This window comes from Zootoca vivipara, chromosome 4 (assembly GCF_965207765.1).
Source record: "Zootoca vivipara chromosome 4, rZooViv2.hap1.1, whole genome shotgun sequence".
NCBI classification, from domain to species: Eukaryota; Metazoa; Chordata; class Lepidosauria; order Squamata; family Lacertidae; genus Zootoca; species Zootoca vivipara.
In genome coordinates, this window is record NC_142587.1 from 44,877,557 (window position 1) to 44,949,645 (window position 72,089).

Consider the following 72,089-nt stretch of genomic DNA (forward strand, 5'->3'; position numbering starts at 1 on the left):
GATCTGCCTGGAGATGCTGACTTTCTGCATGCAGAACCTGGGACTTTCTGCATACAAAGCAGATGACCTACCAGAGAGCTAAAACCCTTCTCCTATCCTAGAGAGGGTGCATCAGACAGTAGGAATGTGGCACATACTTTAGATTCCCAGATTTAGATTTTATTTAGATTCAGCTATGTATAGTCAGCCAACCGGCAAGGCTGAACTTTAAGTCATATTGATGACTTGCCTGTGCACACCTTTATTTCTACCACCTTCGTTTTGTTTCCATAATATTCATAGTCTTCCAAGAAATCCATTTAACTGCTCATATGGAATCTTTTTAGTATTTGACAAATGTGCCAGTGTACATAGCATACATTATTCATGTCATTTCTGCTGCAAATTTTATATACTTTTTTGAAAAATGATTTTTATCCAAGCTTTCATTCCTTGCCCAAATAGAACTGAGAAAGCCCACCAGAGCTGTCGGAAATGACTTTAAAGTAACTGAGGCCGCCATAACATGTTAATTTGCATTTGACAACAACTCAACCTTCGTATGCAGTTTTCCAAGGTTTGTTTCTCTGGTGCCTGTATGATGCATGTGTTAATGGAAATAATCAAAGTCAAGTGCATTTTGAGCTACACAACTGGAATGGGATAGCCACGCAGCACAAACGTATATCTTCAACATAAAACAAATCATATGAACATAAGGAGGCTAGAGCATGGAGGAGAAAATGCCCCTTGAAGTTCATGATTTGGATCTGGCATTTGTGTCCCTCAGTAGCAATAACAAACCCCAGAATTAAGTCATATTACCTTTAAGACATTTCAACTGGTCCTTCTTTTACTTCAGTTTTTCCTAGAGTGTGGTTGTTAAGCAAGTCGATGCCTACTCTCCCATTGATCTATAGTTCCTCCTAGCAGGGGCGGCCTAGCCCATTTTGCTTCCATGAGGGAAGTTGCTACCCTCCACCGAAGCTTTGTTTACTGGGCTTGTACAGCCATGGCAGCTTCTGGCAAGATTTCGTTGGAAGCTGTCACTGCCACTTCTCTTTGCTTCTCTGGTGGCAGATTCCACCACCCAAAGCACCTATCTCAGTCCACCTCATGGGTAGGCCGGCCATGCGTTCTACTTGTTGCATGTGGAGGTTGTATAACAAATCAACGGTGAGAAGCCATGAAGGAAGATGCTCCTAAAACATCTCCAGGGCAACTCTCTTCTACAAGTTTCTTGGTTCTTTACTATATAATTAATCTAGAAAATGTCAGTTACAGAAAATGTCAAGCTACCTTTATCAATGTCTTTGGTGCTGGAGGAGACTCTTGAGAGTCCCATGGAGTGCAAGAAGACCAAACCTATCCATTGTGAAGGAAATCAGCCCTGAATGCTCACTGGAAGGACAGATCCTTAAGCTGAGGCGCCAATACTTTGGCCACCTCATGAGAAGAGAAGAATCATTGGAAAAGACCCTGATGTTGGGAAAGATTGAGGGCACAAGGAGAAGGGGACGACAGAGGATGGGATGGTTGGACAGTGTTCTCGAAGCTACGAACATGAGTTTGACCAAACTGCGGGAGGCAATGGAAGACAGGAGTGCCTGGCGTATGTTTGCAAGAAAAGTCTAGAAATACTGGAGATGGGCTATTTTGGGATGGAAAATTATGTCAACCATTTCTTTTTTCCGTCATAGCTGTTCCTTGATAAATGCAGCTGCTATCAATGTCAAATTATCATAATTTGTGCCCAGTAAAGAATCTGGGAGGATGGGGAAGGAAACACAACACTCATCGGAAGAATTAGGCCTGCTGTTCATCTTTTGACACTTTGTATAAATAATGACAACCTGTTTTAGGTTCTTTTTCCTCTCCACTCTTGCTTTTAGTGTCAAACTTAGCAGAGCAAGCTATACTATTAAGATTTCATAAACTAATTTTGTGAAGTGCCTAGAGGTGTCTTGGTATGATAATGTACTTTAATATTAAAACCAGTGAAGTGAAGGAATATCATGTTTCTAGTTACATATCCATATTCATTTGTACCTACTAAAAGCCTTTGTACATGCAGTGGCAATTCCCCCCACCCAATTCCTTTTTTGGGGATGGTAAAAAGATCTCACCCCCTCCTCTGGCTGAACTGGCTGACACTGAATAAAACTAATGGAGGGTTCACCTGACCCTTTTCCTGCATTGGAAAGCATGTGTCCGACAGACTAGCCTCATCTCTGATGATGAAGCACACAGGGCTCCTCCATTGGATTGCGGGAATCGTGGTTGGCAGTGTGTGCACAGGGAAGCTTCATACATGGCCACCAAGTGCACACATAGTGGAGTGTGTGGTTTGGTTCATATGTCACTGAATAGGGGTAGGCCTAACTGGTCCAACCAACCAAACACCTCACATATGGAGGCAGGAGTGTGGAGAGGGCAGCTGAATGGGGCACAGCTGTGGGCAGCCTGAGGAAATACCATCCACTTTGGTTCTGCCCCCCCCCCCAAGCAAGTCTGGCATGAGAAACAAGGGTGATGTCCGCTGTTTCCAGGAAATCGGTTCTGCTTCCAAGTGGGACCGCTTTGCGCTCAGGCCGCTAGCGTGGTGCAGGATAGCGTCCCATGTCACGCTGAGGGTGCCCCAGCCATGTCATTTGCCAGGTGGCCAATCAGGGCACTGTGGGGGCATGGTCGGGGCCCATTTAAACTTGCAGCACCTCCTCTTTCAGCCTTGCACCGCAGTTCTCCTGCCCTCCCACCCTCTTTTAGGTAGGGTCACTGGTCTTGCTATGGACGCTGGTTGGTCGCCGTTGAGGGGCCTGGTAGGACTTTTTCCACTTGGCAAATTGGCCCCAGCCACTTGGTTTTAGTCTACCTTGTAGTAATTGTCACAACTTTGTAAGGTTTGGTGGTTAGGCATTGGAATTTCGATGTGTGGGGGAGGGGAGGTGCCGCCATCACCTGCCCCTCCATGCGTAAGGGTATTCCGTTAAAGGAATCCAGAGGTGTGGATCTCGTCCGAAGCCCAGGGAGGGGCTAGGGCAATGCCACGACCCTAGCGGGAACCCAGGGGGGCTTGAGTCAATCTGCATCAGTGGGGCTCCCCCTACTGGTGTTTTACCCTTCCAAACTTCCTGCAAGGCAGGCAGGAGTCAGATATAGTCTGTTGATGCCAATGCCTAAGCCAATACCGCTCACATTCTGTAACCAATAAAGTTGTGGCCTAAATTTTTCCCATCAACATTAACTTAAATTCTGTGTCCTTGTGTCTTTATTCTCCTGGGGTGGCTGGGGGGGGGGTCTTCAAGCACAACTCTTCTCATCGCAAGACCTTTGGAGATGAGCTGAGAGTGTGTTTGGATTCCGGATAGGAACCCAGTGGTGGAGAGGGAGAGGGTGTCAGAAGGGAAATGAATTGATACTGATTTTTATATATTTGTAGCTTTACTGTAACAGTTTTTATATGCTTTTAGATTTATTAGGCGGTATAGAAATTAAACAATCAGAAAATAATCAAATGCCTAGTCTGCTTCTGAATATCAGTTTCTGGAGAGCTGGGTGCTGTTTATTGGCCGGCAGGAATCTTTCTGCTGTCATTCCCTGGAGCTCTCAGTAACAGAAGGTAAAAAGGTAAAGGGGCTCCTGACCATTAGGTCCAGTCGTGGATGACTCTGGGGTTGTGGCACTCATCTCGCTTTATTGGCTGAGGGAGCCGGCGTACAGCTTCCAGGTCATGTGGCCAGCATGACTAAGCCGCTTCTGGTGAACCAGAGCAGCACACGGAAATGACATTTACCTTCCCGCTGTAGCGGTACCTATTTATCTACTTGCACTTTAACGTGCTTTCGAACTGCTATGTTGGCAGGAGCAGGGACTGAACAACGGGAGCTCACCCCATCACGGGGATTCAAACTGCCGACTTAGGCTCTGCGGTTTAGACCACAGTGCCACGCGCGTCCCTTTTTTTAATTTCTCCTTGATATTATTTATGCCTAAAAGAATATTGGCAAGCATGGGAATAAATTCACTACAAATGAGCACAAGGGTTAAAATAAAATTTGTCAAAATTAACTTTGTCAACCAATACCAAAACCCAACGTAAGAAAGGGGCAGGAGGAAAGATGTAGGAAGCTGTAACTGTGATGGAGCTGGTGAGTGAGGGGGGAGGGATCTCAGAAATAGCACAGTAATGGAATGAAATGGGAAAATCAGCAGACTGATTCTGGGAAGTTGATTGAGGCCTAAAGACTGAAAAAGGGATGTACAGGGAAAGCCTAAAGTAAGCCTCAGGCTATTGAGTGAGCTGAACAAACTTGCCTCAGAAAGCAAGGAGGAAGTGGGGTTTTTTTTGTCAGCTGGCTGCTTTTTGTTTTGGCTTATAGTATTTGCTGTTGTCTGAAAGGACATATCAGCTGGGTTTTGTCTTGCAAGACAAAAAGAATGAAGAATCAACATAAAAAGTACACATTCTCCTATAAGTTGCCCAGAAGGTTTTCCTCAGGTCTTCATCACCCTCTCAGCCTTATTTTCCCATGTGAATGTCCACTCTGTATGTAACAAGCTAAGCCATGGAGAGTTCACGACTCAGGTGAGATGTAAACAGGAGTGCTCCTGTGATTCACTATAGCTCACTGGAACTCTGATATGTGACCAGGTAGTGTGTCCCAGGTTTACTGGGGACTGATGGATGTATAAGAAAAACCTGCCAATGGGTAGCTCCTTAAAATGCTGCTTATGTGGTCTTAAACCACTATTCTCACAGTATCACCCCCCTATCTACAATGTGAGTCTGTTTGACAGCAATCATGCAATATCATATACGAGAAACTACCAAGCCTTTAGCAAAATAAATGAAAATAAAAAAATGTTGGGGAAACTGAAACATGAAGATTAATCAAAGGTATAAAATGCAAATAATAGGTCTAACCTGTAAAAGTCCTGTTTAGGTTTCAGCTCAACTTACAACCAGTTTACTAACAGCAAAAAGGAATATAAGATAATATATCTATATACAGTGAGGCTATATATTCTACCATGAGGTGGCTTATACTGTACAGTGGTACCTCTGTTTATGAACACAATTGGTTCCGGAAGTCTGTTCATAAACTGAAGCGTTCATAAACTGAAGCGAACTTTCCCATTGAAAGTAATGGAAAGTGGATTAATCCGTTCCAGACGGTCCGCAGAGTAACCGTTCATAAACTGAAGCGAACTTTCCCATTGAAAGTAATGGAAAGTGGATTAATCCGTTCCAGACGGGTCCGCAGAGTACTTAAACTGAAGCGTTCATAAACTGAAACATGGGTGTAATTGGTTCAGGAAGTCTGTTCATAAACTGAAGCGTTCATAAACTGAAGCGAACTTTCCCATTAAAAGTAATGGAAAGTCAATTAATCCGTTCCAGATGGGTCTGCGGCGTTCATAAACCAAAAATTCATAAACCGAGGTGTTCATAAACCGAGGTTCCACTGTACCTATATTCAGGACATAGCTTCAATACAAACATAGATTGGTTTAATTATATTTTTAAGAGGCCTCACCAACCAGCAGTACTCAGAATTCTTTGGGAGAAGCTACATTAGTTACCCACTGATATAAAACAAATATATGTTTCTATTGCGGATAAACTTTTAGATACACAGCATGTGAAGTTAGCAATAATCTTTTGTGTCAAAGCAGTTTTCTCTTGGGCTTTATATTTGCATAATAATAATAATAATAATAATAATAATAATAATAATAATAATATAATAATAACATATTATTTATACCCCGCCCATCTGGCTGGGTTTCCCCAGCCACTCTGGGTGGCTCCCAACAGAAAAATAAAACACAGTAATCTATTAAACATTAAAAGCCTCCCTGAACAGGGAGTCTCCCTAAACGCAGATTAGAATTGCATGTTTCACCACCAGCCCCTAAATTAGAAACTGCATATGATCAAACCTGCTCTATGAAAATGCAGTTGAGCAACAGATACACACTTTGTCTTGCCCTTCTTTACTTTAGTATATTTTATGTCCCTTCTAGACTAGAATGGAAACTGTGTTCTCTGTTCTCTGGCCTGCTTCCTTCCCTATGCCTTTAATCTGTCATTGGAGTACTTGATCCTGACCATTTGGACTTGATCTTTGCCTAATTTCTGGACTGTTTGACCCACCTCTTGACTGGCACTTGCAGAATCACTTGCACAACTGATCACATGCCACACACAACTGAGGGAAGGGGGAACTGCATTTGACAAGATAAGTTGAACAATGCAGAGTCAATGCATATTGATGGATCAATGCTAATTGTAATGATTGTACATGAAGTCATGAAAATCCTTTAAACTGTGCTATTTCGGCTCATTAACATTGTGTGTTATACACATCATCTCACCTGAGTGCTGTCTTTTCTATCTACATAACAATTCATTATTCTTGTAAGTAGCGCTTTAATGGATGTGGTGGACCTCTTCGCTCAACTATTCCTGACATTTCAATTAAGCCCTTGTATCACATGTCTTCCAGTATCCGTGAAATATCATCATGAATAGCCACCTGAATGATTTCAAATCAACGTTAAATGAAAGTCTAAGACAGTTTTGCCCTAAAGCCCTGCACATGCACTAAGAGAAGTGGAAAACATTATCAATAAATTGCTATGTGGAAATTACAGTTTCATATAGTTTAAAAACTGAATGGCAAAGGCCCTGCATGGTGAATAAAAGACGAGATTCCACTCCAACACATTATTTTTAGTGTGAAAACTCTGCTGTTAATATGGAGTTCACATTTCCATGCTAGCTGCCTCATACACTACAGTGGAAGAAAGGAAAGAGATGCAAATGTTCATTCAATAAAATTGAAGAGCCTTCCGCATCCTCCTGCCACAATAGCCATCCGGATGTCTTTCAGATGCTACAGGCAGGGCTTGAAGGCACCAGCCTCTCCTAGCATTCTCCCTCAGCAGCTGATTTTCTACAGCATACTGTCTCTGAAAATGGAGGCTCCATTGAACCATCTGAAACTTTTGGACAAGAAAAGGTGAAATGCTAGATTGTGGGCCTTCTATCAAGCTCAGCCCTATAACTGAAACAGGGAGCCACAATAGTGCAGTGCCTGGAGGGTTCAGACTTGGACAAGGGAAGACTCGGGCTCAAAACTCCTCTCAGTCATGTAACTCACTGGGTGACATTAAACCAGTGACTAACTCTTCACATAATCTACATCACAGGAGTGCTGAGGATTAAACGTCATAACTACATGCCCAACATGGTAAAAGGTTCCATTCTCCTTTGTGCACCTCCAACATTTTTTGAATATGATTTATTTATTGCTCCAATAATTGCAGGAGTCGGATAGCATCATACTATACCTTTAAAACCATTTTCTATTACATTTGAGTTCAAATAAAATTGATGATTTTTTCTCTACGATTTCTCCCACGCCTCCATGTTCATGATTACTGTGTCCTGAGTCTACCTTATGTATAATTTTTTGCTTGTTCCTGTTTTCAGTCATAATTTAACAACAGATGATATATCTTAGATAATTGGCATTTGCCTTTCTTTATGACATTTTACAAATTCTGTTAGTTCTTTCGGCGTTACATTCTCCCTTCTAAATTTTAATACTATATTTTGGAGTACATTTTGCTTCTTTGACTACTGAAGATTGAATCATTGTTCCACCTTGAATCAGTTCTCTGTACCTGAATCAATCCTTCCTGCCCATCCAATATTACAACACAACCCCTTGTTCTTATGTGATGCCAGGGCTCAAACGAAAGGGCTCCTGTAACCCCATATCTTTTGTGACAGGTGCCTTAACTCTAAGGTGGATAACATGACTTGTCTAAACCTGGAGGGTGTCTGGGGTTGTGGTTTGTAGCTGCATTTCCCTCCCCAACCCAAATAATTCAAGCATGGTGTGATAATAGATGTAGATATTGCTGTTTGAATGACCCAGAAGTAATAGTTAGCAATCTGACATTTAGAATGCAATTAAATTACAATTGAATACCAATAACCCAAACAGCAACATTACATCTCAGCATGTGTTAAAGAGGTATGGAGAACTAAAATGCGGTTCTTCACGTCCATACATGCAGACAAGTTCCAGGGGCAACAGTGCATACATTTGATCTCATCTGGAGGAGAAAGCACTCAAGACGTGGTGGTCCTTTGTAATACAGTACAGTATTTGGTTTATTTACAAATCTATAAGTAGAACATATGTGGTGGAAAATAACCTACTTCCTGCTACCAGACAGCAGACCCATTGCCTCACAAAGGCATCTGGCAACCGAAAATGCTTCCAGCTAACTCTTAATTCTCTCTCTGTTTCTGCCTTACTCTGTCTAAAAACTCCTTTCCTGGTTTTTTCCCCACTGGATCGTTTCTTTAAAATACTTAGGCCACCTCTCAAGGTGGCTTACAGAATAGAAGAAAAGTTTGAAAGCAACAATGAATTAATAAAAGCCAATGATTGTGATAAACTAATCAATCAGGCCACATATATTAAAATTCAATACAGAAATTTAGCTAAAAACCACCAGGCATTATTGAATAAAAAAACAGCTCAAGAGAACAAATGGGTCTTTAAGGCTCTCTGCCATGCATTGTGTGCACGCACACACACCTTAATATGCTGAATGGAAAAGTGCAAACCACATTGATTTTGTCCAGCAGAAAGCACTAGCTAACTTTTATGGCTGAGTTTTCAAGGAGCTGCACATATGATACAGATCCAGCTAAAATCCTCTCCATCATGCTCTATGCATATGTGTGCCGAAAGCAGGATGCAGGATAGCTTTCCTTAGGACATAGGCAGAAACCTTCTCTTCCCTTCCTGGCTGCTGTTCCACTGGGCAAGCCACTGGGGTCCCTGTGTGCTCCATCACATTACTCAGGCAGGAGCCTTTCCATCCTATGCAGGTTATGATCCAGCAGCCTGCTTCTCATTGAGTCCACCACGTGGCCCAGTAGATTCTGTTGAGAGAGGCCTGTGCATATGTGAGCCTGAGCAGGCTGCTGGATCATTATAAGCAGAGAGTGAAAGGGCTCTCACCTGACAGTAGTTGGGCTATAGTCCCAGTTTCCAATTCTTTTTTCTTTTAGCATTTTTGCTGTGCTTTACCTGCTTTTGATAGCGTGATTTTGATTAGTGCTCACCACAGGAACATCAACATGGGACATCAACAGGAGTATAGGAAGGGCCCGGAAACAAATATGTTGTGTTAATGAATGAATGAATGAATGAATGAATAATGAGCCAAGATTTCTGCTGTTATATGCTGGGGTTTGTGTAGAGTTGGAAGGGGCCATGAACTAGGTTCATCTAGTTCAACCTCCTGCAATGCAGGAATCTCAACTAAAGCTTCCATGACAGATGACCACCCAACCGCTGCTTACAAGTCCCAAGGGAAGGAGAGTCCACCACCTTCTGAGGGAGTCACTTCCACTGTCAAACAACTGTTACCATCAGAAAGGTCTTCCTGATGTTAAGTTGGAATTTCCTTTCTGTTCCTTGAACACCAGCAGACCCAGGACAGAACCCTATGGCATGCCACCTGTCACTTTTTTCCAGGATGACAAGGAACCATTAGTGAGCATTCTTTGGGTTCGGTAAGTCAACCAGCTAGAAATCCACCTAACGGTAACCTGATCCAGACTGCATTTTACCAACTTCTCCACAAGAATATCATGGGTGACTTGCTTGCACTTGCTGCAGGTGTAGTTTTGCATGTTCTCGGGCAACATGGCACAGACCTTGCAGGTCACTGCAGGAGCTCCCTCGCCATCCATGTCTCCCTTGCAAACATCCAACTTTACAAATCCTGAACTCTTTCTCATGAGCTCCCAGAAGATGCAGTCAGCTAAACAGTACTGCTGCTAGCTGTTAACTCCACCCCCCAACTCACTTCTCACTTTCTCATGCAGCCTGGCTTCCTCTCGGCAGTAGGCCCTCTCCCTCATGGCCACACATTGCATATCAACTAGCCAATATGGTGGGTGGGAGATATATTTTGAGCTGGTTCTAATCATCGCACACTTTTGCCTTCAGCAGATCAACACACTTGAATACTTAGGAAAACGCGGACTTGTGAAAATTCCATAGGCTCAGCTATTAATTCTGCATGAATTATCACCTTTTCACAAATCAGCACGAGGCAAATGCTAATGATTTGCAATTTATAGCTGGTAAACTTTTAGGTGCTTTATCACCACACATACTTTTGTGCTGCTTGTCACTGCAATAATCATTAATTTATTTGATATCTGTGTGGATATCATAGTCTCTCCCTTGAGATTTCAACTGTAATTCAGCATTAATTAAACACATCATTAAGTATTTAGTATTCATCATCATCCTATTCATCTTAATTGATTCATTTGATATTAATGTAAATGTCGCAAACGCTTCTACAGAATTCCCAGTATAGTTCAGTAGCAGTGTGCCATTATGACAAGTGTTACGAGCACAGAGTAAGCTGGTGTGGGGCTGCATTTTATGTGGTTGGCATTGATGTAATTAATGGACTACTTCTTTGATGTATGGCATGGCGAAGTGGTAAATAGAATAGCACAGCCACTTACAGCTGATTATTAGAATCAGTAGTTGAATGCAAAGTTATCTATTGAAAGGGATGGCACTTAAATAAGCTGGCTTTGTACATTAATTAGTTAATTTGACTTTGTTTTTCATTAGAATGATTAAAAATAAGCTTGTATGGGATTTCAAGGCAGTGTTCCCATCCAACTTCTGTATTGTGAACAGGTTATTCTTCACTTGGGTTAACTTTCAGTACGTTGTGCCCAGTGGGGTTTTTTGTAAATAGAGACATGATGTGTGTATTTTAAAAAGTCACTTCTCCCACATGCAGTTGCTATTTTTTTCAAGTCTTCTCAGTGGCCCTGTCTAGATTGGGAACATATTGTGTGGAAAGGCGCTTAGCCCTTTCCCCCATGTCAGTTTGCTACCAAAAGTTCCCTAGTATTTGCCCCTGTACAAATTGCTTCTTTATCAGCTGTTCTTCTGGTGCACCTGGAGAACCTTGATCACCACGTCAAATGAATATTCTTTAACTAGCCTCTTCCAAACTGTGCTGGTCTCTTTATGAGTATAACATGCAGATCAAGGTTATGGGTCTGATCGTTATCCTGTGCTGCCACTGTACATACACCCAGTGGAATTTTATTTTATCCTGTGCATGTTTTCAAGCATAATGCCTGCTTTGTACAGTGTTGAATGTTCCTTGCAAACCCTTTATAATGAGTAACAGATGTAAATAAGGCCATGCCACATTCCATTTTTTCACCCTCTATGTGAGTGTTTACCCATATAGGCTCTTTTTCTCCATCCCTTATGCAAGACCCTCAAAACACAAACAAGCTTTAGTCAAGTGTTCTTCACTATTCTCTGCATGTACTTTATCGTGCCCTTCCAGCTTTTATTTTTCTACCTTTTTATTCTGTTATGTATGGTAGACTTCCTCCTCCCCCGCATCACCTGCAAGTCAAATTTTGGAGATAGCATCCATTGCTTTACGACCTGCCTTGCCATAATGACTCCATTTTCCTTTTGTCTTTGCTTTGAAATTCTGTCATTTGTGGATGGTGTTTCCATGAAGATAACTATTTTTCTTGGCTTTTCTGCAATCTCCATGAGTCCCCACCCCTTATTTGTTCATTATGCTTGTAAAATCAAAGTCTTTGCAATCTCCAGGAGTTTTGGTGTAAAATGTTCCTGCAACAAAGTCACAATTTCAGCAAGGGATTCAGAGCATGGCTTCTCAATTTGACACACCCGGAGAAGCTGGACTTTGTTTTCATGTGGAGTACCATGGAGTAGGAAATGCTAGCGCTGTGCCAAAAATTTCTCCTGCATTTTTACAACCACCCCACAACAATGAATGAGAAAATAAATGCCATTCCAAAATTATGAAGGGGGAGAGAAATATTCAGTGAAATTCTCATGGGTGAGTTGCATTCCATAGACTTCATGGGACCCCGCATTTCCTGAAAAACCCATAATGTTCTTGTGCCGGACTTTCCTGCAATCCAGAAAACAGGGATATCACTTACCACATGTCTGTTTATTGTTGTTTTCAAATAAAGCATGTCTTTTTACCTTTAAAGTTATCTGTTCAGAATTTTTTTCCTTTAAGATTAAAAAGGACTTTACTGAGAACAAAACCAATGAACACTCAGGTGCTCTGAAGCTACCACACTTCAGTTACTTCAATTAAAAAACCCATGTCATGAGGGGAAATGCCATGAAGTTAACTTCTCCCATGAGGCCTTTTGAGACCAGACTGCTCAGGGAGCTGGGCAGCTGTAGAGTGCTGGGAAAATGTTTACTGGAAAGGAAAGCAACCATCACCCAGGGATGCTATGCAATAATAAGGCAAGCTCAAGTCACACCCACCAACAATATAAAGAAATTCTAAAACTCCCTATGAAGAAGGCTATAAAACAGAAAAAAGACACTTCTCCTGTGAAGAATACTGTGAAATTGGAAAACAGGCTTTGGCTGAGCACTACAAAATACTGCTCCAGGCATTCAACATAAGTAAGCCACTCTTCTACAGTAATATCAGAAGTGTCCATATACTTTTTCTGGAATATCTTTTTTAAAAATATGAATCTTCATAATGTTATTCGATGGTCACCTCAAACACCCTCCCAACCAGGCCCGGCTCTAGGTGCAGTCCTGGTGGCCATGCTGCATGCTGCGAGGGCGGGGGCGCCGGAGCGATCTCCGCGCCTCAGCGCCAGGGCGCCAGACCTGCCTGAGATGGCCCTGCTCCCAACTCTTCCTCCTTGAGGACTATGTTCAGGCCTAGTTTTTATAACATCCCTTAAATTCCACTGCTCTTCTACTGATAACTGTTTATGAAATTAGGTACTACAACAACAGTGCGAGTCCTTCCCTTCCCATCCTCATCACCACCACTCAGTATGTGTGCTGCGTTAATAATTTCTAGAATACAGCACTGTAACAAATGCTTGAGATCTTGGCGGTCTATGGGAGGGAAAGGCAGTCTACCACTGAATCCCCATTGTTGGGAATCACAGGCAGGGACAGGGTTTGGGTGCTCAAGGTCTACTTCCCAGCCTTCCACAAGCATGTGACTGCCCATTATGAGAACAGGATTCTGGACTAGTTGGGCCATTGGCCTGATCCAGTAAGTTCTTCTTATGTTTTTATGCAAATAAAGTATTTTGCTGGGGCGTGTGCAGAGTTCCCATCCAACACGCCAGCCGATTGTGCAAATGGAAAACCCAGAATCAGTGGTGGAGCAAGCCGATCGGGCGCCTGGGGCGGCGCATGTGTCCTACGCCCAGAGGTTGGGCCAGCTGTCCACAGGATGGGGCAAGCAGGGCAGGATGCTCCATGGGGCCTCCAAGCAGTCTGCCTGCCTCCTCTCACTCAGCCACCCTACAGCTGAGTGGGAGGCGGCGGGCAGACCATTTGGGCAGCGTGAAGCCTGCGGGTGCTGAAGCCACTGCATCACTCGCAGGAGAGACACATGGCTCGGGTGCACTGCAGGCTCCGTGGTGAGTGCCACCTGGCATTTTGTCACCCCCCGCAGTGATGACACCTGGTGTAACCGCCCCCCCCACCACACTCCCTTCCTCTGCCCCTGCCCAGAATGGGTTTGTTAAAGAAATACACCAGATAGTTTGGGGAGGGTCAGTTCCTTTACTGAGAGGTAGTCCAAAGTATAATGCATTTCCTCAGCTTAGCGGTTACGCACAGTTGTAGCATAAAGTAATCCTACCTCAGTCTGTCCCAACAGACAGCTTACAGCAAAGTAATAAAAGGTATTCCCAGCAACTTGTCCTCATTGCAGCATTCCAACATAGATTAGGCAGGGGCTGAGAGTAAGTTTGCTACAAACACAAGGGTATTTATACATTATTTATTTATTTATTTTTATTTATTGGATTTATATACCACCCTATACTCAGAGGTCTCAGGATCAGAACTTACTGGATCAGGCAGTTCACAGAACAAAATCAAAATATAAAACCACTATATATTCAAAATAAAGACAACAATCCAATAACACCCCCTGAGTCACTCTCTGACTCAATCTCACAAGTTTGCTGACTCACAGTTAACCAGCTGCAGGTGTGGGGCAAGCACACCTAAATTAACGCTTTCTTGTCCTAGTGTATGCACAAACCCACATGCACTAACATATAGTTGTATGTATGGTGTACATTTTTGGGGGGGAGAATACGGCACTATTCGGTTCACCCATTAAGTTCTGCAGAAAGGGATGGGAGGTGGTGAGTGGAAAGAGGCTGATTTAGATGAAAACTATAAAATGTTTGTGAAGCAGATTCTCTAACCTCTCTTTCCCCTCCTGTATGCCATCCCAGCGAAGAGGTGCTCAGATTGCTTGCCAGAGGGGGAGGAATGTGACACAGAAAGTGAGAAGGACGACATGGCTGCATTTAGATTTAGGAACTGATAGATATAATGAGACATGTTTTAGTGAGGGTGGACTTCGTTATCAGAAATAGAAAATAAGTCATCCGAGTGTGGGCATTCAAACACCTGCTTCCCAGCTGAATTGAGATGTCAATGTGCTACTTTCTATGCAAACCTCTCGCCTAAATTTTGATGCCTCTTCCCTTGCTTTTTGTCCAAGCTGTACTCCTAAATCCTTTGAGCTCTTCAAAGCATTGACACTTAGAAGCTGCCCACCAGTCAGTTCAGGGTTGTGTAGTCATGCATATGCCTATATTTCCAAGTAATAATTTCACAAGTGACAAAAATGGCATTGACTGTGATAAAGGACAGATTGCGGCGGAAAGGACAAATCTTCTGGACATACGTCTCCAGTGGAATGTGAATGCCATTAACTTACCTATTTAGTTACCCATGATGTATTTAGGTCACATTTCATGATAGAGTCCTCACAAGAAGTGTGAACCATAAACAAGTTTGCTAATATGGCACAATTTAAGAACGTAAGAAGGGCCCTGCTGGGTCAGGTCAGGGGCCCATCACATCTAATGTTCTCTTCTCACAGTGGCCAACCAGGTGTCTAGCTATGGGAATCCCCATGCAGGACCTGGGTGCAAAAGCACTTTCCCCACGTGTGACTCCAAGCAAATTCAGAGGCATGCTGCCTCCAACACAGGAGGAAAACATAGCCAAAAATAAAAACAAAAACAACTAAGAGCAATAGCTACAGCTAATAAACCATTATAAAAACTCAACACTTTTGGCATGCACCTTTCCATCACTCATTTCTCAGCCCCTTATCTCGCACTCATGCCTCGCTTCCATTCCCATTTTCCAAGCATCTAATGCCCATCGTAACCTTTCTGAGCAAGAGAGCATGTCATTTATGTTCTGTTATCACCCTGCCTAGCACACCATGGGCACTAAATAAAATTTAAATAGTAAGGGTGGAAGTTACTTGAGCAGTAAATCTTCCAAGCTTTTGAGCCTCACAACATTTCTCCCATAAATCAATGCAGGCTGCGCGCTCCAACATTTTTAAAATTTCATGGCAAAAAGCTCCGAAAAGGGAGACAGCGGCAATTCCAGGACGCCATCAGCCAACGCAGTTTGTTAGCAGACATATGCCTCTGTCTAGTCATGTTTGCTTCCTTGGCAGCTAGAGTCATTTGCTGTTGTACATTAACCAGCATTTCATAAAAAGAGACAGCTTTGCAGTGCTGGATGAACAAGGACATGAAAGTGCCCAGGCTGAACCGTGTTCCAGAACTCTGACTCATATGCCACACTGTCTTTTCCATTTCATTCACCCTGAGGCAGTCACAGAGAGCTGCGAAGAACCACTTCAGCCAAACATATTGGGAACATGGTGAGCTCAGGCTAATTTTCAGTGGACTGTGTGTATGTGTGTGTGTGTGAGAGAGAGAGATTGAGAGAGAGAGAAATGGAATAGTCTTGTGATTTATAAGGCAACGTTGCCTGGATTCCAAGCAGGATTAATGCAGCCACCCCATTTCTGAGAAGTCGTACTTCCACCTGGGCCTGTCCATGATTTGCATGCTCACGGCAGACTTTGTGACTGTCCTGGACTGAGGCAGCTGTGGGAAGGCAAGGACCTCCAGTCTCTGCAACTGCTCCATAGGGGCAACTCACTCTGCTTTATACCTCTCCTCTGTTCAGAATGGATAGGAGGCTTGGTGTCCAGTTCTGGCATCCAATGAAATGTGAGCATGTTTACGGGAGTGTGTTTAATGTAGGGGAGGCTGAGCCAGTGCAGACAGGAAAGGAGCAGGAAGAGCAAACAGCCTCTCAGGCAGTGTGAATTTTTGAGGGGTTGTTTACTGAGACCTTCTGCGGGCACCATGAGAGGTACTGGAGGGCACAGTGGGGCACACAGGTGCTGCATTGGTGACCCCTGCTTTAGCATGTAAGAGTGTGCCTGTGCATGCATGTGTGTGTTGCATGAGTGCGCGTGTGTGCGCGCATGCACACACACACACATGTCTTGCAGTAGCTTTAAGATTCTGCTTTGTTATTTTCATTTTTTGAAGCACGTTTCCTAAAAGAAAAGAAAAAAATCAAAAGCTTTATAGCAAGCCAGATTGGTTTTTATTTTTACTTGAATATTTGTCAAAATAAATATCCCTCGGGAAACAGTTTGGGCAAGTAACTGACTACTTTAGCTGTTTATTTTCCTAATATGGATGTAATTATGGGTAATGCAGTATGTTGTTATTGCATTAATTGTGGTGGAGCTGCTAGTATTTACAAAGCAAGATTCTCGGAGGCAGAGTTTGCTTTGTATTGCAGCTGGTAGGGGTGTCTTCCGATTAAAATAAATGACCTTTTGAGTAATTCTTCATGTAGCATTCTGACCTAGGATAGTGCTGACTAAAACCAAATAAAAGTGATGAAAGCTTTAAATCCTTTGAGATTAATGAAGGTTTCCCACACAATCAGCCAAAACATCACTCAAGTGCATTTTTGACTTTTTGATGACAATAGCACAATATCCCATCTGTACAAGATAGATTCATGGAAAGGGTGAGAATAGCCTTGCTGTTCTCTCCCCCTCCCCCCTCCACATTTTTAGATCTAGATGCATGAGCGTGAGTGGGGAGCTGCACAGCTTCAAGTATATTTTCAAAATATCCCTGTCTCCTCCATGAGTACAACACCAAACCCACATGCAGAAAATTCACAATACAGTGGTACCTCAGGTTAAGTACCCAATCCGTTCCGGGGTGCTGTATGCACCCCCAAAAGTACTTAACCCGAGCGGCACTTTAGCACATGCGCGAAGCGTCGATAGAGCACTTCTGCGCATGCGCAAAGCACGCAGAACGCTTCTGCGCATGCGCGAACAGCAGAACCCAGAAGTAAACCTGAAAGTACGCAACCCGCAGCGTACTCAACCCGAGGTATGACTGTACGGTGGAGCACTTTTGAAGAAGGAGGTAGTATTGCTGATGCTTTCAGTTTGATAGATATCTATAGCTCCTACCTATGGTACTTTTCATCCAGTGTGCTTGACTGCTGGTTTGGGAAGTGGTGTATACAACATGTATATATATCCTGTAGTTCCTTAGGAAATGATGTTCTCTCCCAAACATGCTTCAATCTGAATTGAGAAGTATGTCCTAGTTTTAAGCCAGGAATGTGTGCACAGCCATAAACTGGCATCATATTCATTCTCTTTCCCTGTGGAAGGGAGCAGTTAGGAAGGGACCTCTAGCAGAGAATGCTTTGTCCCCTGAGCAAACTTCAATTCCAAAGGTTCATGAGAAGTTAAACTGTTATGAGCCAATATAAGTTTGCATGGCAAAATTGTCCTCCAAAATAAGTATATCATTGAATGCTTATATGCAGGAATACAGGGAGCAAACAAATTCTGGGTTTTTTAAAAAATTGTAAAGAATATGCAATCCTTCCTCAAATAAATAGCAGCCAGGCAACAGACAACCTTAGTGATTCATTTGAAGATAATATTTGATATGTCATTCAGTGTACAATTAGTGTCAAGCTTATTATAATGACAGGGTAACTATCAATAGAAATTCTACTCAGTGGGTTATGTGATTTAATGAGGCAGGTTTGGATGGCAGCCAAGGGACATATGGTGAAAAAAATGACCTCAGGCAGATATTAAAACATGATATTTCTTTTGTATGGATTTTATGAGATTAAAAAAACCCCGCACACACACAATCTTGTATGAAATTGTTCTAATGAGTGTTTCTTAATGCCAAACACAATTTAAATAGTTTTAATGCGAAATTTCAGAGGAAGTTAGGCATGCGGTATAGTGAGAAAACATGTGTGTTACAGGAATAAGGATCAAACTTACATAGGCAAAAATCCTTGCATGAATGGAATAACTTCATTGGATACAACCCCTAGTCTTTCATGCCTGCAGCTGACGATCAGCAATGTGGCTGAAGAAATGGTGGAGTCATATGCATATGATGAGTTCCTGACAGCTCACAATATGGTCCTAGGGTAACCCCATCTGATGGGATGGGTAAGTATATATTCTCACAACATCTATCTGTGGACAGAACTTATGTCTTTATGGGGTATAAGATTAGGAAATAATAGTGCATGTTGATGCACTAGGAGAAATCTCCAGTAAAGAGAATTCCTTCCAATTTCGTTAGCTAGCCTGCTGTTTTCATAAAAAAGAAACAATAAAATGGCTCATTAGATAAACTGTTTGTAGTCCTATTCCTTCTCATAAAAGCATAGGTACCATATAAAGGTAAATGTCAAACACCAAACCCTGCATTTCAGAAACAGCCACCAAACACTGACAATGACTGACAATCTCAGAGCGTGGCATTGGGTGTGTATAGTCAGTCTCTTGACAATTATGCTATGGTGTGCCATCTTATCATTAGTGCCATTTAACATCTACGTGAAGCTGCTGGGTGTGATCATAAGGAAATCTGAAACATGATGCCATAATCATGCTGACAATGCCCAACACTGTTACATCTGTGTCAGGTGCAAGTGTGCAAGGCTGAGATCAGTGCCTAGACTTAGTGGTGGGCTAGATGTGGACCAATAATCTGAATCCCAACAAGGCAAAAAGCTTATGAGTCAGTTCCCTGTATATGGCCATTTTGTCAATCTGTTCAAATATATAATGTCCTGTTCTTTAGATGACCATTCCAGTTTTCCCCGATGATGATGATTTGTCCTCCAGCTCCATTCTAGCTGCCATAAGGTTTCATATACATTATGTGTTTTATAGTAGCAAGAGAAGTTAACTTTTATATTCAAGTTGTACCTCTTCTTTAAACTAGTCATGGAGGCACACTAAGACTCCCAGGAGGCCAAAGGAAAATTTGCTGCTGACTTTGGTGCACTTAGCCTTTTGCCAGTGCTCAGAGTCTTCTACCTCACAAGAAATGGTAACCTGCCCGATGACAGAGATAAATGGCTTCAGTTAGCAGATTGATTTTCCTTGCAAGATATTTCCCCATTTAAGCCCTGATCCTAGTGCATTAGACTGGGCTTAGCAAGCAGCGGAATGTGTCTTGCCAAGATTATCCTTCTACAGAAAAAAGAAACAACAACATGCCTTCAGATGTTTTAGCGCACAAAACAAGGAGATTGAAAAATATGTGCCAGAAAATCGTTCTCAAAGCAAGGGAAATGATTTCCATGAAACATTAGTGGTAACATGTCCAGATTACTGTTGAAAGGGAGTAGTTGAATAATGAGAATTCAATGTGTACAAGTTCCAAAGGATAGGTAATAACGTTTTCCTTCTCTCATGCAATATATACAATAGGGTGGTCCTATATACTTTCTCAGCCTCAGTAGTGCCATGTGTGAGATGAGGAAAATAATACCAAGTTACCACTGTTGCAAAGTACTCTAAGCATGTGAAAGTGCTGTGCAGGGGCACCAACTCTAGGGGGCCAAGCGTCTTTGGCCCCTCAATGTTCCCTGCCATCAGGGGGCAGAGGAGGCCAAGCACGGAGCCAAGCACAGCTTCAGTGGTCGGCTCCACCTCCTCCTGCCATGAAAGGCTGCCAAGTTGAAGAGGAGCTGCCGGCCCCTGCTCTTCCTGAAACGGCACGCAACATCAGCCACCGTGCGCATGACATCACACGTGCTACCCGACCCCCTCAATCTTCGGCACCTCTGGCGCTATGCAAATGTTAGCAGTAGCAGCGGTCATGGTGGTATTGGGAGATGTATTTAAAGCAAACGTCAAGGGAAAGCTTTCTTTTAAAATGAAGTGATGAGAAGAGAAAAAGGAACCACATAGGCAGATGTAGCCTGCTAAGCTTCATTTTGTGTACCCGAATTGCTTCCACTTAAGACACCACAGGAAAAATTAGCTACTCAATATTCACTACTCAGCAGTCTGCCCTGCATTTCTTGATCCTTCACTAAAAAGTGACTATGCTAGGATAAAAGATACATGATTCCTCTCTCTCTTCCTTGACTCACTTGAGCTTTTCCTGGATGAGACTTGAGCCTCCCCCGGAAACCTTAGAACCCTTTTGCCAAATGAAAGTGGCAACAATTGCAATTTGACACCCACACAGAAAACTATATAAGTAGATTTGGAGGCTTGAACTACCACATGCAGAATAAAGCACAGATTAATACCATTTCTGCTTTTTGCCTTGCTTTAGAAATGTGATACAATTAATGTTGCATGCGATGGATAGATGCCAGCATTTTACAGGTAAGTAGCTTGGGGTTTATGACACATGATAATCTAGGCCATAGTATGCCAACCGCATAAATGTCACAGATGGACCATAAAACATGGCTAGAACATGATTAAAATCTCAGTTAGAGGCCAGATAGGAGGCTATAAAATAAGACACATTTGTTTTTTATATATAAAAAAAATCCCAGGAAAATAAAGTCAGAATGATTGAGTCAATTGCTTAAAAATGAAGTAAACATATCAGCAGCCCTGCTATAAAATGTGGCTAGTTTGAATTGTAGCAGTTGCTCCTTATCAACCCAAAAGGCTATTGGCAGCAGCTGCAGAAACAAAAACAAAAGCAAGCTGCTATAGAACAGTATAGTGGTGAAGAGTATGTGCTATTAATCAAAAAAATTCCTTCAGTAGCACCTTAAAGACCAACTAAGTTTTTATTTTGGTATGAGCTTTCGTGTGCATGCACACTTCTTCAGATACAGTGAAATGGAAGTTTCCAGGCACTTATGTAGAGAAGGGGTGGGGAGGGGTGGGGATGGGGAGGGGGGATCACTCAGAAGGGTGGTGGAAATGGGTGATTGACTGACTGATAGCTGTTGATGACCGCAAACGACTGCAAATGGTTTTGCATGAAAAAGCAAGGGTTGAGATGGCTGAAGATCGCTTATCATGTATAATGAGATAAGAACCCGATATCTCTGTTCAAACCAGGTCCCTCCATGGTTTTGAGCTTGCTATTAATCAGGAAGACCCAAGTTTGAATATTTTCTATTACCATGAACTCCCTAACTGGCCTTAGGCAAGCTATTATTTTTCAGCCTTAAAATACACACACACACACACACACACACACACACACACACACACACACACGGGGGATAATAATTTAGGAGCAAAACAATGGAAGGATAATGATACAGAGTTTTTGTAAGAATAATACAGGTGGAACACTTTTAACCCTCATAGAACTTTTTTTCACCAGTTGCTTTTCATTCTGACTGTGTTGAGGAGAGAAGAGATAAGCTTCTTATCCCCCACCCACTGTGTGCTGCCTTTTTTGATAAGGCTCGCTCACCTATGTCTGTGAGGAAGAACTAGACATGTAAGTACATGTCATGTATCTGGTAGCAAATGTCTAGTTTGGCCCTGGGTTTTGGTTTACCTGGTTCAGTTTGGCTTTGGCTGGAATCTCTCTTTCTTGTTCATCACAACTTTAGCAGAAGGACCATAACTCTGGATGTGGACAATGCTGCTAACGTGCTGAGGGGAGCAAGGTCCCCAGCAGATTCAGATGAAATGGAAGATAGTAGGAAGGAGGAGGAGGAGGAAGAGGAGTAGTTTGGATTTGATATCCCGCTTTATCACTACCCGAAGGAGTCTCAAAGCGGATAACATTATCCTTTCCCTCCCCCCACGACAAACACTCTGTGAGGTGAGCGGGGCTGAGAGACTTCAGAGAAGTGTGACTAGCCCAAGGTCACCCAGCATTTGCATGTGGAGGAGCAGAGACGTGAACCCTGTTCACCAGATTACGAGCCCACTGCTCTTAACCACTACACCACACTGGCTCTCACGAGACTGGAATAGCTCAAGTGGGAGGGTGCGTTATCACCCATCAGGCATTGGTCAGCTCAGGCTTGAGCTTAGTGGTAACAGAGAGATACTGTGACCTGCTATCTATCTATGCCAGTCTTGCTGGACCACTCTTTGGACGGGATTATTAGAGCCATCCTCTCCACATGGGTGGAGCTATGCCATGCTCACTCAGTGTAGTTGTGTGACCTGTCTAATTCCAAATACTGGTGTCCATCATTTTCTCACCTTACTCCACTGTCAACTGTAGCAATGGTTCATTGGAGACATGCTGGAAAGATCTTTCTCTGTAATATTCCAAAGTATAAATGCAACTGAAAGTTAGGAGATACCAATATAATCTTCCTCCTTGAAAATATAGAGGAAATCTGATGTTCCAAAGACATTCTTCATGTCAAACCAGGACACTATCCACATTGCTGTGTGACCCTTAATCCCTGGTGAAAGAAGGAAGAGACTGCCCCAATTTTACCAAAGTGATGCAGAAAAGAATATACTGCTGACAAGTGCGGGCATGATGCCAAAAGGTGACCTGAGCACTGTGTTGATCAGAAGGCTACTTGCACATAAGATTGGAAGAAAACTAAAATGTAACATATTTTTTTACGATTGTGGAAACACCCCAGGCAAACTAAGTTGCCTGTTCATTCTATGTAGTCTGTAAGAAAGTGAAGGCAGACCAATGATATTTGGTCTGTATTCCTTTGAGCTGCCTTTAGATTTGCAAAACATTTTATAGCCAGCGATGTCATGTTTTTCAGACTGGATCATGACATGGTGGCTAGCAATAAAATGCATTGCCCAGACAGTCACATATTTGTGGCTTGTGAGTGCAGTGGGAATAACACCAGTGTTGGATGAAATTGGGGCACAACTTTATTGATGAAACAACTGGTACTGGGCTTGACATGGCAGAGGGGCAAGGGTTAATTCCTCTTCCCAGTCATCCCTTGCCCATGGAATGGCATTGCACTCAGAATAGGTAAGAACTCAACCTGACAGCATGGTAGTTGACCAGCATTGAACCCTGGTGTGGTGGAAACCAAGTGTTCAGGGCAACCAGGGGAGAGATACTAGCCAGGCAGAGCACCTGCCAGGGTTTAGGACATGCCTTGAGCCAATTCTCTGCCCAGGCCCCCTATGCCCTGCTTTATTATGCCATCCTGACTAATTCTATTTTATCATGGAACCATGGAATTGTAGAGTTGTAAGTTGCAATGCAGGAATCTTAACTAGACTGTACATGACAGATGGTCATCCAGCATTTGCTTAAAAACATCCAAAGAAGGAGACTCCACCATCTCTTGTAGGAGTCCGTTCCACTGTCCAACAGCTCTTACTGTCAGAAAGTTCTTCCTGATGTTTAGTTAGAATCCCCTTCCTTATATCTTGAATCCATTGGTCCCAGCTTCCAGAGCAGGAGAAAACAAACTTGCTCCTTCTTCAATGTAGTAACAAAGTTCTTGCAATCACCTAACATAATGAAGCATTTCACTGAGGGAAAGGCAGGAAAAAACCCTAATCAAGGTACGTATGAGGTTGGGAGGAAACAATCCCTGTTTGGACCTGTCAACCAGTGGCCCAAGTACCTCAAGGGGGGGGGGAGGCATCTAAGACCAAGGTGTGTGGAAGGGAGAAAACTTGTGGGGCAAGATGGCTCCAACCACTTGTGAGCAAGACCTTTTAAGACCTTGGCCTCTTCTCCTGCTCATGGAATATTGTGGGACAATTGTCACCCCGTGAGATGTTGTTGTTAATAATAATAATAATAATAATAATAATAATAATAATAATAATAATATATTTATACCCCACCCATCTGGCTGGGTTTCCCCAGCCACTCTGGGTGGCTTCCAACAAAATATTAAAATACAATAGTCTGTTAAACATTAAAAGCTTCCCTAAACAGGACTGCCTTCAGATGTCTTCTAAAAGTGTGGTAGTTGTTTTTCTCTTTAACATCTGGTGGGAGGGTGTTCCACAGGGCGGGTGCCACTACTGAGAAGGCCCTCTGCCTGGTTCTCTGTAACTTGGCTTCTCACAGCGAGGGAAGTGCCAGAAGGCACTCGGCTCTGGACCTCAGTGTCCAGGCAGAATGTTGGGGGTGGAGACACTCCTTCAGATATACTGGACCGAGGCTGTTTAGGGCTTTAAAGGTCAGCACCAACACTTTGAATTGTGCTCAGAAATGTATTGGGAGCCAATGTAGATCTTTCAAGACTGGTGTTATGTGGTCTCAGCAGCCGCTCCCAGTCACCAGTCTAGCTGCCGCATTCTGGATTAGTTGTACTTTCCTGGTTCAAAGAGCACATCATTGGGGTAGTCCAAGCGAGGGATAACTAGAGCATGCCACCACTCTGGCAAGACAGTCTGCGGGCAGGTAGGGTCTCAGCCTGCATACCAGATGGAGCTGGTAGACAGCCGCCCTGGACACAGAATTGACCTGCGCCTCCATGGACAGCTGTGAGTCCAAAATGACTCTCAGGCTGTGTACCTGGTCCTTCAGGGGCACAGTTACCCCATTCAGGACCAGGGAGTCCTCCACACCTGCTTGCCTCCTGTCCCCCCCAAAACAGTACTTCTGTCTTGTCAGGATTCTGTCTGACTAGCTCCTGTGGCACCAGACAAAGTTGCCTCATATAGAGGGCTCATCTGGAGTGAGACATGCTGCACTTGTGTTGTTATTCTGATGTTATGTCCCAAGTATGAAGACAACACGCCGTCTGTGTGTTCAGTGCTTGGTAGGATCAACTTTTGTTTACAATATTCTCTCACCAAGATGGCCAAATAACACTACTTATCTCCCATAGGGTACAGAACATCCAAATCTCAGCAGGAGTACAACACACTGTCCCATTTGTTATATCAAACTCCTTAGTTTTAGAACAATTCACAGTTGCTGTAGTGATTTGGCTATTAGGCTGTCTCAATTAGCACTTAGGAAGCTGCACTAGGGACCGTTTCTGAGCCCATTTCCCCAGGGCTGCACAATGGAGCTTGCATGACAGACTATTCAGTGTGATGACTTTGGAGTATTGAGGCTATTTGATTGATGGTTGCTGCTTTTCCAACAATGGGACAAATCCCAGGTCCAGTAAAAGAACACAAATTTGCTAATGCCTGTTAATGCAGCACCAGAATCAAGACTATCCCTGGAAGGGCAAGGACAAGACAAGACAACTCATTTCAGCCAAGAGATGCACAGTGAACAGGTTAACTGCTTGCAGGTGTCACAATCTGCTGGTAGCATTGTGACTCAATGCCCACCGGCAAAAGATCCCACCTGTTCAACTCTTTGGCGTTCACGTTATGCAATGCTGAATGCATAAGTTGCTGGAGAAAGAAAGCAGTTTAACGAAGAACAGCTTTACTATTATGTCCAAAGCCCATGGGATAGCAGCTCCATAGAAAAAAAAGGATTAATTCCTTCTTAGATAAGGCTATATAAATGAATATGTGGATTTCTTAAACTATGTTGTGATTTCTTTTGTCATTTATCTGATTTTAATACAGAGTTTTACTACAGGGCAATAGAAAACGCTGTCCTGATTCAAAATGTGAATAAAATCCCAGCCCATTCAAACTAATATGGACGGTTACACAGAATAACAGAAATGAATGTTTTTTTTATAACTAGTGAAGATCTGTTCAACATTTGTCCAACCAATTTACTCTAATTGTAGACGTCTACTAAAAGAAAAAGGAAAGGGCAAGCACGTTGTGACAGAAGGACAAAAACAGATGGTGGAATTGTGAATAGATTTATAATGTGTAAGATTTTATTTTGTTAATGGAGGGCCTTTTCTTCTGTAAGTTTTTCCTGCACTGGAATGCTTTTTGTCATAATTCCTGTGGAGCAATAGGGCTAAGTTTGAAAGGTGAGGTTTAAATCTAACAAGCCCTGCACCAGGTCTTCCATTTGCACAACAGGGCTTTCATTCTCTCCTCCCTTATGTGGCCTCCATGACCCTAGATATTGGCTCAGGGGAGACCGGAGAACCCACAGAACAGCAGGGGGAGAGTTCCATCTGGCAAGCTGAAAAACTTACGCTGCCAGAATGATCAGCTTAGCGCTATGTTGAATTCATCCCATTGTCTTGGGGATTTCCCAAAGAATCCAGAGAATGGTAGTTTGCCCCTCACGGAGCTACAATCCCCAACAACCTTAACCCATGACATCTCCCAGGATCCTTTGAGGGAAGCCATGAACTTTAAATGCATGGTGTGGATGTTTAAATTTCCAGAGGAAGTTGTGTCAATAGCTACTGATAATTCTTGCATATCATGAACACACACACACACATGCTGCATATTCTTATCAGATCAACTTCACAAGCTAATTTTGGCATGCATGAGCCTCTTACAAAGAAAAAGAGGACATTTGAGGAGACAGAATGAAATGCCAACGTTCATATTACATTGTTCTCGAAGACAGATTTTTCGTTGAGTGAAAAAAAAATAGATTTTCTTTGACTAGGAATGGAAAAATAGCTCCCTAATCTTTTCTTCCAGAAATAGACAAAAATGATTCAGTGACAGAGGCATCTTATTCCTTTGAAAGGAGTGCACCCTTCAGCTGCAGAATTGCTCACTAAAACCAGACTGAAAACACATAAGTAATTGTAATGGTAGCTATCTATGGTTCAGACCAATCTCATTCCTGTCATTTTTAGTGGCCAAAATAATAGTACTTGATAAAAAGAAATCTTAGGTCACAACACACTCAGGGCTCCTTTGGCCATTGCTCATGGGAATGCACTAGAGACAACCAGGGTACAAATGTCTTAAGTTTACAGCATGTCACAAACTCAGGTTTTTCTAGTTATGGGCCACTGTCGGAAAATTCCATTCCACCTTTAGTTGCAGACATGGGATTCCTGTGTGTCACATGTCTGCTTACATTCCAGGACTGTTTGCTGGAACAAGCGGAACTTCCGTTGTGTTGTTAGTGCTTTTGCTTTGAGACTCTCTCGCCAAGAAGACAAAAAGAGAGGCGACATGTTTCTTTGTTCTGATTTATGATTAATAAATCTGTAGTAGTAGTACGGTAGTATGCTTCCATAAGCCTGGCGCCTATTCTGTTTGCGCAGTTTGCTCTGCTGATAAAGCGTGCCCAGTGTCTGGGAGGCCTGGGTCACTGATTTACGTTGGAGCAGAGGCAGATGGGTCTTTGCAGTGGGATAGCAGGAAAGACACGATCCAGCTGGGGGCTACCCATCTGGCCTTTCGACCCTCTGGATGCCAACAGCCACCTCATATTTTGTGCCCTAAATAATATATGCTAATTGATCCAGTACAGAATAAGAGCTAGTGCAATGGTCATTTCTTTGTATCATACTCTAGAAATACAAAGGAAATCTTCAGGAAAATCAACCTTTTGAGGTGTGATTAGGGATGGAGTGTGTGTTCAATTCAGTTCACATTTTAATGCAAACCTATGTAATTTACCTCTCCCAAAACAAAATGCTTCTACCCTTCAAAATTCACATCTCTCAGAATTTTGCAACCCACTTATCCACCCAAACATGCATATATTAGAGGAAAGTATGCATAAAACCTGCATATAACAGTGAAAGCAACATACCGAAATGCAATGCATTGGAGAAGATGGCTTGTAAAAATTAGACAAAATTGCATGCAAAAATGTGTATATTGAAAGAAATGTGCTGGTGAATTTTCATTAGGACTTAAAAATAATAATTTGCAAACTGATGCAAAACTGTGACAAATATTGGGAAAAGGAGAAACTGTGAAAAAACTGAAATTAACGGATTTGTCAATCCCTAGCTATGATTAAAAGTTTTAATTGCTAGTAAGATGTTGACATTTGATTGCCTTGTACTCACTTCTTAGTTCCTTATTTGCTTTTAAGAGCTCCTTCATGTTCTCAGTGATGATGAATTCTATGGAATTCAGAACCTTCCATAATCTTTCTTTGCACCAACTCATGGTTTTTTTCCAGCCACATCTCCAATGTGAAGTGTAAAGGTTTGAGGATAGTTTTACCATTTTTTTTAAAAAAAAATTATACCAAATTTGGAATAGTGATCTTACTTTATTTACTAAAACATGATGCTTATATTTACTAGGTTTGGTTGTTATATTAACTGTTGTGTTAGTATTTTTCATTTAGATTTTAGATCTAATGTGCTTTTCCTTGAAGTCCATTGCAAAATTTTAAGAGGGATACATTACATGAACACACATGCACACTTCTTTCTTTTCTGTCTTAAGAAAAGATAAAGTCCTTTCTTTGTGAGAAAACCTGCTGTGATCTTCAAATTTAAAGAATACTGCCACTCCATCTTTGTATAGCTGATTCTCTTAATATTAAAAGAGACAGATTTAACATCTTTTATATTCTTTTTATTTGACTTGTTTGATGCTCACAGTGGTAAAATTCCATAAGATAGAGGAAGAAAGATTTAGCAATCAATATAAACTAGCAGATACAGCAGACTACTAAACTGTTTAATTTATAAGACATTTGCTCAGTTCAGAGGAACATGGTATGAATATTACTGGAAATGTGCCATGAGCTCTTGTCTCTCTCATCTCCTCTTATCAGTTCCCTTCTTCATAACTAAATTACTTGTGACCAAAGTTTGCCATGCCATCTGAATTGAACAACTGGGTTTAGTACTTAGCGCTTACCTCCAAACCATTGTTTACAAACCTACTTCATAACAACACTCTGAACCATAGTTCACATGTTCCTGATCAGCTCGTGTCCAATTATTCATGTGCAAACACATCTTTTGTCAACTAATCCAGCTGCCACATGAAAGGACCATTGGTAGGAATTTTGTCTGGAGATTAAAGTCACCAGGCAGGGGGGAAACCCCGCTAATTAATTCTAGCACCCGTTAATTTAACGGGCTTCATGATACTAGTACTAAATAATCTGATCCATAGGCAAAAATGTGCTAAGCTCTTTTAAAACTGTGCTTCTCCCAGTTCTCCCTGGAGATGGTGGTGATTGAAGCTGGGACCTTCTGCGTACAAAGCAGGTGCTTTACCACTGAACTTTGACCCTTCTCACCAGCAAATATGGGACAGATCCATGGAACTGAGAACACAAGGAGAGGTACTTCTGGCTGTTTTAGAAACTGGTGTGTGAAGTTGGCAAGCCATAATGCTTTGGGCATCAGTTGCAAAATGAGTCAGCTAAATTTAACATATTGTTCAATAACATCTAATTTAGTAACAGTTTATAATAACATTTATTTAAACACATAAATTTCCTTCCAGGAAATAGTGAAAACAGGGGAGATATCCACACCACACATTTAGAGCACATACAGTGCACATTTAAAGCATAAACTACAGGTATTTATTCAGGATTCACCTCTCTCACTGCTACTTTATTTATCAAAATATTTTCTAAAACTTTGTTTTCCACTTTTTTAGTGCTTTGGAAACTGTGCTGAACATGCACTTCTCTAAACTATTGGGATGTCCACGATACTATTTGGCATTCACTGGCTCACTTTAGCATAGGGTATACTAAAACATCCCATCCCTCCAGGAGCAAATAATTTTGAATATTAACATATAAATAAAGAAATAAGGAAGTGTTTCATTTTTTAAAACAAAAAAAGTCCAGAGCTATCTCAGGTTCATCAAATTTCAATTGCTTTTTTAGTTCTCTTATTACTATCATCATCCTCATTGCCTCTTACACATTAAGTCCGTTTTATAATTCCCCATTGGCTTCTGTTGCTTTGTGTCATAAGTTGAGGCTGTACTTCCTGACCTACTTTCCAATTTGCATCCAGCTAATATGTTTTGCATCCTTTGCTCCCTCTTTCATTTGGTTAATATTTTTGAAGGTTAAAAGCAAAGGAAGCAAATAAGCAACCAAGACCTAGAAAGTCTGATCTCATAGATCATTAAAATAAATATTATTGTGTATGTATTAAGTGGATTTGTCTTATATCAACATGCTTAGTGTGATCAATTATTTGATAAAAATCTGACTATTTATATAACTATATTACCTTACTAGACTTTTTTTCACTGTAGGGAATATTTAGCTCTATTGCTTATTACTGTTTGTAATGCCCATGGACCCAGGTGGCGCTGTGGGTTAAACCACAGAGTCTAGGGCTTGCTGATCAGAAGGTCGGCGGTTCAAATCCCTGCAATGGGGTGAGCTCCTGTTGCTCGGTCCCAGCTCCTGCCCACCTAGCAGTTCGAAAGCACATCAAAGTGCAAGTAGATAAATAGGGACCGCTCTGGTGGGAAGGTAAATGGCGTTTCCGTGCACTGCTCTGGTTCGCCAGAAGCAGCTTTGTCATGCTGGCCACATGACCCGGAAGCTGTCTGCGGACAAACGCTGGCTCCCTCGGCCTATAGAGTGAGATGAGTGCCGCAACCCCAGAGTCGGACACGACTGGACCTGATGGTCAGGGGCCCCTTTACCTTTACCTTTACCTAACGCCCTTGGAAATGGGAGGATAGCTTCAGATTTTCTAGGCATGAAAGTTAGAAACATGGCATGGGAATGGGGCAGTCCAGTGGCCCCCAATTTGCTACATACTGTGGACCCCCCTTTTCAAAAGCCAAGCCACAGACCCTCTACCATGTGCCCCAAATGAGGATATTTCCCTAGAAGTTAAAATACACTCAGAGGGTGGTAGTGCACATTTCTCCTTCCAGCAGAAGCACCTCAGGTCGTTCAGGGAGTCTCCATCCTTTGGAAGTGACCTTTGAGGAGAATGCAAGGGGTTTCTTTTAGAAGGGGGTAGCTGAAAAGCCCCTGTGTGCTTGTTGTATGTATCCTTTTGGATCACAGCCATAACACACCAGAACTCTGTGGATCCCTTAATAGTTCCCACCTGTAGTTCAACTTGTGTGCTGCCTGATTTTATTTTATTTTAAATTGAAGTTTCCTTTTCAGAAGTTATTTCCGCAGTCTCCAAATTGCTGTCAGAAATTACTCCTAAGCTCAAGGAGCAATTTGCTTAGGGATTGGGGGGAAAGGGAAACTTGGAGGAGATGCCATGTTTGTTTAAAAAAGTAGCTATGATCCCAAACTGCTTTTTGAACTGGGCTAGGGGTGATGGTTTAAGTAGAGGTTTGGGTGAAGTAGAAGAGGGTTCTATGGAGACAATTTCTAAACAGAAAACTCTGTGATGAAACTGTACAGAAATAATGTCCCTGCATACCTCTTCAGATGGTGGCCTTTATGTTTGTATGAAAGGGTAAGAAAGGACAAGGATGTGCATTTTATTCAGTGAACTTCATTATTCCAGTTTTGCTGTTTGCACTTCCACATTCTTCTTGGATTGAAATGGCCCAGTTGTGTCACCAATCAATTAAATGCCTATTAATGCTTCTTCCAGGGTCCCTTGACTCATCCACTATGCTGAAGGACATGTGTGGCAGGTAGGGCATGAAGTTATACACAGACCTAAGAAGAGCAATCCCTGCTCCTTATGTAGAGCATTTCAAGGGAAAAAGGCCTTGACTTTTATTAACTCAACTACGTTTAAAATGTGACGAGCCCCCAGTGGGTGAGGATATGCAATCTTTACCTAAGAATCCAAAGAGGAAATAAAGTGCCAAGGTTAAACATACTGCCTAAGGAGCAGGGTTTTTATTACCAATTTGTAACAGATTTAATAAAACAGAAACTTCCAATAAATAAGTAACTTCTGTGTAATAACTCAGTGCAAAACTGCTGCTCTTAGCATATTTCATTGGGCATGCACATTCAAAAGCCTAGACAAGACATACAGTTTCGGGGATGACTATGAACAAGGATGAATTTAAATTGTGAATTAAAAATAATAATAATACCAGGGAGAAAATCACACTCCAAACTGCCTCATTTGTCTCAACAGCAGTTTCATTTCATTGTATGTATGGACAATCCCTGGGAGATACTGAATGAAATTTATTTATAGCTCAAGGCGTTATTAAAATTTATGGACGAATTTGGGCGAGGGGAGAAGCATGAAAGGAGAAGGAAATTAGTGAAGCCACGTAGCAGTGGTGGGTGGGTTTAGAGGCAAAAGTGGGTGAGGTGGGTGTCAGTTTCACCTTTGTACAGTATGCTGCACTCAAATGCACACACACCTCTCTTTATTCCATCCATCCAAACAAAAGCCATTACCAGGGTTCAATAGCACAGAGGCAAAAAGCTCTCTGTGCGTGAAACAGAGCCAGGGAGTGTTGTGGCCTAGGGAGAGTTCAACGGGCAGGGGCAGAGGCCTGGAGGGCTGCCTTCAGGGGGCACCATGCTCTAGAATGGAGCTCAAGAGGCAGGGGCACCAAATTTTTGCATTGTACAGGACACCGCTGGCATTTGAGAACCCAAGGTCTGCCACTGGTCCCTCCCTCTCAGCTCATTCCAAAACCAAACTAGAAATGTCTTTAAAAATCCAAATGGTTAAATGCAGCTCCCCCTTAGACACAGAAAAACTTTATTAAACAAAGTGAGACCATTGGTCCGTCTAGCTTAGTATCGTCAACACTGTCAGAAAGTTACTATCCAGGATGTCAGGCACGAGTCATTCCCAGCCCCCTCTGGGCATGCCAGGGATTGAACTTGGGCCCAGCTTTATCAAAATATGTCATTATTAAGGAAAATTGGCATAAGGATTTGCTTCGGCAGCATAGTTTTCAAACCAGATAAAGATTTTTTCCAGTTTTGCTTGTATTAAATGGTAACAACTAAATTGCACTAAGTGTGTGCTTGGCGGTGGCAGCAAGGGGTGGGTGTGTAGAAAGAGACACCGGTGTGTTTGTTTTATCCAAGGACCACAATATAAAGGGCTCTGCAAATAAATTGTTTATTATTCTGTTTAACTAACTCCCATTTCCTTGGGGCTGATATAGTCATGGATGAGATATAATGAGGCCCTTTCTCTCCTACCTTGGGCCAGGATGTCCTAGAGCAGGGATGGGAAACCAGTAACCTTCTGGATCTTATGGCTCCCCACACCATTGGCCACACATGCTGGGACTGAAGGGAGTTGCAGTCCAACATCTGGAAGACCAAAGGTTCTCCAGCCCTGTCCTAGAGCAGTTGATACACTCCTGTTTATCACTCTTCGTAGCCTAGATATCCAATGCATGGTCCATCCCCAGGCACATTAACTCTGGGTCATTGCACATGACATCCTTGGGTAGCTACCAGGGATTCAGGTTTTTATTGTTCTAGTCCAGCACTCCAAGTAGCAGCTGGTGGCTGGATCTAGCCACTGTCTCTGGAAGTTAACTAGCTCTGTGAAATTAAAAGGGATTCTAGACGCAGCCACTTGGAGAACTACAACCACCAATGCCAGGTAAGCCTTCCATGAACCACTGAAGGCCCACCAGAGGTCACTTTGCCCATGGCCTCTCAAACCTGGAGTGGCCCTGGGTGGGAGATTTGGGCAGGCCCCCTATTTCTCTCGCCTGATAGTCAAAAAGGGCCTCTCTACGTGACCTCTGGGTGCTCATCAATTTTCTACCTGCCCTCTCCCATTATCCATTCTGTTTTAATTATGATAGTAACTTGATTACCAGCTCCACACCTGAAGTGGAGTAGGCATTTCATTTCTTTATTTAAAAAGTGCTTGCTGAAAATCCAGCTCTATTATAACGTTAAGAATTTGGTATCCAAAGTGCAAGTTCTTTCTGCACTTGTAATTTGTCCTTCATTTCTTTGGATAATATTCTCCAACCTTTGAGATCCCTTGAGTCTTGGCTATTAATACAGTGAAGTGCTGATAAATAAATGTGGCAAAATGTAGCCTGCATTCCCTGTAGAAATTTGACTTTGATGAGACTGGAAACTATGGCTGAAATTGAAATTAATCTGTGTGCTCTTGGGCTTATGTGCAGGTTTAAGAATGCAGTGGTACATAAACCAGCAATTGGAGAAGGGATGGATTGTTGCCCTCAGAGAACTATTGATTGCTAGTAAGTATATGACAAAAATGAATGATTATTCATCTGTGTTGTTGTTGTTGTTTTGTTTTTGAGCTCCAAGGAGAGAAGTGAGAACAAAGCCAACTGACCTAAGTGAAAGGAAGATCAAATCTGGGCTGGTATTTTGAATTCCCTTATAACAACTAAGCCTGCACATAGATTTCTGCTCCAAGAACACTTTCATGTATACATTTAGCCAGTACCAATTCTTCAACTTCGGTTCTGTTCACACTTCACTGTTGTTTTATAGCATTTCCATTTCAGTTACTTACTCATAGTTTTCTTCATGTGTTCTACTTTTTAAAGTAATGGTTGCTCCAAAATCTTGTTGTGGCAGTGTCAGTTCTTGTGTGCTTGACTAATATGGTATGATCTTCAAATAAAGGCAGTATTGTCTCGGTTTAACATGAGAAAACATTTGCCTCAAATAATCATAAAATATACAACACTAGAGATAAATTTCCTCTCAAGAGGGCTAAATGCTGTCCTTTTCAAATAGGGGTGATTTCGAATATACATCTTTGAATGTGAAACAGAATCTTTATTGCAATCTTTATTTGCTGTATTGTACCATAGAGATAGTGAGATATTAATCCTAAATAAGAAACTTATAACAACTTTCTGTAACCCCTCTTGCTAAAATCTCTCTCATATATGTGAAAGCTGCTTTATACTGAGTCAGATCATTTGTCCTTCCAGCTCAGTATTGTCTACATTACTTTTTTTGTTAAATTTTAGACCAATTATCATAGAATTATAGAATTGTAGACTTGGAAGGTTCATCTAGTCCAACCCCCTGCAATGTAGGAATAGTTTGCCCAGTGTGCCAGATTCAAAGAATTTATATTTTGTTACCCCAACACACTTCAATCCCCAGAGTCCAATAGAATTCACAATGTAGAATAATGAACTCCAAACTCATTCCAAATTTGTAAAGAATTGGAACTTAGTGTGGAGGCAGAGAAACTACTGTGGGCCTTCTCAAGGGAATCCCCATATAGGGAGAGAAAAGCACTGGCAGCTTCTTTCCTTCCAGGCTGTAATCCCTATCCCTTCAAATAGAAATGAAAACAGCATTTTACTTCCCATTGCCCAGGAAGGATTGAATGGGAGTAATAGTGTTAGAAAAAAGATAGTATATTTCACCACAATTCACTCATCTAGCTTCCCAAACTAGATGGATATTAGAACAAAACAGTCCTGGTTCAATTCACTATGGGGAAAGAGAATTATAATGCAGGAAGAAAATAGGGGTACACCTCTGCAATATACAGGGGATTCAACATAGGAATCTCCCCAAACAGGAGCCTATGGATCTCCAGATGTCATTGAACTTCAGCTCCCATCAGCTACAGCCAACATGGCCAATGGTCAGGGATGATGGGAGGTGCAGTTCAACAACATCTGAAGGCCTGTAGGTTCTTCATCACTGCCTTAGGGGGAGATATTTCCGTCTTCTTTGCTCATGTTGCAAATTGCCTTCCTCACTTTGCAGGCAACCATCAAAGTTTAATATCCTTTTAAAATGCTCAGAATGGCACTCAGTAAAGGATCAAGTCCCTACATAATCTCCTAACTTAATCAATGATAATTGTGAGTCTGCATTAAACAAACAAGTTGTGCTGGGGTAATCCCGAGCACCTCAGTGAGAACTGAGGCTCTAATTCAGAAATGATGAAAAACTCTGGAAGCGCTGAACAGATGACATTTGGCTTCCAATTCAATATGACGAAAGCATCTCATGAATGAATAAGGAACTTGAAATATTTCAATATTGATATTTCTGGGCTGAGAATTTCTCAGACTTCCATTTCAGTTTATAAGAATCATGAGTCTCTAAATAGAACTGTGTGGCTTTAGTAGATTTTACTAAAATATTTTGGAGTACTAGAATAAACAGTATATCTGTTTGATATTCAGTAGTGAGGTTTCAGGGCTGGTGGGGAGAGACAATTATTAGCTCTGTTTTCAAAGTTTTGTAGTTCACACAGGTAATCTTTGTAGCCCTTTTCATGTTTATACTAAAGGGATTTAGAAACTGCTATCTCAGAAATCTTATCCTGAAATGACAATCTTTCCCTCCATAAAGGAGGTGTTTCAGTTTCCCCCCGGTTATACTCTTATGCTGACATTTTGCTGCAAATTCCACCCATCAGAGACAACAATAACAGCCATGCTATTATTAAATTCATTACTCATCCCATAGAAGGCCCCTAGAAAATCGTCACAACTTGTAAGGTTGCGGATAGGCCCTGGTTCAGGTGATAGAGATGGGAGAATGCTCTCGCCATCCCTATGTGAAGGGTATTCCGTTAAAGGAATTCAGGGACTTAAATGGTGTGGTCAACCCCTGAGAGGGGGTTGTGCCTGTGCCTGAGTCCACGGGGACATCTGGGTGGTGGACATAGTCTGTTCCAGGCTTTTTGCCTATCCAGGTTTTCACCCTTGGCTGACATATGCTGGTGCCCTGGGTCAGCGCTACCTGCAAGGGTGCAGGGAGCTAGTTGAACCAGAGGCTATGCAACCACTCGGTTTCTGTAATCAATAAAGTTGTGGCCTAAATTCTGCCAAAAACCAAAACTAAAATTTGAGTCAATTGTGTGTTTATTTAGTGGAGGTCTCTGGGTCTGAACACGCAAAGCAAGAAACCTTATTCATCTGCTTTTCTATCACATATTCTACCATGTAAAATAGTTAGCAACATCAGAAGGGACCCAATCCTAGCTAACTGCTGCAGAAATGACTAATCCTACCTAGAGCTGTGAACACTCAGCATAAATGAGAGTTCATAAATTTCAGTCATGTTTCACAGATGCAACATCCATAAACTAATACAATATAATAAAACCACTTTAGAGAACACTCCCCCCCCCCATATAAGCTTCCTTGGGTAATTGTGGTCATCAGAGCTAACCTCTTGGACTACAGAAAGCATAGGGTAGTAGTTGGCAAACTTATTTGCAATGTCTCCCTCTTAGCCAATGCACTTTAACATGAAAAGAAGCCCTGGATACTTTAAGACTCTCTGAACATCATAAGCTGGTTTCTGTTAGAGTGTACCTAGCTGCCCTTTAAGCTCTGATGTGAAAACTTGTCTTAACAATTTGTATTCACAGCTGGGAAGAGAAATGCAACTGAGTTTATAATACAGAAGACCAGATGGTGATGGGAGGCCAAGAGTCATGAGTTTGTTGAACTCTCTCTGCTCCTCTCAAATTCAGACGACTTGCTGTTGAGATTATGGCTCTTCTTGATGAGAGAGATAGGAGGCTGGAGAGCTAAACAGTTCTCATTAAGAAAAGGTCAGGGCAGCTAGTCAGAATTTACATAAAATCATTTGAACTTTGCAGACATTTTCCTGTACTCAGATTAAGGCAGCACTGTTGTTTTCATCCAAATATTGCCTGTGGGTAGACAAAAGCACACAAGCATACACATGAGCAATCTCTTGAGTTTTTCACTTTATACACGTATAAAGAATTATTGTGAATTTGTGTGATACACAGAGTTGGGTGAATTACCCAAGCTTTATTTAGATTAGGCTCAGCAACTATCAGTAAAATTGGGGTCTCTATTTCTTTTCTCTTTCTCTTCCCCTCTTTGTTGGTCCAGTGGCAGTGGTGCAGTGAGAGCAGAAGAGGGGAAGTTGACCTATCTATCTATAACTGGAAACACTGTTGCATGAGTGTGTCTGCAATTTTTCCAAGGAATCTGATCTTTGTAAATCATCTTGTCAGGTGCACTAGGAAAAATATATTTCCCAAGGTTCCCTGCACATGCTACCTAGATATATTTCATGTGCCAGATATACAGTGGTACCTTGGTTTATGAATAGTCCTGTTTGCAAACACTTCGGGTTACGAACTCCACAAACCCGGAAGTAGGTGTTCCAGGTTGCGAACTTTGCCCCGGGATACGAACGCAATCCACTTCCGGGGCCATGGGAGGCCTATGTAGGGAATGCGTGCCTCGGGTTAAGTATGCTACGAGTTAAGAACGGACTTCTGGAACAAATTAAGTTCGTAACCTGAGGTACCACTGTACAGGGAGACAGGGTTGTGAGATAAGGGGATTTCAAGATTACTCTCCCCACCCACAAACTACTGGAGTTACTGCAGCAGCAAAGTTGGTGGGGAAATGTTGGGTCACCTTATTGCAGATTGAAAGGTACAAATGTTGGGGATGGAGCCACTGAAGTTATGCCCTGAGATGTGAAATCCTGTGTTACATTAATAGTAATTCCAGACATGGAATCATCTGCAAAGTTTAGGTTTGAGTTAGTTTTCACTAGGCTCAGCCTGGAATCTCAGTTCACATGAAACATGTCTTCATTTGGGGAGGGGTGAGTTGAACAATTGAAGCACCTGAGCATGTGTCCATACTGTTCCTTTTCTCTGAATAATTCCACCATATATCACTTACAGCTTTCAGGTTAATCAACCTGTGTTACCTCTGCATTTTTAAAATATATCTGTCTGATTCATTTTATTGGAAGCTGGAGAGGAAGCTGGAATATTGACAGGCAATTATACACATGTAGTCTGAGTGGAAAGTGCGATATGTGCACTATTTTTAAAGTAGAAGTCTGACAAGTGAATACTTCTAATTAATTTCTGATCATGAGCGACCTCTTCTTCACAGTCAATAATGACCGTCATTTAGTTCCAGGGTTTTTTTGTGTGTGTGAACTCTGTGCAAGTCCACTATATTGGATGGCATGCAACATAAATTTGTCCCATTATATTCAAGAAACAGCCAATTTGTAAAACCTATTCGATGAAAATCAAAGTACTTGTTTACGTCTGACCAGCAGAATCATAAGATATACATATCAAATTCTGGTTGCTGACACAGCACCATAGATCACACAGTAGATGCACTTAGCAGAAAGATGCACGATCTTTCAGGGATGCATGCACTGAGAATGTATTGCCATATATTTTATTTTATGTGTGTGTTTCTGTAGTTCATGCACGAGACATGGATACCGCTAGGATTGCCATATTTTGAAGAGCAAAAACGAGGACGCTATGACAATTCTCGTTTTCAATACCCCTACTTTATGTAGGCTATAGAAGCTGTGATATATTGCTGAAGGGGGCAGGAGAAGAGTTACATCTATCTCTCATCCAGAAAGTATAGCCAGAGACATTTTGGCAAATTTTTAAAAATCCACCTGGACAGAAATTTTACCCCTGAAAAAGAGGGTGTGCCCTGGAAAAAGAGGGCACATGGCAACCCATGCAAATGACTAGGTGAAGCAGGCTGAATGGAATTCATCATGAAAATACTTCTCTGACCACAGAAATTGTCTTGAAACCCAGTGACCTGATCAAGCGTCTTCTAAAAGCTATTGGGTAGTTACAGAGTGCTGTGGGGCACAGGACTGAGTGGCTGGGGGATCAAACACCATGATCTATAAACAGAACATATAATCTAATGGCGATATCAGGTAGACTAATTGGAATTAATCTGCATTATTTCTTCAAATGGGGTTGCCTGAAGACTATCACTTTCATCTGTAATGATTTGTAACACCGGTCCTGAAAGATCTACGCTGGTTCCCAGTACGTTTCCGAGCACAATTCAAAGTGTTGGTACTGACCTTTAAAGCCCTAAACGGCCTCGGTCCTGTATACCTGAAGGATCTCCACCCCAACCATTCAGCCCGGACACTGAGATCCAGCACCGATGGCCTTCTGGCGGTTCCCTCACTGCGAGAAGTGAGGTTACAGGGAACCAGACAGAGGGCCTTCTCGGTACTGGCACCCACCCTGTGGAACGCCCTCCCATCAGATGTCAAGGAAATAAACAACTATCTGACTTTTAGAAGACATCTGAAGGCATCCCTGTTTAGGGAAGTTTTTAATGTTTGATACTGTACTGTTTTTAATATTCGGTTGGAAGCTGCCCAGAGTGGCTGGGGAAACCCAGCCAGATGGGCAGGGTATAAATAATAAATTATTATTATTATGTAATGCTTCAAGTAGTGCGTTGTTGTTTTTTGAACGTATGTGGGCTGGTAAAATAACTTGTGCCAGTATCACTTTGCTCTATCTCACCAGTATTAAGAGCTTGGGAAGCTACCTTATACCCAGTCAGACCACTGATGGTTCATCAAGCTCAGTTTTGTCTTTGCTAGCTTGCAGCAGGTGTTTCAGAAAGACTATGGGTAATATTCAGCTAAGTTGTACTCAGAGTAGATCTATTGAAATGGTTCTTAATTTTGATGGGTCTACTCTGAATAATACCTAGTTGAATACTACCCTTTCCCTACTACCGCTATCTAGGGCTGTCTGAGACTGAATTTGGGGATGTTTTCATGCAAAGGATTTACTCTACTACTGCTATGGTTCTTTCCCAAATAGTTCTTCCAAGGAGACAGAGCACCTAGCAACACTACTATCCAAGACAAATGAAGACTGAGAATACCCAGGAAACCTTGGTCATCTTTCTTTTGGTCACAGAGCTGCAAAGTTCCACAGCCCTGAAGCAGTACAGTAGTAAATCATTTCAAATGGATTGTTTTGGAGAAAGTGATTTGAGCATTATGACCATAATAAATCAAGCTTTTGTGGCATAGATGGAAAAGGTTATTCAAGTGTCTGGCATAAGTATATATTTGAAATGGTCTACTGGCGAAGGGTGTCTGGAAACTTAACAATGGTTTGGCTAGTTCAAGACATCAGGGTTTGGTATTCCAACAGAAGTAGAAGACAGAAGCAGAGCTTTTATATTGAGTGCTTCCATTGGGAAACTGAACACTGGCCTTGTTTAAAGGGGAGAACAACTGGAAAAGTATAGCAGTAATCTATCTTTATGTGCCTTTCAACACCATAAAATCCTTTAGATTGCAGTTTGTGCATTTCAAATATAGACATTAATAAAGCTGTACTGGAAGCTATCCATTAGAATTTATTGTCTAAATTGCACAGCACTTCTCAGCTATTGTGTTAGGCTAATTTAATAACTCCTTTATAAGGTGAAAAGATGAATCAAATGCACGTCACTTGAAGTAAATATAATCACAGCTTGACTCATCGTAAACACAAACATTATTTATAAAAAGAAATCTTGTTTCTTGGAGAATTATTTAACAAAGGTACTCTATATTTTAAACATCCATGGGGGGGGAGAGGTATTTATGGCATTCCATTTGTTTTATTTTTTACTTACCGTAGCATAAGCTTTCCAACACCAGGCATTTGTTGGACTGCTAATGGATTAAAAACAAGCACTCAGCAGAAGACCATGTTCATCTTCACACTAGTTGCCCCATTCAAAAAAATAAAATCAATATTCTTAATGTGCAGTCCAGGCTTACATGCATATGTACTCAGAAGTAAGTTCCACTGAGTTCAAGGAGACTTGCTCTTAGGTAAAGGTGCCTAGGACTGTAGCCTTAAACGGCAACTCTATTTACATATACTCAAAAGTAAGCCCTACTGAGTTCAATACTTGCTCCCACATAAGCGTGTTCAGGTAGAGCAATCACAATGAAGGCACAATGAATAAGATCCTTGGTTGCATCTGAAGCCCTGTCAGCTCAGGACACCCAAGACAGAAGAAGAAGAGTTGGATTTGAAGAAGAGTTTGGATTTGATATCCCGCTTTATCACTACCCGAAGGAGTCTCAAAGCGGCTAACAATCTCCTTTCCCCTCCTTCCCCACAACAGGCACCCTGTGAGGTGGGTGGGGCTGAGAGACTTCAGAGAAGTGTGACTAGCCCAAGGTCACCCAGCAGCTGCATGTGGAGGAGCGGAGACGCGAACCCGGCTTCCCAGATTACGAGTCTACCGCTCTTAACCACTACACCACACTGGCTCTCCCCACTGAAGGTGAGGACATTTTCTTTCCTTTTCTTGTTGTAGCTAGGAACTAGAGGACTGAGCCTGTTGGGGGGTATGCAGGGCTTAGAATCTAGCTGCTACAGGCATAGGCAAACTGGGCCCTCCAGGTGTTTTTGGACTACAACTCCCATCCCTGGCTAACAGGACCAGTGGTCAGGGATGATGGGAGTTGTAGTCCCAAAACATCTGGAGGGCAGAGTTTGCCTATGCTTGATCTAGCAGATCCTCCAAGCCTCCAGCACCTCCCACTGCCACCACAACACCCAATTTCATGGTCATTCCACCACACCACACCAGTGGGTGAACCACAAACGGTAGCTTAGTGCCCACTTGGATGGACCTGGGCAGATGTCCACTGTAGCTAAGGCTCCTCCAATACAGGATGTGGCAACCTTAGTTATGTTGTTACTGTGTAGTTACATTTAATGTACATGTGAGATATATACATATATGAATAATGGTTAATTTATTTTGTTTATAATTTATATTGTTTATTAATAATGAAATAATGCAGCCAGTACTTGGTCAAACCTTACACCTTTTCCATCTGAAACCTTTCAATTCAATTACTTCAGTGGCTACCAGCCCAGAATATATTTCCACAACATTTCATGAGTGGCATACATGAACTTAACATGACTCAAGCATTAAACTGCCCTCACTGTGCCCAAACCATGTTATGGGGAGCTGTGAGCTCTCCTCCCTGTTACTGGGTAGTTTTAAAAAGATATGTCCTTGGAACAGCTCTTTGGGAAAGGACCATGGCTTAGAGTAAATGTCTTTGCGTGCAAAAGGCCCCCTGTTCATTCCTTGGAATCTATTGGCAGAGCTTGGAAAAACTCCTGTAGGAAATCATAGAGTTGGAAGGCGTCTGAAGGGTCATCTAGTCCAGCTCCCTGCAATGCAGGAATCCTGCCCACAGCCGTCCCTGGGTGGGCTCAAACTACCAACCTTCAGCTTAACAGCCAGACACACTGACCTATTGCATCACACCCTGGAACAATGTTGCTAAGTCTACATAACCAATTCAGAGCTAGTTGGACCAAAGTTCTGATTAAGTTCAAGGCAGCTTCCTGTGGTTCCTAATGGAGGTGATACAGGTCAGCTTAGCATTGGCACAAGACAAATCACTATTGCAATCAAGCTCGCAGACCTTCAGAATCCCCCACTCAAAGCACTACAGCTCTACTGTAAAAGTAACTGTTGTTACTTTTAGATTCAGTCCCAATACACATTTTAAGAAATGCTATCCATAAGTGTTGGGAGTTTCCTAAATAGCTTCTTGAAGGTAACATGTTTTGTTCAATGGAACATGGGCCTTTTAAAACAGGTGAGCTTCCCAAAATACATCCCTTTTATTTTTACTGAGTTAATAAAGAATCAAGTACACTGGTGCCAAAGGCCTCTTGCGGCTTGTTTTGTATTGACTATGAAACTTGATCAATGTCTCTATCCAACTCTGTAGAAGCTTCCTGTCTCAGTGAGAATCTCTATGATGATGTCTCTGTTTATTGACCTTTCTTTGTTACATGAAATAACATGCCTGCCAGGAATAATATGTGCCTAAGGATACACAAAACTCTAACCATTTTACTTTCATGGAAATTTTTTAACCTTTTTGAACATTGGCACTCCATGTTTGGAACTTTTATCTGCAAATACAGATACCCTGTTTCTGTTTTGGTTCGATATTAGCAATTAGAGAGCCCATGTGGTATAGTGGTTAGGACCTGGGAGATCAGGGTTCAAATCTACACTCTGTTCATTGGGTGTCCTTAGGCCAGTCACTGCTTCTCCACCTAACCAACTCACAGAGCTGTTGTGGCGATTAAAGAGAATAATGTATGCCAGCTTGAGCTCCTTGATGAATAATGGTGGAATATAAATATAATAGATGAATAATCATTTCAGAATATTCCACATTCAAAAGCACAAATCTAACACCAATCTGAATGTCTTGTTGTACAACTGCATCTTTTTTTGTGGATGCATAAAAATTGTTCACGACCCTGTTGCTTCTTCAAGAAGCATATATGCTAAAGATACTATTTGTACTTCAAGAGCACAAAATGACCAATGTTCACAGCATTCCTAACCTGCACTTTTTCACTTCATTTGTACACAGGCACAGCAAATAAAGAAAAGGTGCACAGACATTTGCTTCACTTTCACATACTGTATAAGATACAAGAGCATGACACTGAATTTTGAAGTTGTTTGTTCAAGGTAATGTTAGAGCACAAGGAATCCATAGCTCTCTTCAGATGTTAGAGCTCCCGTGTTGTTAAACACAAGAATAGTTGTGTGTTCAGCACACAGGTCAGCAACATGGCCCCCTGTAGTGACAGAGCCATGCAAAATGTCCACATAATCCAGAATCCAATCAAAAAGGGTTCCAGGTTGCATGGAAGCTTTGCATGTATGGTATGTACAAAGGCTCCATTTCTACAGATGGTTGCAGCAGAAGGTGGAGCTACAGAGTTCAGCTTTATTTGGTTTTTAGTGGAAAGTACAGAATGAATGACACAGAAAGTCCTGTGTGGAAATAGGGGTAAAGGAAACAGGAACTATTACTATTATTATAGGGATTATTAATATGAAAATAGTTGGGTTTTCAAGAAACCACCCAGCTTTATGCCATTAATAGATGATAGCATTGTTAATCAATCAATTAATTCAGTGATTAATCAGTTTAAAAAGGCACATGAGTAAACAGTTATGCCACCAATCTATATATGCCTACTCCAAAGTAAGTGGGTATGGATTAGACTGCAAGAGTTCTTTAATTTGTTGTCGGCCCCAGCCTTCACCCAGCTATAAATAACTGCAAGAATGGAAATTCTTATTTGTAGATTTATTAACTTACTCTGGAGCATTAATAATGCAAAGATAGTAGCATATAATTTATTTAGTCTATGGATCTTTATGAAAATGACTGTGAAACTCTAAGTTCCACTCTCGCAGTTACCTTCCCTAGCACCATTGTACAAGTGTACCCTTAGCCTCTGCCAGTTACTAAGCCTTATTATACTATTCTTCATGTTAAGAGGGTATTTTCTATTCCTTCCTTTAGTCTATTGTAAAATACTATCCTAGTAGGCCAGGGCAGACATCAAAATGGGCTTCTATGAAAATGGATATAAAGTACATTGGCATAATGAAGAGAAGAAAAATGTGCTGGAGGTAAAATGTAACTTATTGTGCAGGAATTGGTGGGAATTGAAAGAAGAAGAAATCTGCTTAAAAGTGTGAATCAATATAATTTTTTTTATCTCTCGAAAGAATGAATTGCATTTATTTCGGCAGCCAGATGAGGTAGCTGAGGTAAATAGTGTTCCATATTAAATGGTTCCTTGAAGGATTTCTCTAGAAAGAGTCATTGAGGAAGGGGAAATGGGATCATGCCTTCAGTCAGGCATAATGAATGTGTCTCAGCTGAGCTCTGCCTGAAAAGGATTAGCTTTCATACTGAAGAAACCAAGAAAGAGCTGGGCTTCTGCCAGGCCAAGCCCCCAACACTAAGGGGTCTGGAGGATAATCTCGCCACTTCTGCGGGAGGAATGTGACTGACTACAAATATTTTTTTGTAATGATAGGTCTCTGGTTTGGGGATCTTTCAAATATGGCCCTTCTGTTTGATCCATGACAGCAACAAGGGTGCCTATGTGTGTAGGGTCCCAAGGCAATTGTTTCTTCATTCACAAACCTGAACTGCTATTTCAAAACAAAGTTTTTTTGTTTGTTTTTTATTTAAGGGGATAATAACCTGGAGTTTTAGCCATGCAGGGAAAACTAAAACCATAATACACAGAATTAAGCACTGGCCCAGAAATCCAGTAGAAAATGTTTTGTGAGTCGAGGACCTGCCACCTGCTTGAAGAAAGAAAGACACGAGGACACAATGTATTAAGGTTAATGGGCAAAAAAAGGCCACAACTTTTATTGGTTACAGCATGTGAGTGGTATTGGCTTAGGCATTGGATCAAACAAGCTATACATGACTCCACCCCGCTCAGCAGGGAGTCATTCAAGGGTTAACAACCAGAAGGTGGAGCTTGTTGATGCAAATACATTGGAAGCTCCCCCTGATGTCACCAGGGGTCGTGCCATGGCCCTAGCCACCAGCAGGGCGTCAGACAGGATCCACAACCACCAGATTCCTTTAACGGAATACCCAATAAGTGAAGGGGTAGGTACCCTCACAGCTGCAACCAATCCCTACGACTTCTGGTGATATCAGGCAACCAAATGTCATTTCCAAGAACCAAAAAGTGGACGCCATCCTCTTGAAACAGAGCCATGCGGCTGGCTGGCTGGGGGTGTAGCACAGCAGCCGGGACAGCTGACGCAGGGGCTGGAACGGCCCTTGCAGAAGCAGGAACCAGCTCCCGCTCACAACCCCTCCCCTCTGGAGGTTTTCCCAGTAGGGTTATTGAGATCTGCTGTGATCTGGCTTCCTCTCTCTGAGGCTCTGTGAGGCATCTTGTTTGATGCAATCCTGTTCATGTCTACTCAAAAGTTAATCTCATTGAGTTTAATGGGACTTGAACTCAAGTAAATTGGGCACATGCTAGGGGTTCAGCCTACTAAGAAATGCTTGAAGTTTTCTCGACTTCTATGCATGCTTGTGAAAGAAATGTCTATAAACATCTTCCTGCCAGCTCAGCCCGCAATATCCAATCCCCGCCTTTTTGTGGGACAATTTGTTAAAGGATAAGCTTTTAGGCTGGTAAACCAAGAACTTAGTCTATGTAATCAATCTTCCTTCTCCTTGAAAAAGTATTGTCACAATTTCTCCTTGCTTTTTTCTTAACTCGTTAAAGCCATTTAGCATGGAGGCTGCTTGAAAACAGCCCAACTACTGACCCTCCCCTCATAACTTTCATTGTGCATTGGAAAATGGTGAACATCACCGATGCATTTATCGTATGTCTCAGTATGCATTATGCAAGATTATATACTTCAATAAAATAGGACCGCAATTCAGTCATAGTTAAGCATTTGTTAGACCCGTTTCTGTCAATTCAATTGCTGTTAAAAAACAAAGGAGCTCTAAAGTGCTTGACATTGGGCTGCATTGTAGCCTAAATACTTAAGGGCTTATTTTCACTGAAAAGCCTTTTTTATATTTCAGTAGCAGTTCTGGAATAGAACATCAGTGGTGAATAGATTTCTTTTCAGGAATGACAGAACAGCTTTTCTGTGACAGGGTGAGCTACAGCAGATTTCACTATGTTAAGAAAAGAACAAGAAGTGACAAACATCAAGAATATATGTAGCACTAAGAAGAATGATATGTTTTGAGTGACAGAAAACACACTGGACACACTCCAGGCCCCTGTTAAGTGCACAAACTCATCGATTTCAAAAAGTTCGGGTAGCAGTCTGAAGGTGGCTCAGTTGGTTAGAGCATGGTGCTGATAATGCCAAGGCTGTGAGTTAAATTGTGGTCTTTTTGTTCTCTTGGGTAGGCTTTTCATTTTTGCTTAATAGGATATAGTTGAAAGATTCTGTTTTCTCAAAGTCACCTTCCTGTTCTTTCTAAGCCAAAACTGGTGTCATTATTGCAGCAAAAGGAAACTATTAAGAACCCCCAAATAATTAACCTACCTAACCTCCATGTTTTCTACAAACACAGAGAAAAATGTGAGTTCCTTTAATGTGGAGATTCTATGTACAGGAGGAAGTCTGTGAATGTTTTGGACTTCATAAAACAGGATTAAGCCTGAGAAAACAGACACAGAAGTGCCTCAAAATATACTCGTACGTCTCATTTAAAACACTTCATTGTTCATGTAAACTTATGTAGTGGCTGTTCACACCTATTTTTAAGAAGAATAGATTTGAGAGCTCTAACAGACATAAAAAATTACTGCTAGATAACCTATGTTCTCAAAGAAACTCAACATGAAAGCTGCACTATTGCCAAGGTGGACTGTTCATACAAACCTAAGAACAACTGAATGCCTAATTAAACATTTTCTATAGACTTCCCTTCATTAACCAACTCCACTATTGCTATTAGAAAGCATTTTTGTGAGTGGATGGTGCAGAGACAGTCCTATCTTTGTGACCCCCCAAGCCAAGGAGATAAGTAACTAAACAATCTTTAGAAGACATATGAAGGCAGCCCTGTATAGGGAAGGTTTTGTTTAATGTTTTATATATGTTGGAAGCCACCCAAAGTGGCGGGGAAAACCCAGTCAGATGGTTGGGGTATTCCTATTGTTGTTGTTGTTAAATAAGATGTCCCTATTTTCATCAGATAAATGTTGGACGGTATGGTCTTGCAGCAAGGTGAAGGGTCGTTTTTCAGGCAGTGTTTGAAGATTCTACGACTACAGCATCCAACAAGCTATGCCTTATAAATCAACTTAAGTTGTACAGTATTTCAAGTTCTACAGAGATCTCAGGAACTGTCCCCTCACATCAGCTCTCCTGGAGCTAGCAGAAGTGGGCATTGCCCTTTCTAGTTCCTGGTTCTTCCCTGGAAGCACAACCCAACACAGGTTGTATCTGGTAATTCTTTCATACTGTTAGATGAAGGCAGGAATTGATGTCTGAATGATGCAGAAAGATTTTAAAAGTCCTAGGTAGGCATTTGCTATTTGAGCTGCACTTCAGGCAGTAAAATGTCTTGGGCCAGCAGTGGAGTGAATTTTGAGGATTAAACTTTTACATCTACCGACAGTGCCAAGATGTACAGTATATCATAGCAGCTCAGAGGAACTCACCAAGCTTTGAAACCCTGTGAGTCTTTAGATCTAAGGCATGTACACCAGCATGCTATCTTGATTTTATTGACAACTTGTCTCAAGAAGAAGGAAATATTTTTGCTTCAAACTGGTTAGCAGTGTGTGGGGTGGTGTGTGTGTGTGTGTGTGTGTGTGTGTGTGTGTGTGTAGGGTAGATTCCCCCTAAATCAACCTAGAATCAACCTAGTGAATCAAGTTAGAATCAACCTAGGTTTGAATAGGTAAAGGCAGGCATCCCCAAACTTCGGCCCTCCAGATGTTTTGGACTGCAATTCCCATCATCCCTCACCACTGGTCCTGTTAGCTAGGGATCATGGGAGTTGTAGGCCAAAACATCTGGAGGGACGCAGTTTGGGGATGCCTGGGTAAAGGTGAAGGACCCCTGGATGGTTAAGTCCAGTCAAAGGCGACTATGGGGGTTGCGTCGTTCATCTCACTTTCAGGCCGAGGGAGCCAGCGTTTGTCCACAGACAGCTTTCCGGGTCATGTGGCCAGCATGACTAAGCCACTGTGGAACACTATGACAGAAACCAGAGCGCAAGGAAACGCTCTTCCTGCCGCAGCAGTACCTATTTATCTACTAGCACTGGCATGCTTTTGAACCTTCTGATCGGCAAACCCACGTCCCAGGTTTGAATGAACTCTGCTAAACACAGAAACCCCATGGATTTAGTTATGCTAACAAGCCCACCGGGCAGGGTTAGCTGGGTGTGCCATTAGTAGGGGACAAAGGACAAGATTGCCATGCAAATGAGTGCTAGTGGGGCAGAGGCAGAGGCCAGGTTTAAGGTTTCAACTTTGAATGATGTAGGCTGAGGTTGGTTGGGGTCTTTGGAGTTAGCAGTGAGAAGGAGAAGGCAGGGCAGAACTCCATGTGAACTGGTGATGACAGGCTGGAACTAAGAGACCCAGGAATGCTGTTTGCTGTCCTTCAAATCCTATGCTGCCTTTAATGTGGAAGCCAGACCTACATGGGTAGTTAACGCTCTGCAACCCCTCCATCTAGGTGCAGGTTGTATATATTGGGGTCAGGGGGAAACCATGTATCAGAAGGACACCACAGTTTCTTTTATGCCTCATTGTTAATTGTTCATGACCTGAGACAATGCATTTCTTTTTGGGTGCCATTTAATAGCAACACCACTAGTTCTATGAAAGTAGATGGGTGCATGTACATTCTGTGATACAGAATGAAACATAGGAGAACATTTTACCCAAGCCATTATAAAATTTATGATGTTTTCTTGGGGATGTAAAAGCAGCCCAACGGAGCCATATGGTTGTCGTGTTACAAAAATGAGCACATTGCTCTAAATACCAAGTCTGAATCATTTTTTAAAAAACAAATATAATTTTAGCACATTTAAGAGCTTGCCTGTACTACCACGTGAACTACTATTCATTCATTTAAATATTTGTAGCCTGCCTTTTGACTAAAAGTTTTGAAGAAGCTTACAAAACATCAGTAGCAATAAAAAACCAAATGAAATGCACTATTCTCTAAAAACGAATTAGCAACAGCCTTGATCAGAGCAGCTGAAAGGAAAAAGAGGACAGACCACAGATGCTCTTGGAGATTACTTTAATATAATAATAATAATAATAATAATAATAATAATAATAATAATACATAATACTGTAAATGAAATGAACTTCCTTAGGTTGAACTTCCACAGCTTTGGTGCCACCACAGAGAAGACCCTGTCTTGTTTCACCACTGTTGCACTGCTGACAGTGGGTTCATATGAAGCAGGGCCGCCATTGTAATATTGGTACTACTTTATACTATTATAGGGTCAGAGTCATGTTAAGAGCGAGTTGGGTGCATCACATTACATATTAACAAATCAGAGGGGGAGCAGGTTCTATGGCTCCTAGCTGGAAAATGATTCAATAGCTTGATTTTGAAACTTGGCAGTGTAGGAGTGAGCGACCCACAACTTGCTTCCATTTCAGCCAAATTTTGACTACCCCAGAGCAAAAGATTTAAATTAAATGTTTCATTGTTAGATTAATTTGACCACTCTGTGTGCATTAAAAAAAAAAACAAAATCAGTACTGATCTTACTACCTTTACTTTTGCTGTCATTAATTGTGACTCTATAATACTGTCAACTTATGCAAATTAACTGACACTTTTGGATTGGTCATGCCCATTATGAAAGCTGTGGGTGCTGCAGTGTATGATTAGGATGCTGTCATTTCGGCACAGTTGCAGTCTGAATATAAAATGCATTCAGCCCTGTGACAGGCAGCTGTTTTTATACAACATAAAGCTTGGGACACGTGTGGCATTTGGGAACGAGGTTGCGCTCATACTGGTGTATCCCAAATTTGCAGTCCTGATCTACGGATGGGTACATGAGACATGGTAATGGTCCCACAGACAATCTTCTTTCTCTTTGGAAGAAGAAATTCTACCTTTTTTTAAGCAGTGCTTCCATTAACTATGCCACCCAGTTTAGAATACATATGGTGATTACGCCTGCAAATGGAAAATCTTATCAATGCCTACTTCAATTATCAACTGCATGCCTCACACACTAATCGTATTTCAAAAAGCTGGCAAAGAAGGAAGTGAATATTCCTCATTCATGGGCAATGTCAAGAATGTAACTATTTTTTAATTAAAAAATGAAATAAAATGAAAAGTGGCAGAGAGAAACCACACCCCTTCTTTTTTAAAGAAAAAGAAGGAAACAGGTTGGATAGCTGCGATGTAGCGTTTCTTAAGTAGACTGCTAGTAAAGGTAAAGGGACCCCTGACCGTTAGGTCCAGTTGTGGACAACTCTGGGGTTGCGGCGCTCATCTCACGTTATTGGCCAAGGGAGCCGGTGTACAGCTTCCGGGTCATGTGGCCAGCATGACTAATCCGCTTCTGGCGAACCAGAGCAGCGCACAGAAACGTTATTTACCTTCCCGCCGGAGCGGTACCTTTTTATCTACTTGCACTTTGACATGCTTTCGAACTGCTAGGTTGCAGGAGCTGGGACCAAACAATGGGAGCTCACCCCGTCGCAGGGATTTGAACCGCCGACCTTCTGATCGGCAAGCCCTAGGCTCTGTGGTTTAGACCACATCACTCCCCGCATCCCATAAGTAGACTGTTAGTTACCACTAATTACTATTCCTGAATTATTTCCCCTATGTTTGTTATTTGAAAACTCTGGCATTTGATCCACAATGGGCAATCTGCACAGAGAACCTGTTTCTTGCATGAATTACCCCCTGGATCAAAAGGGTTTAAAAATCAGTCCAGGAGAACACAGCAGCCTTTTCTGGGTTTAATTCATGCAGATATCCCCTAACAAACTCCTTAATCCTTTAATGAGTGAGGTATGTGAGAACTGGGTGCATATTTATTTTCGGGTGTTTTTTTAAACCTCATGCATTCCCTTTAAGGAGGGTTTTAGCTGCAAAGTTTATTTAATGTAAACAGATTGCTGCACACTGTGTTACAAAGGAATGGACTGCATAGGCAGTTTGTATAACAGTACACAGTGGTACCCCTGGTTAAGAACTTAATTTGTTCCAGAGGTCCATTCATAAACTGAAACTGTTCTTAAACTGAGGTACCACTTTAGCTAATGGGGCCTCCTGCTGCTGCTGCACCACAATTTCTGTTCTCATCCTGAAGTAAAGTTCTTAACCCAAGGTACTACTTCCAGGTTAGCGGAGTCTGGAACCCGAAGTGTTTGTAACCCGAGGTACCACTGTATATTCTACCATTAAAGATGGGGAAGGCTGTTGCTGTCACTACCCTAAAGGCATGAAATTCAGCAAGGCCTCACATGTGTCGTATAAGGTAAGCGTGCCAGGAGAAGTGCACAATGGGTACATGGTGACTTGTATTAGATGTCTGCGTGGCTTGAAATGTGTATTTTGCCATACTGATATCACACTATTAAAAGGGTCTTGCGAATTGTATTTAAGTAGTCATGGCAAGGCAGGAAAGCGTTTTTCTTTCCCCTTCATTGCTGCTCACACAAGATCAGCTAGTACTGCCAGAGCCATTTAATGCTTTCACAATGTAACCTATAACACACATTAAAACTTAATAGGGTTTTGATGTAACATTTTCAGTAAAGTCCATAGAAGCTTGGGCAGGTGATAATTGCTGAACTGAACTGAATAAGGTCTTAAATAAGCCCTACAGCATTAAATGTTTTTGAACACTGTCTTTTTCATTGAAACTAATCAGAAGAGAAATGCCATTGGTAGACTAAATTGTATATGTGGGCAGCACTGATATAGTAAATGAAACCATTCCAAGTGTTCAGGCGGTGAGTGTTGTTGCTTTTGGAGCCAAAAATGCACAGAAACAAGAGACGGGCATCAAGTTTGAGGGAGCCTCAAGGTTTGCAGAAGAAGAAGAAACTTTGGAGGGGGAGTGGACCTTGAGGTGAAGACTGAATGTATTTGGTGACCATGGAATGCTGGCTGGCTGTTGTCCTGTTGTCGGGGTGCAGAATGGAAAATGGGGAGAATGGAATAAAGTGGCTGGAATCCTGAAGAGGGAGCACTCCACACTTCAACATTGGTATCAGACCTCATCTGTAATACAGATAATTGATCTAGCAGTTCCTTGACAGAGCAGATCATGGCAATGTTTTCCACCTGAGCAACTATAAAGAATAATTGTTTCAATCTTTTTCGCTTACAATTCCCATAGTCGAAAACAAGCCTGGACAAAGCCAGACGATTTGCTGCATCCTTACTATGAGGGGTTAAAATAGAATCAGACCACGAGCCATACTATCACGGAAAACCATAGTTGAGATCACAAAGTTTAGTAGGACAAGGACACTATTAGGATTAGGACAAAGATACTGAGATATAACTTCTTTTTTACATTTCAATGATCCTCACTTTGTGTTCACACACTACAATTTTGAGTGATACCAATAATTCAGAAAATATAACTGTCTGTGTATATATATTTCCTTCCTAGCATTAGTTGTTCTCAAACGGATACCCACCATGATGCCTATGATGAAATAACAGTTTGAGTAGCAACCTTATCATCACACAAGAGGAGGGTATGGATTTGGAATGTGAAAATATAGAATCAAAACAAATGATGTATCAATTTCATTTCTTCTGCTCCAAGCTGCATTTCTTGTACTGGATAGATTTGCTTTATTTAGAAAAATGTTATTTTCCCTTGTTTCAATTACTTCATATTGCAAGGAATCACTGTCAGTTTTTGACTAGTTAAGAGCCTTTTTATTTATGGTCAAATGCATATCTGCATTGATTTCTGTTTTACATACCTATTTGTTTGAAGAAACAGAACATTAGGTATGTCAGGACCTTTTCAGTGGTGACTACCTGTTTGTGGCACCTTAGTGAGGTGTGTCTGACTCCTTCATTACTGACTTTCAGCACAAATTTAAAAGCGTTTTACCTAGGCACTTGATCAGTGAAAGATGCTGTTCCTGGCAATCCTCAGATCACTGGCTGAGAACACTTTTAACTTTTAAAGTATGTTTTTAACTAAAGTGAGAATGTTTTAACTATTTTCAGCTTTCTAAAAATGCTTTATCATTGCTGTGTAGGCTCAGAGAGCAAGAGCAGTATATAAATGAGATGGAAAATAATGAATAACAATTACTCAAGTTTGCTGTTTGTATTTTGTGAAAACAATAAGCTTGATGTTGAAGAAGTGCACATGACATTTTGAAAGCCAGGGAGTATCTGGTGCAGAAATTCAGCTTAACTCCCATGATGTATGGTAGTCTTCCAGAACCAATGGCAGATCAATGTTGATGATGAAAACACCTGTGGCTCACTCCAGCTTTTCTATACCAATTCACACTTTTCTTCTGGCCTACCTGGTGGTAGTGCCTTGGCTAGCTCTTTCTTGGCAGCCATTACTAATATAATTAAAGAGCTTGTCACTCTTTCCCCTAGGCTGAGACCTTCTCTTTCTTACCTAGAGCAATGGGTTTTCTATTTCACAGTTCAGTGCATCCCCGATAATAAGAAATCCAATCATCTAGACCACCGAGCAGGTGATGATTGTTCCTTGACATAACCTTCAAGCAGTTAAACAAATTCACAAGCCAGCTTTGGCTTGTTCCTCCTCCTCCTCTTCTTCCCTCCATATGCATGCATTTAAATTCCAACAGCCAGTAATGCAGGCATTCCAGTTTAAGCGACCTCTCCAGCAAATTACATAAGCACGTTCATATTTTGTTTTTTAAGCACATAATTAAGCCTATGAGATTCAACCACATTACTGTGGTGTTTTGATGCATGCAAACTCACCAAATATTACTGCAAAGCTGTACTTTCTGCTGGATTTTCAGAGGGAGAATATAGATTGCCAAGATTTTGAGTGAGCTGCCTCAGAGACCATGTCCTCGGGAAGATAGCCAATGACAATCTTTTAGCATCTGGATTCTGGAGCATCTTCATTATCTCAAGAGAACATGAAACCATGCTTGAACTATTGCTATAAAATGGTTTTTTTAAAGTCACCACATGGACAAGCACACACACACAGGCAGAAAGATTACAGGCGGTGTTTGGTTGGCAGCTTCATGACAGAGACCATGACCTGACTGAGTAGCGTAATTATGACTCCTGGAAGTGCTTTTCCAAGGTTGAGGTACTTCAGTATGGCAGCACAGAAAAAGACCAGTATTGAAGCTACGGTACTTGAAAAATGGAACTTAATTCTCCATAAGTGTATATCCAATACCTGATATCATTACATTCTGACGCTTATTAGGTGAAACATTATTTGCCAGCTAGCATAGGCTAACTCTTGGCAATCATGGGATAAGAGGATAGGTCCACTTATGGATCAGCAACTGGTTAAAGAAAATGAAGCTGAAATTAGAAATTAATTGACAGATCTCATAATGGAAGGATGTAAGAAGTGGGGTGTCCCACCCCCCCAAGGATAAGTACAGGGGACTGTGCTTTGTAGCATGTTTGTAAATGACCTGGGATTAACGATGAGCAGGGCTTTTCCCCAGCCTGAACTCAGTTCTGGCACCTTTCAGATGAGCGCCATTGCCATTATAAGGAAACGAGGGAGGTGTTCAACATGGTGAGTTCCAGCACCTCTATTTCTAGAATAGCATTGGGGATGAGCAGTATGGTGGTTATGTTTGTGGATGACACCATGACCTGCTTATGGGCTTCCCATAGGTTGGCCATGGTGAGGACAGCATGCTGGACTAAGAGGCTCTTCATAAATTTGATGGTTAAGAGTAAGAAGTCATGGTCTTTGATTACGAGCAATGAAACCTATATATGCATTCTGCAAATCATGACCCGTCTTAGCCATTTTACCTTAAATAATGATTGTGAGGACTTTTTTAAAAAGGTATTATTGTTCATCTTAATTAATTTCTCTCTGTTGATGACTTAGACCTCCGTTTTAATGTTGTTTCTCCTGTCTCTGTCAGATGTTTATATTATCATTTCTTCTAAATGTTTACTTGGGCGTCCAAGTTACAATTATTTTTAAAAGAGAATAGTTTTCTGTTCTAAATCCTTTCTCTTTCCCATGCTGCTTAGCCCTTACCTTAGTGAAGGGCATAGCTGTCAAGTTTTCACTTTTCTTGTGAGGAAGCCTATTCAGTATGAGGGAATTTCCCTTTAAAAAGGGGAGAACTTGACAGCTATGGTGAAGCAGGGAATGAGAGGGGGAACCTATTAACAAAATAGTTGCAGAAGCTTGAAACTATCTCATATATGTCTACTGGGAATTTAGCTATCCACGTAGTTCAAAAAGCTTCTTAACAAAGCTATCTTCCAACCTTAAGAAACCTGAGTCTAAACCAAAATATTTTGTTTTGCCTTTGGAAACAAGGATATTGCAAAACAGTAGGAGCAATTGCTTTCCATGTGTATGGTTACTATTTAGTGCTTATAGGGGCCTTTCAGCACTTACCATTTATAGTAGCATAGTTGCTGTTTGAGCCAATGTTTTTAAGAGAATTCATAACTCATTGGCACCTTGATCACATGTTGCTGTTATTAGAGAGCGAGTGTGGAGTTTTCCTTTCCATGCAAATGTGCCTGAATTGAGAGAAGTTCAGTGGCTGTAGTCACACCCCTTATATACCCCTGTATTCCTCCAGCCAGTAAATGTCAGAGTTATGAGCAATTGCGTGGGGACAGAATTCTATTTTTGTGGGAGTGTGGGAGATTAGAAGAGGAAAAATGTGCATGCCTGAGCTATGGCGAACCCAGTTATTGTGATGAAATTTTGTCTGCTGTTAGTAACTGCTGTTATGGACAGTAGTTTGACTTGGTACTGTTCTCTACATCTGCCATATCTCTTCTCTGAACTGAGCTTGCAAATTGACAGCTCAGAGGGACGTAGCACAAAACAGAAATCTTTCCAACCACAAACATCAATCCCATCCACATAGAAACAGGGGCGATGATTCTACACATGTCACACAAATGAAAATATTGAGGATCCATTCCAGATCTTTCACAAAAGTCAGCTTTTTGTGGGGTTTTGAGTACATTCTTCCAGAGTACTGGCCAAATAATAACAAAGTCAGCATACCAGAAAATCTGGTGAAAAAAGCAGCAACTATGCCACTATCAATGTTAAGTTCAAAAGGGCCCTAGGACCAGAATGGATACGCTCAGGTCCAGGGGCCAATGCAGCCCTTCAGGCCTCACTGTGTGGCTATTAGGACTCTTCTTGGGCCACACATCCTCTTTGAGTTCACCTCCTGCTTTGTTCACAGAATGTGCCCTTGCCTGAATAGAGGGTGTGTGTGTGAATGTGGGCAGAAACTAGCCTACTGTGCAAAGGTAATATTCACATTTGTTTCTGCACACACTTTTGCCTGTGGCCCTGCTCATCACTGGCATGTGGCCCCCAAAAGGCTGGCCAGAAGGGAATCTGGCCCTCAGTCTGAAAAAAAGGTTCATCATCCCTGCTTTAGGATGATACCTTAATGAAAGCAACATTTTTTTTCCCTGAAAACATGAACATATATTTTTATTAGAAAAAACACTCACCTTTGTTAATGTGATTTTTATGCTCTTTGTACTTATTTGTAGGCTGAATAAGATTTGCACAGAAAAGCATTTTGTTTACTTTGGAAATCCTAGGCAGCCATCTTTGTTCATTGTTCCACTAATGCTGTTTCCCAGTCTTTAAGGCAGCTTGCTTTGCCTGTTGTATGGATTTACTTGATTAAATGTTACCATATAAATAGCATTGCCTTCATTCTTTTGTTATAAATAAGCATTCTTGTCTGATGCCTGCCAAAAGACATGTTAAGAAATCTAAGTGCATTATACTAAAAAAAAAATCTGTTTCCTTTATCATTAATGTCCACAGAGCCACAAAGTGTTGGAAGGCATGATATAACTTAGAACTCAACTGACACATCAGGACCATGGACACCAACAGGGGAGCAGAACAGCTGAAGGATCCAAAGGCCAAGCTTTGATGTTGGTCTAGAGCAGGTAAAGCAGTAAAGGATTAATAATCATAACTCAGTCAGACATATACAGAGCTGTAAGTGCAGAATATTGACATAAACTGATAATGCCCTTTAGTAATCAATGAAGAGCCTGGAAGCACTTCATGTTCCAGTGTGATTGAAACTAAACAGATTATATAATATATGCCCAACAGGTTGCATCCTATGGTTGTGCAAGTGTAATACATCTTGTGCAACTAATCTTCTCCCCCTGCCAAAAAATAACCCAGAGGTCCTCCAGGAGAGCCACCTGAACCTTATAGGCTGGGTCATTTTGGAACTGCAATGTGATAGAAGAATTACTTGAAACTGAGTGGAGGGATATTGTAGCAACAGAGTCCCATTCATTCAAGGTCCCTTCCTCCTGGCACTATAGTCCCACATGACATAATCCATGCTGTTCAAGAAGTCCCCTTTCCTCTGGACAGGCTTTTGGGGGCAACCAAGGGGAGGGGAAAATGGGCTCTGCAAGCTGGCTGGATCTGATAGGAATTGTAATCCAAACTTAAGAAGAGACCCAGGTTGGACAAGGCTGAGCTAGCCAAGCACATCAGGACCTTTGTAAGGCTTCTGCCTCTGTTTTGTTTTGTTGTTTTGTGTTTTGTGTTTTGTTTTGTTTCGCACCATGTACCAAGAATATTTACTTAGTGAGGAAGATTCTTGAGGATATATTTTGATGGGTGAATTTCAAGAAGTACCTAAGGATGTCCCTTTACTGATACAAGACGTTTTTGATTCAGTGGAGGCTTCTGTCAATGCTCCAGGGAGAGAAGTAATTTTCAATGAACTCTATGGGGCCCCATTTTCCCTGTTCCATTCTGTCCCAAAGCACTGGAGAATTACTTGAAACAATATGGGCAGTAATATGCAGGCTACAGGTGGGAGGGGAAATTGGCAAAAATCTCCTCCCTCTTTATTCCACTGATGGAACCCTCTGGTAGTTCAAAGAGCCTCCTGTCAGCAGAAGAATACTAAACTGTATACAACCCTCAGTTAGTTCAGTTTTTGCCAAGGTAATTAAACTGAACAAGAGGTCTTATTTTGAACTGAATGTTATTTGAGGAAGAATGTGTGGTTTGTGAGTATTCAATATTAATGTGAAGTCTAATTATTTAGTTGCTTAAATTTAACACATTTTTTAAAAGGTGCAATTATCAGTCTGAGGGCAAAGCAAGGGAACAGAATTATGACATTTAAAAGAATGTTTGCACTAAATTTTAGAATGTTTGTACTAAATTTTAGAACTGTGTTCTAACACAGATCCTTAGAGCAGTTCTGCACAAGCTATTTTGGAAGAACGGGATTTTAAGGACTTCCCCTGAAAACTAAATGAGTGACTGTCCCAATCTCAGATTTTTGGTACCCAGCTTCCTGTGCTTCAGTCGATGAGGACTTCATAAAGTAATTTCTGCATGAGATGTTTTCAGATCAGGAAGTGCAGTCACTCAGGAAGATTTCAAAGCACAACTGCAATGTAAAATGGGAAGGAGGAGGAGGAGGAGGAGGAGGAGGAGAAGAAGAAGAAGAAGAAGAAGAAGAAGAAGACTTGTAGCCACCTCAAAATGATTAGGGAAATTAATCACACCCACTAAAATTTTAAAGAATTTCAAAAATGCTCTGAGAAATAGGCAGGAAAAATGAAGTCTCTTTCCCAGGAATGAAAGAGGAAATGGGGAAGACAAGTTTTGGCACAGTACTGGTTTCAAAACATCTGCTGGCCTCCAGCTCAGAATTTCTTTTTCAGGGCAGAAGGTGTCCAGCAATGGCATGCTGAACCACTATGTCTGTTCTCGGGGAAGCATTTAGACAAGCACATTCGGTGCAGATTCAAATAGCAGCACAAGCAAATTTTTAGTATTGCTTTCTGTTGGCAGTTCTAAATGGTTTCAGAAGAGAGGCTCTTTTCAGTTATCTGGCTGAGAAGCAAAAAACAAAAAAAAACCCAAAACCCAAAAAACATAACAAAGATGCAAGAATAGTCAGTGCAAAACAAGCATTCTGCCAGGTATAGAATATTAGACCACTGGAGTGCAACTCCCTTTATTGTGCATCTTCTGCATTTTTTTGAATCTTTTGTTGAAGTTAAATTGCGTCTGTGTAGAAAAGGAAAAGCTTTTGCTGTTCTCCCTGCCTGCTCTCATTTGAAATATCTAATTTTGCATGTGGCTGCAGAAGAGAGGCTTTGAGTGATGTGATGCTTGTCGGAAGCTCTTTATGTAGGTGGGAGAAGGAGGTAATAGTGTGGAAAGAGAGCTAGAAAGAAGGCAGTGGACTTGCATAAAGGAGAGTTTCTACCAGTCTTTCAAGTCAAATCCCTGAAGATGTGTGAGCTCTGAAGGGTCCTCTTTAGAAACACATGAAAAGATATAATTCAACATAGCAGGCACTGTCAGGAGCCAAGGAATATATGATTTGCATCTGCAGGAGGCACACATAGAATCATAGAGTTTGAAGAGACCACAAGGGCCATCCAGTCCAACCCCTTGCCAAGCAGGAAACACCATCAAAGCATTCTTGACATATGTCTGTCAAGCCTCTGATTAAAGACCTCCAAAGAAGGAGACTCCACCACACTCCTTGGCAGCAAATTTCACTGCTGAACAGCTCTTACTGTCAGGAAGTTCTTCCTAATGTTTAGGTGGAATCGTCTTTCTTGTACTGTAGTTTGAATCCATTGCTCTGTGTCCGCTTCTCTGGAGCAGCAGAAAACAATCTTTCTCCCTCCTCTATATGACATCCTTTTATATATTGGAACATGGCTATCATATCACCCCTTAACCTTCTCTTCTCCAGGCTAAACATACCTAGCTCCCTACTGTAGTCAGATGACCTACAACCACTTTGAGAGAATATTGCAAAACTAAACCTATTATCACCTGAATCTCTGATATCATATCAGTTCTTAAATTCCCAGGTTGCCAAAAAAGACACTTTAAAAAAACCACAGAGAGCACCAAGGCCTCTTGACTCCCCCAGTTGTGTGGAGAACCCCCCATGCTTACATCTGGCTTCCCCTTCAGACCCCCACCAAATGCAGATGTCAGAGGGCTTCAGTCAAGCTGGGTGTTGGGAAGGTGGGTAGCAAAATAGTTACCCTGATCTTCCTTATTAACATGTTAGCCTTCCACATGTAAATAGAAATTCAGATTATTGGGCAAATATTTTGGCATCAGTCTGATAAAGTTTGCAAATGTCTGCCAGGAACCTGGGAAGCGGTGCAAAACTCTATGGAGAACACCAGTACAACCGGACACCTGGAAGAAACCACTATAGTCTAAAGCAGGCATGTCAAACCTGCGGCCCTCCATATGTTTTGGCCTACAACTCCCATGATGCCTAGCTAGCAGGACCAGTGGTTGGGGAAGATGGGAATTGTAGTCCAAAACATCTGGAGGGCCACAGGTTTGACATGCCTGGTCTAAAGGCAGCTAGTACCATAGGCAAGTCGCCTCAGCCTCAGAGAATCTCTCTGATCATTTTCCAAGACCTACCTTGTCCCCGATTCTTCCCTTCAAAGGTGGCAGCATTTAGGGATGCTAGAAGAGGAAATATCCTTCCTTCTTCACATGTGTGAGTTCAGCAGAGTGCACCCCTTTGCAGATTAAAATGGAAGCTTTGATAGGCTAGTTTTAGCCTTTTAGTTTAAGTAATCTAGGATGCTTTAAAGCAGACTGGATTTTCCTGGTATTTCCTCCTTTTCTTCCTGTTAAAACAATAACCACACAAACAGTATTGTAAAAGGTAAAAAAGAGCATTTGCTCACTCAGAATACTTGAAGAGTAACTGATACAGTAGCTTTGTTCAGGCGGCTTAAAATGGCAATCCAGTTACAAAGTCATACTTTAGTCTAGACCAGGGGTTGTCAACCTGGTCCCTACCGCCCACTAGTGGCCGTTTCAGGATTCTAGGTGGGCGGCAGGGGGCTCTACGACACAAGCTGAATCCTCCTTCCATCGAGCACTGGTGGGCGGTAAGGAAATTTTACCATCAAAAAAGATGCATTAGTTTGCGGTAGGTATAAACAGGTTGACTACCTTTTGGTCTAGACAATTGTTCTCACATAGCTGGAATGAGGGGGAAAGAGGAAGCGCCCTGCCAGGTGAGGAGATAATATTGAAGGATACACCCTCCCCCTGACAGGGTACTGTGGGAGTTTTTTCTCAGAGTCCTCTAGGAAACTTACAGGACTCTGAGCTTCAACACCTATCATGTGTCTATCTAGCAAACATGCATTGTTGGCTCGACTCTATTGCAAATATCCCAAACAGCAGACCTAGTGGGAAACCAAGAGTGGAACAGGATTTCTTCCTAGGCTGACAGGAGGCTTTAGGGTCTCTTTGGGATGAAGAGTTTCCTCTGTAGGAGGGAGATGCCAGAGGAGATTCAGCTTTGGACAATGGCCTGGAGGTGACCAGGAAAGGGAGGGGCTGGCATAAGCCTTTCTGGTTCTTCGGGGCCCTTACTGCAATAATAGTTCCAGCACTGCTCACCTGATTCTGGGCTAGGTGAAGCTATGGTATATAAGGATGCTTCATATTTTTAGTTGTCACTAGGGAATCATTGTCACAATTGTGCACTTGGCCCTAGAAATTTCATGTCACAATTCTGGATTTTCACTGTTTAAAACAGCCACTGTTTCAAACAGCAGCAGCATAATAGCTAACAAGTTTAATGGCAGGAAATAGTGAAAAAAGCTGCATGTAGCCACACAACAGGAGCAAAGGCATAATCGTGTTGTTGTGTTTCTCCTTAGACTAATAAGGAAGGCTGACAATGCATTCGAATGGTCTAATATTTCCTTCCCACTGTGTACTACAAAAGCTATCAAATCACTCTCTTCAAATAATATGCAAATACAAAGTTTGGCAACTATGCAACAGGAAAAAGTCTCTGAAAATATAATATTTCTGTGAGCTTCTTGAGGAAAAGTGTAATATAGAACATCTACTTAGGATGATTAATTACCCCTGTCTGTCACTTTGCCTTGATTAATTTCAGCTAATGTTTACCATCAACTGGTAAAGTTTTTTTCAGTTAGTTTAAAGTGCCCCAGTACTAAAACATGGTAATAGCTGACAAATCCCAAATAAGCTGTATTTAACAGACTAATTTCATGCACATTCTGCTGGCAATTGCAAGGGTGTGCCAATTTGTGTTTGTGTTGTGATTAATAAGCAGGTTCTATATTGCACTAATGTTTTACTGGATTAATAAACAGTGCAGAGATAAATTTATCCTACAAAACTAATGCTCCCTGCACTAAAATTTACAATGTTTTACTATAGTAGCCTGTTGGGGTTAATTAACATTTCTTCTGACCCTTCTGGAAAGTATTAATCTTGTTCAGTAAAACTATTTGCCTGTTTAGACTATCTCCAGAGTTAAAAATATACATGCTATAAGAAATGCCAAAAAATTGAAACAATTATTGTGAATCAATTATTAAGATTTTAAGAGGTCATCGGGAAACCTCTCTCTCAAGAATTGGGTGCAACCTATTTTAGTGCACAAGACAGGCCAGGAGTTAGGGAAAACTGAGTCTCATCTGGTATCTGAAAGGAAGGTTTTATTGCCAGGGCTAATCTCTTGGATCAGGCAGTAGGGTGATATAGATAGACCAGCTAATCCCAAATAATCTCACTCAGAACCTTTAACATTTAAAAGGGCAGTTTCATTAGGAGGTAGAGCAGCAGAAAGGCTAAAGCACAGCAAAAGGAAAGGGAGGTTAAAAATCTCTTTCTCAGTACCGTCACTTTTCTTCTTGGCCCTGCTCTCTGTTTCCTAGGTAGGTTATGATCATACTTAGGCAGAAATCTTATGCACACCTAATGAACACTGGGATGGCAGGACCTCTGAAAGGAAGCTGACTGTTCCCCAAGCAAAGCTTAAGAATATTAGTCTGCAAATAGAAATTTACATTTTCTCAGATCTAGCAAAATTTCTTATAGAACAAGAACAAATTAATAATTTTTAAATCCAGTAAGTATGATTTGCCTTACATCAATAAAACAAATCATTACTAGCAATTGCCGAAAGGAGGACCATCTCTGCAAAAATCAGTTTTCATCACTGAACCTCCCTCCTTTGGTGATTTTTTGGGATGTAAGTGTGTAAGGCAATAAGATGTTCAATGTGTTCAAAAGTAGCGCCTTTGGTTTCATTTATCTTCAGTGATGTCATCAGTTCAGTATCCCTGATGGGCTAGGATCACCCATACAATTCATCCAGGAAGCATTACCTTTCTAATATCTCCACAATGCAGACATTTTTTGGTTTCCCAGAATGATAAAATATTTATTAGCAACCAAATGAAAAATGGGTGGATCATGTCACCAAGGAACTCTGCATTCTTGATACGTACCAGTACTTTTCAGTAAGCAACGATTCAATAGCACACTCTAAAGGTATTTTTAGGTGGGCACTGTACATCATTGATCTTATTTAGAAAATATCAACTCCAATATCTTCCCAAGAAGCTGCTGTAAAAACAAAACACAGATGAAGGTGTGTATTTCCATTTATGATGGAAGTTTCATTCAGTGACAGCTTTTGAGGAAATGCTGTTCTGAGAAATTAATAACAAAGCAAGAGTTGATGCCAACCACTTAGCTAGGCATTGGTGGGGATATGAGATGATCAAATTATTATATTTATTTATACCCCACCTTTTTCTCTAATGGGACTCAAGACAGCTTACAGATAAAAAATGAGAACCACTAAAAATATAGGGGGAAAAAACATTAAATTCAACATTGATAGAATTAAAACTATATGGTTATATAAATCTTACCTCCAACATTCACATATTGTCCGCATATCATCAAAATACTTGAATTAATATAGTCTCCCTGCAAGAACTGGGACTGATATAGTCACAGTTGCTGCAAAACCAATTGATTTTAATGGAATCAAACCTAGTTTCACTTTAAAGCAACTCCATCGATCAGCACACTTCATTGGCAAGCCCGACACAAAAGGGTCTATACAGTCAATACAAAGTTCTCATTGAACTAAGTTGCAAACAGTTACAAACAGTTGAAAACAGTTTTAAAAAATGGATTAAAAAAATGCAGCATAATTTTCATAGGTCAGCTTTCAGCAATTTGCAGAGACGAATTAGAAAATTCTAATTTCCAACAAGCGTTTTAAATAACTTGGTTTGGGAAATTTCATTGACTATTGTGGAACTGTGCTTCTTGAGTTAAGGATTTGCAAACTAAGCTTATGGCAAGTTAACAAGTTGCAAGCAGCAAATTATTGAGTAAGAGACTCATATAAAGAAACTCATTATGAAACCCTGTAAGCAGAATGAAGCAAGTTCTCTATTTTGTGGGCTCTGTTTTAGTTCACCTTATTATAATCCACCCGTGTGATGCTCCTGCATGCTTGTTTTGAAAAGACACATGGCAATGTACAACCCATCGATTATATATATATATATATATATATATATATATATATATATATATATGTGTGTCCAGTGTCATAGTCATCCTTATTTTTGTGCAATTCAGTGTAGCAGGTTATAACATTATGGCCTAACAACCATAGTGCTTCTCTGTTTTCTGTTACTTTGTAATAAATAGTCTGAGTCCACTGCAGAAATTCCTCGCAGCATTAATAGCTTCCCAATGTGTTTTTGGTAATTAAGTTGCTGCTGTTATTGAAATACCCAATTCTTGAGATCAGCTACTTCTGTGCTTTTAAGTCAGCACACTCAACCCAAAATTAGTTACTTATTGGACCCCTCTTCACTCCATCACCTTCACCTTCCTGTCTTAGAACTCTCTACTTTAAAATGAATTCTGCAGTTGCCCCTGGCAACCTATCCCTTGAATTCTGATTCTTCACCGTGGGTATTGTAGAGTTAATTGCTAAAGATTAAGCATCAATTGCCTTTGAGAAGCTTTGTTCACACTTCAGCTAAAGCTGCTTCCAGACAAAAGCCTTTTAGATTTTTTTTTTGGGGGGGGGGGAATCAGGCATGATTATTTTTTGTATCTGGCAAACATGGCAGCCTTGCTCCCTGTTAGCCATGGGGCAAGGGAAATACAAGAACCAGTCCAAAATGTGGCAAAGAAATAGCACATAGCTGGCACCTCTTGAATGCAATAGTTTCTTCCAGCTCAAGAAAAATCTGTATAGCTCAAGTTTATGGACCAATGGAAAGGCATGGGCGTGGCTAGCCCTGAATCTGGATTTCACACTACAAATTGTGAACATATAGTTTCTCCCACCTGTGCATCCCAAGGTAAGACCAAGGCACCAGTATGCAGGTTTTTTTTAATGGCCATTTTACTACAGTGTACAATATTTAGTGGAGAGCAGCACTTGTGGGAACTTATCCATGTGGTGTAATCCTAAATACGTTGACTCAGAAATAATTCCCAGAGAGTGAGCCACACACCCCTAGTAAATAGATTTATGACTGCATCCTTCATTATGTGAATATAGAAATGCCCAGGTTAGGCAGCCTTTTGTGGGCTAAGGTTCATATTGAAGTGGTATCCTCATAAATAGTACTCGTCTGGCTATCCAAACTCACCCTTAATGACCTTTCTGGAAACATTGCTTTTAACTGATGCAAACAGAAGCAGAGGATAGAAGTGAGGCTTGCAACCTGTGGAGATCACTTCAGGGCTGCTAACTCAGCAGTTTGACTTCACCTCCAAAGGCACACTCCATTGTCTCTCAAGACAGGCAGATGCCGACAACAACAAAGGTGAGGCATATTTGTCAACTAAGCACACTTTTGCGTTGCACCTTCTGCATGGTTTGTAGTTCTCTGGGAAGAAAATACCCAGAAAAGGCATACTCCATTTGTGTATAGCCCTGATGGGATTCTACGGAGTGTTTCCTACCAACAAAATACCTTCCAACAGTATCAAAGACCTAAGTACAAAACAATAATGACATGAAGTTCAGAACACAATGGCTTAAAGCCTATAACACCACATAAGAAACAGTTCTTAATTTCCCCTGTGGTTTTCTGTAATCTCTGACATTGTATTTATATTCTATGTAGCCTTCAAATGTGTGATAGGATCCCTGAATAGCAATATAAATGTAACATGATTCCAGAGAGTGATATTAGGATACAAGAGTTCTCCCAGACAATGCATTAGCTATTGATAATCTTTATGAATAATTTTATTGCTTTTTATTACTACTACAAGATTCAGTTTTATTATACTCTATTCCTTGCATTTTTCAAATGAATTATTTTGACAGTTTTGTCAAGCAACCCTTTTCAAATGCAATTCTGGAATTGCAATTCGAGTTTGGATACAAAATGTAATTAACATCCCCTCATCACTAATGTGAAATTGAAAGTAAAAATATATGCCTGCCTTCTTGCACTTGTCTTGCTTTTTTAGTCACTTAGACACATGATAGTGTCTTACTTTTCACTTTAGAATTCAGTTTGCTACTTGTAAGAAAACAATTGCTCAGTGCATTTTGTCATTAGATATTCCTTATTAAAGTTAAGCATTATTTGGGTCCAAACTATCCAGGATGAATATGTGCATTTCCATGCATGAGAAAAGATTGTCCAGATGTCCACTGCAATGAACAGGTAAACACCACACCTGCATGAACTTTGTATGCTGAAGATTGTTTTGTATGAAGTCCTCTCTTGCTGTGGCAAGGGTATGGGAGAATGTCTTTATATGGGAGTGATATTCTACTCCATTTAATCTTCACACTAGTTTGAGTCTCTCTCCTTTCTGTTCACACTGCCCCCCCCCCCAGTTTACCTCATAGCTGCCAAGTTTTCCCTTTTCTCGCGAGGAAGCCTATTCAGCATGAGGGAAAATCCCTTTAAAAAAGGGGTAACTTGGGGGAGGGGAGGGGGGAGGGGGGAGGGGTATTTTTTATTCACATAGATCTGCATAGATATAGGCAATGGTCACGATTTATAAGATTGGATGTTTTTGTGTTATACTGTTGCCATTTATGCCTTTGTTCTATGTCATGTTTTAAATTGATTAATAAACTTGTTTTTTAAAACTCAAAAAAAAGAAAAAAAGAAAAAAAAGGGATAACTTGGCAGCTATGGTTTACCTGTTGTTGTTGTGTGTAATCTCTCTTGCTACAAGAAGACTTTCCTCCCTGAAAAACTTACTGGTTTCTATTGCAAGGATGCTTATATAGTTTGTAAGAATCAAGGTGCAAGACAAACGAATTTCAGGCTGGAATCCTATGTGCACTTATGCCAGAGTAAGTTCCATGGAACACAGTGGGGTTTGCTTAAGTGTAAACATGCATAGGATTGCACTTTCTATTCCCGGTGTGTGTGTGTGTGTGTGTGTGAGAGAGAGAGAGAGACACCTCAGCTCTGTCTTACTGCTGGTAGTGCTAGTTACAGGTAGGTAGCCGTGTTGGTTTGACGTGGTCGAAACAAAATAAAAAAAATCCTTCCAGCAGCACCTTAGAGACCAACTAGGTTTGTCATTGGTGTGAGCTTTCGTGTGCATGCACACTTCTTCAAATAGTGCGCTAGTAAAGTTGACAGGTGAAAACTAGAGCAACTCTGCTGCAAAGGTGAAACTAAAAGGTGCTGAGACTGATGTCACCTGCAAAAGCCAGGAACAAAGAAAAAAATGTAAGTTATTGCAGTTTTCAGAAGAAACTCAAGAGAGAGAAAGCACACTCACACAGATACACACCAACAAGCATCAACAAGCTCCTCCCACTGGCTGTTAACCCTCAAATGACCCCCCCCGCTGAGTGGGCTGGGGTCATGTATAGATTGTTTGTATCCAATGTCTAAGCCAGGCATGTCAAACCTGCGGCCCTCCAGATGTTTTGGACTACAATTCCCATCTTCCCCAACCACTGGTCCTGCTAGCTAGGGATCATGGGAGTTGTAGGCCAAAACATCTGGAGGGCCGCAGGTTTGACATGCCTGGTCTAAGCCAATACCTCTCACATGCTGTAACCAATAAAGTTGTGGCCTTTTTTAGCCCATTAACCTAAAATACATGAGTCCTTGTGTCTTATTTATCTCTCTGCGGTTGGCGGGTCCTCGACTCACAATAGTGAGGTAAATGAAATGTTCAGCACCCTACTGGGTTTGCCTGAAAAGGCTGCATATTCCAGTGTGTAACATTTGCATAAGATGGTTTTCTCTTTCACTGTCAGTTCAGCAGAATATTCCTAGTTCTGTTGAGGGGTATCATTTGGGAACAGAGGCATTTCCATCTTATCCTGCGCATGCTTCAGTTTACACCTGATTCCTCACAATGGCTGTATCTATTATTAGCTATAAAATATGTAGACACCAGATGATCCTTTATCTCACAAATAATGCATGAGCTAGACACAAAGGGGCCCATTCAGCTTTACATATTCCCTGTTAGCACCTTGGTCTCACCTGCTCTGTTCTGGATCATGAGGTCTTTAAGGTGCTAAAAGGGTCTAATGTAAAAACATCCTCATTACTGTAGAAGACCATGAGGCTCATCTGTAGAATCTGAATGTACTTTTAGATTGTCTAGCAAAATGTGGGCTAAGAGCATGGCAAGGTGAAGTATGAGTTTGTCAAACCTTCCCTTGAATACTTCAGGTGTTATAGACCAGGGGTGGCTTAACTGGCAAAGCTATATGTCTTGACAACATAATGTTTATTCCAGCTGCTTAATTATAATGGTATCTGCATCAAGCTTATTGCTTATAGTCAAAGGCTGCTGCAATGTATTCAATGTATATAATGGCACATTTCTACTGAACTTAATTAGCCAGTTTATTAACAGGTTACATGAATGTCTGCCAGCAAAAAGGAAATGGGTCACAAAGCATAAACATACAATGAAGATGACCAAATATATATATATCCTGACTTCAAACACAGTTTAATCATTTTGTATAGCTCCTTTCTTTTGCAGCCAGCATGTGACCTCTCCCCCCTATGAAGTGGCCATGGTCCTCTCTCACATTTCTTCTGATGGCACAGTGAAATAAATTGTTTCATGGAAGCGTAACACATCTGAAAGTCATGACATTCAATGATTAGGATACAAATAATTTAAAGCCTTTATCATTGGTATTTGCCAAATCATTCCTAAGCCAGGGGTGCAGTTGCCTTAGATCCACTGAAGTTTGACCTTCAGATATGCTTTCTATTTTCACCCTCTCCAATGCATGCTCTAGGAGTAATTTTGCAAACCTGACAGCCGGTTCTGGAAATGCCCTCTTCAATATAATTTTGCAAACCTCATGCATTTTCTCTCTCAGAACCAACATATTTAGAAATGTAAAGGCTAGGGCTATAATCCTAAACACACTTGCTTGTGGACAAGTGCCACTGAATAGAGTGGGGCTTACTCTTGAACAAATATGGCAGGCTTGTGCTATTCCCAGAATTCAGCAAATATTTAAAGGCTAAAAAAAGAAGACACCGGCTGACTCTCTGTTGGCAGAGCATTCCACATGACTGGGGTGACGATGCTAAAGGCCTGGTTTCTTGGTGCTGTCAGATGAATCTCACAGACTCAGGGGACAACCAATGATGTTCCTGCAGATCATCTCAGCGACTGAGATGGAATATGAGCGTTTAGGCAGTCCTCAAGGTACCATGGCAAGATCTACAATTATTTCCATAGGGGACAACAGTTTGCACTGCCACCCTCCTCTCCCTGATTGTGAACTCCCCAAACAAATTTTATGGGCATTTCTGTCTCTCAGCTCCTGGTGGCCCACCTAGACTCCCCTCTACCTCCAAATACCATCCCTAACTGGCAGGTGAGGATGTTGGCCGATCTGGATAAGATAAGAAGAATGTTATAAGTAAAGACAGCCTTTCCACAAAAGTTACCAACCTACAATTTATTTTACTAGCCTGCCTCAAAACACACACCTGTGTTAGCCATTTGTGGAAGATTGACCTGAAGGAATAAAAGTATCATCTATTTTCCATATTATGGAAATTTTCTTGCCTGGCCACATGAAGTCAGTTTCTAGTTTCTTTAGACCAGGAGAAGTAATGGCTCAAATGAATGCCACATTCTTTGTTGTTCAAGTCTTATTTTGTTGCATGCCTCCTCAATCTCTGAGTGATAAGATTCTAGGGTTTGGTTTCTTTGGAATGAGAGACAGCAGAGACCGTGGTGTCCTTATGATACATGGCTTGCTTACACATATATACAACCTGAGAAGGAGAAGGGGACGACAGAGGACGAGCTGGTTGGACAGTGTTCTCGAAACTACCAACATGAGTCTGATCAACCTGTGGGAGGCAGTGGAAGACAGGAGTGCCTGGCGTGCTCTGGTCCATGGGGTCACGAAGAGTCAGACACAACTAAACAACAACAACACAATTTGAGCCTGTGATGGAGGGGCTCACAGGATTAACATCCCAGAAGGTCTTGCTTCTCCCATAGCCACAAAATTGGATTCTATGAGAAATCAGGCCTGGCTCTAACTCTCAGCTGCCCAGCCTTCTTCCTGCTTCTAGCTTCTCACTCATACTCAGGTTTTTGCCTTTCTAACTTCCAGCAGGTTGAGGGAGGGGTGCAGAGCCACTTCCTTTTTTTATCTTGATCACCCATACAAAGGCAATTCTTATGAAACTGGCCTGGCTATTCCAGCAATGGAGTCCTCCATTTTTTAACCCTTGCTGGGTCAAGGAATTAGAAGGACCTCGGTCGCCAAACACACAATACTATGTAGCTTTATTTCAGGGTTGTCCATAGTTAGTTTCTGCAAGAATCCAGAATCTCCTTCTCTCCCTTCTTCCTGTTGCCTGTACCATCTTTTTTGTAATCTCCCAAAATATGCCTGCTTTTAGTGATGTTGAATATTCAAACTGAATATCCATTACAAATCCTACAGGAAGCAATTTGGAAGCAACACAGGAGCAAA

The 72,089-nt window shown here is 41.5% G+C and overlaps 1 long non-coding RNA gene across 7 annotated transcripts; it reads left to right on the top strand.

Moving 5' to 3' along the window:
- Positions 1-15,679: 15,679 nt before the first annotated feature.
- Positions 15,680-59,704, top strand: LOC148685924 (uncharacterized). 7 transcript variants are annotated; one of them, XR_015949535.1, is made up of 5 exons: positions 15,680-18,465; positions 31,575-34,140; positions 40,518-40,652; positions 41,827-41,988; positions 58,082-59,704. It is a non-coding gene; the product is annotated as an uncharacterized LOC148685924 (long non-coding RNA). The 7 variants fall into 7 exon arrangements; XR_015949539.1 differs by lacking the exon at positions 58,082-59,704 and adding an exon at positions 44,126-50,323; XR_015949538.1 differs by lacking the exons at positions 41,827-41,988; positions 58,082-59,704 and having other exon boundaries at positions 31,575-31,617; positions 34,063-34,140; positions 37,266-41,053.
- The last annotated feature ends 12,385 nt before the right edge of the window (positions 59,705-72,089 follow it).